Source organism: Peromyscus leucopus, chromosome 6 (assembly GCF_004664715.2).
Source record: "Peromyscus leucopus breed LL Stock chromosome 6, UCI_PerLeu_2.1, whole genome shotgun sequence".
NCBI classification, from domain to species: Eukaryota; Metazoa; Chordata; class Mammalia; order Rodentia; family Cricetidae; genus Peromyscus; species Peromyscus leucopus.
The window spans coordinates 92168658-92240746 of NC_051068.1; the positions used below are offsets into that span (position 1 = coordinate 92168658).

The 72089-nt window shown below is 37.8% G+C and overlaps 1 long non-coding RNA gene across 1 annotated transcript; it reads left to right on the forward strand.

The window, feature by feature from the left end:
- The first annotated feature begins 19094 nt into the window (after positions 1 to 19094).
- LOC114700466 lies at positions 19095 to 40346 on the forward strand. The gene is made up of 4 exons (XR_005091838.1): positions 19095 to 26604; positions 26889 to 27242; positions 30957 to 31142; positions 39056 to 40346. It is a non-coding gene; the product is annotated as an uncharacterized LOC114700466 (long non-coding RNA).
- Positions 40347 to 72089: the final 31743 nt, after the last annotated feature.

Here is a 72089-nt window from a genome sequence, read left to right on the forward strand (position 1 = left end):
GACCTTGAGTAAGGCCTTACTAGGGAGCCTATTTGGGCCCCCACAGTATTAGTTAATTCCCTTATTGCTGAGAACAAACACCTGACAATGACTAACTTAAGAAAGGAAGGGTTTCTTTTGGCTTACAGTTCAAAACAGGATACCGTACATCATGGTGAGGAGGACATGATGGTCCCAAATGGTCCCCTTGTCTGTACAGTCAGGAAGCAAAGAATGAGCAGGAAGGGGTGCCTAGCTATAAAACCTTAAGCCGTCCCCCAGTGACCCATTTCCTCAAGTGAGCCTCCACTGAATCCTCCAAAAGACCCTGAAATATTCACACACCACTATCTGGGAACATGTGTTCAAACATGTTAGCCAATGCAGACACTTTGTATCCAAACAAACAAATAAGATTGCCTTAGAAAACAACAACACCTTTGGGGAATGTCTTAAGCTGTGTCTTAATGACAGAAGCATGGTCCTGCATGGGGCTTTTAACCAAACATGGGAAGAATCTGTCTTAGGAACTCCCCCACACAAAGTGTGTGCCAGTTCCTGATAGAATGTATTGGACCCAAGCTTATAAAATAGAAGAATGAGTAAGTATCATTTTTGTTTTCTTAATGAATCTATAAATGAACAGTATAAAGTTCAATCAAATTACATAGTGTAATTTTGGATGATACATCAAGTGTGCAGCCATGAGTAGGTCTGATGTCCTCCTGCACATCCCTGAATACCTGGAAATAAATCCTCAGTTCTTCTAGGCACAAATTTATAGAGGAAGGTTACATTTAATCATGTATAGATGAAAAGGAATTATTACTCACAAGCAACAGGAGCCACCTATATACCCACGACAGAAGCTGAGAGGAGATGGGGTTGCTTGAATTCTAAGCAATTGTTGCATGCTGGTCCCCGGACAATAATATAAAGCTGGCAAAGTTTGTGTTCTAGATGACCTTCAACCTCTGATTTTTTTAACTATTTTGACCTGATGACTCTGCTCCCAGGCATCCAGCCTTTGAGATATGCACTGACTGGGGAAAAAAAAAAGAACAACTCTGATCTGAAAAATGCTTAAGCTTTTCCTCCATTCAAACCACGTAGCTAGCATGGCTAGGAGATAATTTCCCTGCACCTAGTCTCCTCGGTGTAAATTTAGAATAATAGTGACTGCTAGAGGAGTCACACAGGCTACATGAATACATCGCTCAGCAATCTATAGAACATTCAACAGATAAATGATGTTGCTCAAAATTGCATTAAAATTGGGGACCCTCTAAAGCCCACCTTGTCCTGAAGTGTCTAGCTCACACAGCTTTTGTTTCTTTTACCCAAGTCCACATCTCTCATTGTAGTTATTGAGAACTGAACACAATCTGATTATTATCAAAATGTATTAACTTTCATATAAAATTCCTGATAAACATAAAACCACCTTACTGTTTTATCTTTCTAAGGAGGGGTCTATCTTTCTCTTAACAGTTAGGTCTTTCAAACTTCTACTGGAGTAGCCAATGTAGCTCTCCTAACAGTATTAGAGCCTTTCTAACATGCACCTTCCAATTGTCCTCTATTCCTCCTACAAACCATCTATAAAGGCCTAAGAACTACATGATCAGAGTTTTCATAACAATAACCCATCTCTGCTGTCAACTTTCTGTATTAGCTACTTTTCTCCTTGCCGGACAAAAGCAACTTAAGTGAGAAAGGGTTCATTTGGGATCACAGTTTGAAGGTGTTGTCAGTCAAAGTTGAGAAGTGTGAGGTGGCCAGTCATATTGCATCTGTACTCAGAAAGCAGTGGAAAAAATAAAACAAACAAACAAACAAACTAAAAACAAAAGCTAGTGTTCAGCTTACTGCCTTGTATTCAGCCTGGGTGTCGAATACATAGAATAACATTAATCACAGTTAAGACAGAACTTCCCACATTAATTAGCCAAGAAACTCCTTCACAGCTTGCTCAGAGATTTGTTTCCTAGGTTAGTCTAGATGCTATCAAGTTGACAATCATTGTTGACCACCACAGTCGGGAATTATGAGCCCAACTCTTCTGAAGGCTATCTGGAATGAGTCCTTTTATATCACTCAAATGTTAACCCCCACCAAAGAAACTCGGGGGTCAGGAAGTGTTATCCCAGGAAAAAAAGTATACTTATTTTAATCTTAAGTTCCCAATACTTAAAGGACACTAATGCAATCTATCCATAAATGTGCTAGTGTGAAAATTTAATTAAGAAGAACCAAGACACTGAAATAGCTTTATATCAAATACACAGAAAGTTAGATAAGTAGTAGATGACTTATGTTTCCATAGTGATTGTTAAAATCATATTTATAAAAGAAACCAAGTGTAACCATTTTAACAATTTGAGAAAGGCATACTCTAAGAGGTAAAATTAAAATTAGGGAAAATGAGACCATTTATAATGGGCCATTATGAGTCTGAATGACGATGATTATTGGTTCTGCTTAATAAAACTGTCATCTAACACAAAACAGATATTAAGCTAAATTGCATTACATTATCATTCTATCAGGCTACAAAATTCAGTGCAAAGCTTTAAAATATAAATCCATGAGAAGCAGACCAATATCAACCTTTTCTGCTTCCAAATAGCTTTAATTAATGAAGGAAACCATGTGAAGAATGAAAAATTGCATGTTATAGAATGCAGCAGCTTTTCATTAGAGCAAATGACCAAGTGTTTTGTTTGTTTGTTTGTTTTCCATTTATGTTGTAAATAGCAATGTGGCTTTACAAGGATACTTACCGAGTCAGTATTGACCTTTCTCAAACTTTCCACCTGCTCTCTAGCTTTTACTCCATTATTGCAAATCTCTATACTCTAACTGGTCTCCAACATACCTGCTGCTGATCAAGCCACACAGTAGAGAAATTTCTGACTTACCTATCTCTCCAAATAGGTGTTTCGGGGACTTGTGAAATCAAAACCATGCATCATATGATTTCATATTCGAAATAGAGATTTATAGGTAGTTCCTTAACTACACAGAGTCAGAAACCCTATGCTTAGACCTGTGACTCTATTTTGTTTTTCATCAGAAGTGTGTTTTGTTTTGTTTTGCTTTGTGTTTTATACACCAGTTTTAGAATCAACTACCTTAGATGCACTGATAATTGGTAAAGATGATTTATTCGTGAGAATGTATAGTGTGTTAAGTTAAAACTTTGCTTGGTTTATATTCAGTTCATTACTGTGAACATTTATAGAAACTCCTATGTGCTAACTAAAGACTAGGCAGTCGGTACATGAGAAAGAAAACATTCTTTCTCCTATGTGTCTTGTAAGAACGAGAGTTTCTTCTTTGGAATTACTATGTTAATAATATAGCATTATTTCTGGAATGTAATAGAACCCTTCTTTTATTATCCCTTCCTTACTACTTTATTTATTTGAATAAATAAACTTATTTTGGTTTTTCGAGACAGGGTTTCTCTGTGTAGCTTTGCACCTTTCCTGGATCTTGCTCTGTAGACCAGGCTGGCCTCGAACTCACAGAGATCCGCCTGCCTCTGCCTCCCAGAGTGCTGGGATTAAAGGCATGCACCACCACCGCCCGGCTTATTTATTTATTTTGAGGCACCATCTCATGTAGTCCATACTAAGCTTGGACTCACTATATACCTAAGGATAACAGTGAACTTTCATCCTTCTGCTCCACCTCTTGAGGGCTGAGATTACAGGTGAGAAACATCATACTTGATTTATGCAATAGCTGAGATGGAATTCTGGGTAGCCTAAACACTGAGCATTCAGTACACCAAATGAGCTATATCCCCAGGCCCTCCAAATAAAATTTCTACCATCAAATAAGTTGATATAGTCATTGAAATAAAACCATGATAGAAATCATATAGAGTATGTGAGACAAAGGTGTAGAGAAAATGAGTGAAAGAGAAAATTGAAGTATATAAGATTCAGCAGAAAGGAAGGAAAAATACCAGAAAACCTACTAAAGGGAGTTCTGAAGATATGGCAAAAAAAATAATAATAATAATCCAGAAGCTCTGACACATCTCACAAGAATAATGGTGAAAATGATAGCGTTGAAAGAAGAGAAAAACTTTGAGATAATGATGGAACAATTTATGCAACTGGAAACAAGTTCTCATATTTGGAAAGCTTCACAAATAAAACAAAACAAATTATGTTTAACTGGTCATTTTGTTGTGAGAAGACAGAGTATGAAGGACTAAGAGAAGCTTCTGGAGTCAAACAGAGATAAAAGCCTATCTAAAAGGGAACAATTAAGCTGAGAGCAGCCTCATCACCATTTGAAAAGCTCAGAATAAAGGGGAAAGTGAGTTCAAGTCACAGTTGAGAGAGGGGGGGAGGGAGAGAGAGAGGTGGAGCAGGATACTACATGTCCCCCTTGACCTCTGTATGAGCAAATTCTCATACCCATACATGTGCATACCCATACGGTACATGGGCAAACATAGACCTGTGAAGTTAAACATTTTCAAGAATCAAGGAGTCTGTATATAGTGAGAAAATTCCCTGCCTCGTATTTCATTAGAAAACAGAAGAAAATCAAGTGTTCAAGGACAAAGGAGAGGGCACGCAAAGTGATCAGGGCATTATATGGTTAAATCAGTCCCAAATATTAGGTAAAATAGCAATCACACCAGGAATGCCACTCACTGTAATCAAATAAAGTCTATAGCTGGAGATTGGAGAGATGGCCTCAAGGCACAGAGTGCTTGCTTACATCATAAGCACGAGGACCTGAATTCAGATCCTAGGACGGTGTAAGGAGCTAGGAGTGGTCGGAGGTACCTGTGTAAGAAATATCAAATATGAATCTTTTCCATCAATACTATAAAACTTGTGTTTAGGATAAGAAGTTCAAATCTTTTATCTCCCCCAGCTTGTGAAGACTTTCATGCACATGTTTTCACCCCCCCCACACACACACACATACCTAGTAAAATCTTTATCTACACAAAGACCCCTGCTGCTTTCCAGAATTTGACATGCTGGAGCAGTAATCCTTTTTTCCCTGGGAGCAAAGAGCCCTCTCCCTTTCCTCTTGTGCTTCCTGTCAGCCAATTCCTTTTAGACTAGCCAACTGAATAGACTTGAGAGGTGTATGAGACCCCAGCCAGTGGGGAAAGACAGGCACGACCCAGAAGAATAAAAAACAAATACATTTCTTGTCTGTGTGTGTCTCTGTGGTGTGATTTCAGCAAGCTTTCTTGATCAAGAGTTAAGTTTGGGTCCTTATTTGTGATACCTGTGACCCGGGAACTGTGGGGAGTGCAGAGGATGTTTGGAGTTCACTGGCCACCAGGCTAGCTGTAGGTCCAGTGAGAGGTCCTGTCTTCAAGGAGATTATTACACTAAGTGTGATAGAACCTGAAGTCCTCCTTTGGCTTCTGTGGTGCAAGTACCCATAGCTATGTACATATACTTACCCATGCACATACACATACCCATGTACACATACATGCACATACACGTACCCATGCACATACACATACCCATGTACATACACATGCACATACACGTACCCATGCACATGTACCACGTGTACAGACATACACTCTTTTTCATATGCATACACATAAAACTACAACTAAATTATAGATTATGCAATTCTTTCTTGAAGAGAATTGCAAAAATAGATCGTCAAAGTGGAATTTTATTTTACAGCTTAAACTAATTTGGGAAGCTATCAAGAGGCACTTGAATTAACACTAAAGATGTAATCAAAATCAGTTCATTTTTTTCCTCTATATCATCAATTTAATAGCAATTTAAATACTCATTATCAAAACAGATCTTATGTTCCCCCAAAAGATTTACTAGTTTTTCTTATAAGGATTGTTTTTGTGTTGTTTTTAGCACCATTCAGATTTTGGTATCTGCTTTGGAACATGTAATTACTAAATCATTAGCTCTTCAAAAAGAATTGATGTCCTTATTGTACAACTTTCATTGTCAAAGATGGAGATTTTCTGAGAAATGGATATTAGCATGTTTTGTGATAGTGTTGACAAAAAGAAGTAGACATATGTGGCCAAACAAAAGCAACCTGTTTATTATGTATATCAGGAGACTTCTTGTGAAGCTGGACTGGTGAGCTACAGATCAATACTTCCCATTTATATTGCAGCCATACTGCTATACTTTAAAACTTCATATAGATTTTTCTGTTTTTGTTTTTCTGCTTAGTAAATCTGGATTTCCTCCAGAAGGAAAAACAAAAACAACTTTTGAGCAATCCAGCAGACCCTGAAGTATGGAGGTAAATTCATTGTTTATACCTCTCTGTAGATGTTTGGGCTACTTTGTAAGACTATTTTTAGACATCACCAAGGACATATATGCTTTCATGTTTAATGAGAGATACACATATATGAAATGATAATCACCTCAACTAAACATTTAATTAAAAAAGTATTACTTGTAGGGCTAGGGAGATGGCTGAGGAGATAAAACACTTGCTATAGAAGTATAAGGACCAGAAATTGAATCCCCAGAGCCAATGGAAAAGCCAGGTGGATGTGGCAGCCCACCTGTAATTCCATCTTCAGAAGCTCAAGACAGGAGCCCTAGAGCAAGATGGCTAGGGTGGCAGCATTATCAGTGAGCTCTGTGTTTGATTGAGAGACCTCCCTTAATTAGTAAGGAGGAAGCAATATTGAAGAAGTTCCCAACTTCAACACAGAACCTCTACATGCACTTTCAAATTCATGTGCTACCACACATGTGAACAGACCTATATACATAACACACACACATACATGAAAAGGAGAAAAGTTATTGCTAGCACAAGTGATACCACTTTGTTGTCAAAACCGCTGGGTGATTAAATACTATAGGCTGTGCCTACATCCACAAGAAAATGGTCTCAAGTTCTCAACGACACAAATAAATATGTTAAAAAAAACAAAGCACTTTGCTGTAGATAGGAGTTTGAGTTATATGAATGTATGCGTGCCATACAAAAATAAACCACTTGACTTTTTTTGCTAATTACCAAAGAAATATAATTAATATTCTCCTTTCACCTATACTTATATTATGATTACATTTTTCTTTTGATTCAGAAAAGGATCCCCCCACTTTCCTTCTTTTCTCCAGGATCCATTAATGCATTCTTGCCCCTAAGTTATGACAGGATGTCCAAATCACAAGCATTGATCATATAACTTGTTCAAAAATAAAAATGAAAGGATCTTTGCATAATGATATAGGTGTTGGGATCACATCCAAATATTTTTGGCAGTAATCTACATATATTCACTATTAATATAACTAAAATTGTCTATGATAAAGAAAAACATCTGAAGGACCAGAAAGACATTGTGGGAAATCCTCATGCACTCCATATATGTGGAGACAACAGGTGAATAGAAAGAGAATTTGTTGAGATATCATCAATGGTGCAATAGTGAAATTGTTATTAATTTAAAAATAGCAGAAGGCAACCTTGGTGGGTTGGAGCCAAGGGGCCCTAGAAAGTTATGCCACAGGACAGAACTCACGTGGAGAATTTATTGGGGGAGGGGAAGGAAGAGACACAAAGTTCCCCTCTGGAGAGACAATAGCTGAGGAAGAAGAGGAGGAAAAGGAAGAGAGAAAAAAGGAAGGCGAGGCCACCTCTTAAAAGGGGCTCAGCACTTGCGTAGTACAAAGACTCCGTAGCCACACAGCACATGCACAGACTATTTAATGACATAGGACCCTGGGCTGTCTAGGTATCTGCCTGAATGCTAGCAAATGCATCGTGCCAGCTCCCCAAGGGGCAGGCCAGGTATGCTTGAATGCTAACAGAAATATCTCAGGAGTAACAAACAACCATTTAATAAAACTTAAATCCCTATAGGAGGGGATTCATGTCTGGTTCTACAAACCCAGCCAACTGCCTGTTGTAGGAGAGGTGGGCCATAGACCCCAGATGAGAACCTAATACAGTCACTTTCTTAAATCTCTAAGAGCTTTCTAAACACCAGTCATTCTATCCACAACTAAGAGTATGTCTCACCTTTCATCAAAGAAGTGTCTTTTCGCAGCTGATACAGAGCCCATTATAGAAATCCACAACTGATCAGAATGCAGAAAGCAACTAACTGTGAGGTGCCCATCCTCAGTTGAATCATCTACAGCACAACAGCCAAGGCTCGCAAACATCACATAAGAGAGGCCAAAATGATTGGAGGAACCAGAGGACTAGGACGTGTTCGGTACGACAGGGAATCTACACCCGTGAAATCGCAAAAATATAGTTGCTTAAACATGGTCTGAAAAAAAAAATCAATTGACTGCAACGTGGATGGAGGAAATCTCCCAGGACCCCATCCTAGATGAAGAGCTGTAGGCAACAAATGGTTGCTGGGAGATGGAGATTCATTCTTCTCAAGGGAGGAGTCCCCTGACAAGTTATCCAATCCCAAGCAGTCAGCCTTAAACACACACGCACGCACGCACACACACACACACACACACGAGTAACAAACACTAAATGGACTCAGTAAATTGTGTTTCTCCCCTCTATCCCTCTCTCTGCATGTTTCTGTGTTTTCTTGTGTATAATAACTAAAGAGAAAAGAGGTCATGAAATTGAGAGGGATTAGGGGAGACAGCATCAGGTGAACATTTGGAGGGAGAAGAGATAGTGGTGGAAATGATGTGGATACAGTACTAATTTATGAAAACTTTAAAACAATTTTAATTAGCAAAAAAGTGCTAGATCTCAAGGCTAACTGATGTGCCTATTAACATACCAAAGCAGGCGCTGATGGCTAGGCATTCCCAGCATCCCTCAGTCCTTATCAGTCATAGGGTCCCCCTGGCTGACATTCCCTGCCCCCCTCCCTGGACTCACCATCCCAGAAGCTGGGCTTCCCTCTCCCCAGCAGCTCTGACACCTATATAACTCAGCCATTTTTACTACACCAATCTCTTGGCCAGTCTCTTGGTTCAGGCCACTTGTCTTGGCTGGTTTTTCTCTTTCTCTCCCCTCCCAGTCTGCTCACATGGCCTGGCACAGTGTGGCCATGTTCACTCTGGACTCTCCCAGATGTCGATGTCTCTGTCTTTGCCTGTTTTCTCCCTTATATCTATAATAAAAACCTCCACCCCTAAGAAGCAATCATTGTTGGAATTCCTGGCCACCCCCCCCAACACACACACACACACACACACACACACACACACACACACACACACACATAACCGTACATGCGCAGTTCAGTAGCCAAGTAAGGGGCCTTAACGTCCAACATAATCCGTGTGGCTGCATGATCACATAATTTGCTCACACACACAATCTATGTGGATGTGTGGATGCAAGATGCAGCTCCATAAGCCTATATGCACATGTGCAGGGGAATCCATAAGAAGCAGATCACAGACTCCTCCCCTTTCTTTTTCTTTTTCTCCCTGCCTTCTCTCCCTGCACACGTCTTCCACAGGCCTGCTCCTGCTCTCTTGTCCTTCTCTTCTAATAGAGCTCTGGTAGTGGGTGTTGTTGTGCCTCGTGGCCTTTCTAGAACTGTAACAGCACAGCTTAATGAATAACACAGCGCCGCTGCATTGAAACCAACAGTCATGTCCTCTTTTTTTTTTTTTTTTTTTTTCATTCAAAAAAGAAAAATAATCATGGAGAAATAATGAAACATGTTAAAAAATATGCAATGATCCAGAGAGGGAACCCATAGAGACACAAAGAGTTTTACTCAAGACAATTTATTCATTTTTAATCACTCACTCAATTAGTTATTTTCTAAGCCTGATGTGGCACATACGTCTTTGATCCCAGCACTCCAAAGACAGTGACAGGCAGATCTCTGTGAGTTTGAGGCCAGCCTGGGCTACAAAGCGAGTTCCAGGACAGTCAGGGCTATTACACAGAGAAACCCTGTCCAGAAAGAACATAAACAAAAAAAACTCTCCAAAATAAATAGATATATAAAAATATTAATTTTCTTGACCCATAAAATCTAGACAATTTAAATTTTAAAAAATTAAAATTTGGACTAAGGCTTAAAAAGCCAGTTTCTTCAGACTTGAAAACAACAGTGTGTGCACTGTGGTCATTTCCCTGTTACATCTTACATTTGTGCAGTCTGAGTTATCAAAAGGCCTAAATTCACCATCTAGTTTGTTCATATTGTAAAAGGAAATTTCAGCTATGATAGTCAACAGTAGATCATCAATATTTTCTGTCAGAAATTGATGGTATAACTTTCCAAACTGAAGGAAACAAGAAGAATATTTCAAATACAATTGCAAGAGCCTGTAATGCGCTGGTAAGACAGACTCCAAAGGAATGCTCTCGCAATCTTTATTGAAAACATGTTTTCTTACGAATAACTACAGTCAAACTCAGCAGTATGTCACTGTTTATAGTTAAATTTTCAGTTTCATAATTAAGTATTGAATTTGCTCAGTTGAAACCTCATAGCATTCTCATTAAGACGCAGTTCTTTCTAATAATTTTGAAGCAAATGTTTCACTTATATATCTAATTTTAGATTAAATGTGTTTTAAGCAGTTATCTTTATCATATGCAAAAAAATGCTGAACTGAGAGCAAGATAGAGTATGCTTGGACTCTAAGAAGTAGATATACAGGGTGTTCACCACACAACCCTAAGGAACATTCACAAAACAAATTTTACAGATAAAAGATAAAACTATTTATTACAAACTTTCTCGGAAGGTAGTATCATGGATTGTTCCAAAAAATAATTTTATAGTGAAAATTTGTTTATGAACAGTAAGTGTCTTGAAAATACACATATTTGGTAGGTTGAATTGTGCCTTTCCAATTCATGTATTAGAGCATGAATGTACAATGTGATGATGTTTAGAGAGGGGGGTTCTTAAGAGATCATTAGGACTAGTTGTGCTTATGAAGGAAGGGTCATCATGATGCAACTGGTGACCATCAAACAGAGACACTTCAGACCCTGCACACTCTTTACAGCCATGTTTATATAAAAAAGTGTCCGCATGCAGTGAGGGAAGCAGCTTTATGAGGAAAAGAAGGGGTCTCAGAATGACATCTACTTTGCTTGAACCTTAATCTTGGCCTCAGCCTGTAGAACTTACAGGAAATAAATTTATGCTATTTAGATAATTTTTAAATCTGACCAATAACAAAATGAAATAGATATGGATAAGAAATGAGATGATGCTGTGACACATACCTCAAAATGAAGAGGAAGATTTGCAATTTGGTGATGTGTAAGAGGCTGGAAGAATTTTGACATATACACTAGAAATGTTATATGTGATTTTAGTGAGGCCTGGTGTGGAAGGGGCACATTCGTAGGCGGATGGGGACTTTGTCACTGAGGGGTAAAGAGTTTGGCAGATCTGTGTTCTGGTGATTTGTCATTGGAAGTTCTCGAGTGGATGCAACTGGATATTTCACGGAGGAAATCTGTAAGCAATGTATTAAAGGAGCAGTGTAGTTCTTTCTACCTGATTATTGGAAAATGTGATAGGTTACAGATGAACTAAAGGGGGGCTGGTTAAGGGAAAAGGAACCACAACATGAAGATTTGGTAAATTCTCAAGTTATTCATATTACCAAAGAGAAGATGGAAATAGAGACAGAAGAAGAGGAAGAGGAAGAGGAAGAAAAAGATAGGAAGAGAGAAAGAGAGGGGGAGTGGGAGGAAGGAAGGAAGGAGAAAGAATTAAAAGAAAGGTAAATGGATTTTTTTTTTTTTGATGAAAATAATGTTATGTGGCTGAAATATTTGGTAAACATTTCTGGCCTATGTGAAGAGAAATTCTGACTCTCTAATCGAAAGGGAACAAAATGGAACAAAAAAGAAAGAAGGTTGTCAGACAACTTAGATTTAAGATCATAGAGCTGCCTGAATGTGGACATCCGTGACTTTTTGGGGGGAAAGAAAGCATTCCCAGCTGCAGTTCCTAGGGGCCACACTCGGTGTCACTGTCTGGATCATCTCCACTGGTTTTTGTTGGAACTAGACCTCCCCCACAGCCTCTAGCCACAGCACAGGTGGCAAGCCCACAGGATAGTGCTGAGTATGGATGTGGGCAGGGTTTGCAGAGAGTGCTGTGGAAGAACTGTGTTCCCATTCTGTTACTTCCAATGTGATGCATTCGGAGATAAATCTTTTTAGGATATTTTAGGTTTAGTTGAGATCAGGAAGGTGGTGTCCTCATGTTTACAAGTGCTCTCTCCCTCTTCCTCCTATGCCTTTATTCATCTTGTTGTCACCTTCTTCCTAGACCCTCCACCTCCTCTCTGTCCCATTCCCCGCCCCCCGCCCTAGAAAACAGTCATCTACAGTCTCATAAGACAGGCCTCACCAGAACCCAATCATGCTAACACTCGGACTTTGAATGTCTAACATCTAGCACTTGGAAAATGTTAATTCTGTTGCTTGGGCCACCTAGACTATGATATTTTGTTTTGTCCAACACAGCTATCTTTGTAAAGTCACAGATATGCCATAGGATTTTGTAGTTGGCAAACGTTGTGGGTCTAATTGTTTGGTTGTCTGCCCATAGAAACACTGGGGATATTCTCATAGAATCAATAAAGAAAATTTAAAGAATAAATGATTACCAAGAGTGTCTATAGCTTATTGAATTATGTTATGTATATTTTTATACATTATAGGTAGGTAATTCATGGTTAGTAATATTTATGGGGCAAAATAAACCCATTGGATGGAAAGAAAAATCTCAGCCAGGTATAATTTGATTGCTTTAATAATGCTTTAGAGATATTTTATACCTACTTACATTATTAGTATCAATGCATGCCTTATTTAAGTGTCAATTTCATCCTTAATTCTAGTGTTCCATTTCTGAAGTCACCAATTATAGTTTCATATTAACTCAATAGCGTCTTTGATAAATCGTTAGATTGATATTTGACAATAAATGTTATTTCAAGGTAAACTCTGTTGACCCCACCTGGTAATAGATTGAAAGGAACATGAGCATGTAAATAATTAAGCTAAAAAGGGATAAGTAACATTTGACTTCACAGACCAGCAGCCAAAGAGAAGCAGGAGGCAAGTTGAATTGTGTGGTCACCGAGGATCAAACCCAATCGAGATCAACTTTAGACTGAAGGTAGTGACTGCAGAGCAAACCTTGACAATGAGCTCTTCCACAATAACAAAATTCAGATTAAATAGAGACAGTTGTAGAAATGCTGAATTAATTCCCTGAATTGCTGCCCAATTTTGATATCCTTCAACTGCCAACACCTCATCTGTGCTTCAAAAATATACCACATCTCCTTCTAAGCATTTGCTACTTTATTTTGAAATACGTTTCTTATCTATATTTATCCTGTAGCTGATTATTTGTTTAGTTGTGGAACACTCTCCCTCAACACCTGCTGGTTATCCCGATATCTCTAGTCCCAGATCAAATAGGCTGAGCTTTACATTGCTTGCTTTGTCATATTGTCCATAATCCCTCTTTTGTTTCTATTAATATGATATAAAACACATGTCTAGCAATGCTCTTTGCAGCGTTTGAATCTCCTATTGATGTACACTGGAAGATCAGTGAGGGTAGAGATTCATCAAAGTTGTGTTTGGCACATAAATGGCTACTTTAGCACACAATAGGACTACTTTAGCACTGTTTAATATGTGTGAATGAAAATCACTATGTCATCATATCTACAACTGAACTGTCTGCTTGAGTTGGTACAAGAGGCAGGAAGAGGAAAAAAAATAGAAAGCTGTGAGTGAAATAGGGAGAAACTTCTTGTTGGGGGTAATCTAATAACCAAAAGAAAATCTTGGAAAGACCCCTGAACTTGGTGGGGCAATGACTTTCACCAGTACACTAGTACAGCTGAACTGTACTAGAATAATAGACTGGGAAGACATTATTGAATTAATATGTTTATGGAACATGTAGGCATCAAGCAGATTTGGGTGACTAGATATGGAACAGAAGAACTGGGAGCCAAGAAAGAGATGGAGAGGTGCTATACAGTAGTCAGTAGTAGCAACCACTCACACTAAAACACCTTCTGACTGCTGGGTATAGTGTCACCTGTGTGTCAGCACACCTAATACGTCAGTTATGTGAAGTAACTGTAATTGTTCCTATTTTATAAACTGGAAAACAATGCACAGATCTTTCTATGGTTTACTCCAGGTCATGTGATTCCTGTAGAAGGTAGGATTCAGGCTTAGACAGTACAGCTGTAAATCCTTATTTAGTGCCAACCCAATAAAGAGACTGGACTCTTTGTCTTTGCCATTGATGTTCTGTGTGACTTCGGTTCTGTTAGTCAGCCCTTCTGTGCCATTGAATTCCTCATTTGCATAATGAGGACACCACTGACACTGATCTCAAAATTGTGTTTGACACAGAGTAACACTCAAAATCATTCTTTTAATTAAACCATAGAAGAAAAGATCTCTTGGGTAAGTGTGAGGAGATAAAACAGGGGCTGGGAGATGCTTCTGTGGTTGAGGAACTTACTGCTTGTGCACAAGTGTGAGGAGCTGAGTCCATATCCCCAGAACTCATACAAATGCTGAGAGCACGCAGGAACTGTAATTTCCCAGAGCAGGCTGGCTAGCAAGACTAGCTGTGTCAGCAAGTCTGGGTATTGGCTGAGTGACCTTGTCTTGATGAATAAGATGGAAAAGCAAAGATCAAAAATGATTATGGAAATCGACCTCTGGCTTACTCCCCTACATGTCAGATACCTGAACACATGAATGTACATCCACACATGCAAACAAGCATACACATAGATCCATGCTATAAACCCACATGAATGGGAAAAGAACAATAGAAAGAAAATAGGAGAATCCATGATCTTTTAAGGGGCAGGGGAGATTTACTATCAAGTGTGAACATTCCCAAGGAGTAAAGTGAAGCTTCTAGGCATGGAGTTTTGGCCGAATCTTGACAACTTTTCCACAGCAGGGGACAGAAGCATTTTACCATGTTCCTAGAAGTCACTGAAGTTATGGTAAAACAACACAATGGAAGCAAAGATATGAAATGTGAAGCCTGGTAGGTCATCCAAGACTAGGGTTCATCATAAACAATGAAAGTAAAGAGACTCTGCTTAGATGTTAGGAGGTAAATCTTGGAGTAGTTTCCTAAACAAATAAAAGAAGCTTTCTATCCCAGGATGTCAGAGGTGGATTTAAACCCACAGACAGATTCTGTTAGCTTGTAATCCACTGTTTCTCTTCCTCCTGTCTTTATGATTTCTATTGGCCCCCGAATACTGTTTCTATGCATGGTACACATGGAGATTCTAGTCTGTGTAACTTTCTCAGGAATCCTGGGCTGAAGTAGTGATAAAAAGTTTTCCCTCAAATGTTTTTCTAAATGTTGAACACTCTCCATTCCGCACAGGTTCCAGGTTTCTGGGTTTGGTTTTGTTGTCGTTATTGTTACTGTTTTTAAGGCAGATTCTCACTTATCCCAGGCTGGTCTAGAACTCACTATGAAGCCAAGGTTGAACTCTTTCTTGATCCTTCTGTGTCCACATACTTAGTGCTGGAATTACAGATGTGAACTACCCAGCCTGGTATTGTGAATTAATGTAGATCTAAGCCAGGGCCACTCACATACATTCTACCAACTGAGCTATGGCCCAAGCCTCAGTTTTCTGTGCTCAACTTCAAAAGAACTGAGGATTCTTTGTTCACTCACCTGCCTATCCCTCTGAGAGATCAAGTGTGAAGAATGCATTTCTGACACTCTGAGTAAAGGAGGAGAAGGGATGAAAAACGAAGAATTTACCAACACACACACACACTCACACACACACTCACACACACACACACACTCACACACACACTCACACACATTTAAATTTTAAAAATGATTAATATTTCATAGCTAGAACATAGCTGAATCTGCAATGATGTTTTTGAAAAGTCAATTGTTTTATAAAATACAGATTAGACAGTATACATTTGTTTTTTGGTTAGAATTAAACTTTACAAAATTTTCTAAGTACATGTTGTATCTGCCTATAAAGACAATGTCAAATTAAAAGAAACCGTGAACTTAGAAGAGTCTTCAGAGTAAAGGCAGTGTGGGGCCTTTGAAGCTTAGAGGAAACAAAACCTGTAGGGAGCTTGAAGATCTTACCAGAGTCTGTGACTCTAAAGATGATCAATACTGTGAATGGTCACACAAGACATATGAAAGATCAATAACCTCTAAAATTTAAAATAGCCTGACTTGGACTTAATTCAATCCTAATTAAAACCGCAAGTATAAACAATCAAAATGTGATGGAATGTTGCTTAAACGAATAGGTAAGAAAAGGCCTACATGTGTGCCTTGAATGTTTTCTTTCTGGTCCTATGACATGTTCATTTAAATATTCTAACCTAATTATGTATAGATTCCAAAGGCTAAATTTTGTGTTAAAATGAGTACTTTTTTCTGCATACATTTCCCATTAGTGGTAGATCTATTAAGTATCAAATTCTCTTGCATGGGGAAGGGCTAAATGATTCGTTTGGGTGGTTTTGATTGTTAAGGTAAATATAGTACATGAAATTAGTCTTAAACTAGATTCAAAATTCAAGTTTCCACAGCCTACACTTTACTCTCTATCTCAAAAGTTAACTTTGGGCGTACTTCAGATTGTCTGGGGAACGTTTAAAAATACCGTTTACTGAATCCCACCCAAGGCAATTAAATTGGAATCTCTGTAGGCGGAGGCTGAGTATTTCTCAGAATCTCCCCAGTGATTCCAGGGAACACATAGACCGAAATCTTGTACGTAGGGGTGTGGCAGTGCCAGGGATGGTGGAATGGTGACCAAAGCTACTGCATTCATTTATTTTTCTTCAGCATTATGAAGCATTCTAGGGTATGCAGATAAATAGCACAAAGTTCTCATTCTCTAGATGCTGAGACTGTAGTATTGGGTGAAAGGCTGAGGGACACACTGTCTTTAAAGATATAGGATAATGGGGGATGAGATGTCTCAATGGGTAATGGCAATTGCCACCGAGCCTGAGGACCCGAGTTCCATGCCCAGAATCCACATGGTGCAAAGAGAGAACAGACTCATTCAAATTGTCTTCTTCTCAGCATATATACACTATAGCACACCACACACAATAATAAATAAAGGTAAATTAACAAATGAATGTTAAAAAAATAAAAAAAAAACCAAGATGTAGAATCCAAAGAAAGTAGGCTAGGCAAGTATATTTGGCTACATGATTGAAATGTTTAACATAGTTGAGAAATCTTACTAAAAGTCATTGAGGGTTATGGACAGAAACAGGTTTTTCAAAATGGATGTAAGTTGGCTTAGAGAAAAATTTCATATTTTAGTTTCAAGTTGAATTAAAGATTAATGGCAAAAGAGAGAGAGAGAGAATTCAGAGGAGAGAGCAGACACCAAAATAAAGCTGAAGCAAAATTAGGAGCATTTAAAAATGCAAACCCTATGGTGATACGTCCACGGATTAAGGACTGCTTTAGTACATTTTTAGCAATCGAAGTGAAATACTTGAAGTGACTAATGGCATGGTGTTTTCCTTTCTTAAGAAATGTTGACTGGTTCGTGGTTTAAGAGCATGCTTCAGGCTGTGGGGGAAGGAGAGGATCCTTCTGCTCATAGCTGCATCGTGGCAAATGACAGTGAGGAAGGAGATTGTGTGTGGAAGAAGGAATTCACCCCATCACAGGGAAAGCCAGGCAGTCTGAGTAGGGTCAACTTCAAACCTGTAAAATAACCTACCTTTTTTTTTGGTTTTTCGAGACAGGGTTTCTCTGTGTAGCTTTGCGCCTTTCCTGGAGCTCACTTGGTAGCCCAGGCTGGCCTCGAACTCACAGAGATCCGCCTGGCTCTGCCCCCCTAGTGCTGGGATTAAAGGCGTGTGCCACCACCGCCCGGCCAAAATAACCTACTTTTTTTTTTTTTTTTTTTTTTTTGGTTTTTCAAGACAGGGTTTCTCTGTGTAGCTTTGCGCCTTTCCTGGAACTCGCTTTGGAGACCAGGCTGGCCTCGAACTCACAGAGATCCGCCTGCCTCTGCCTCCCGAGTGCTGGGATTAAAGGCGTGCACCACCACCGCCCGACAATAACCTACTTTTAAAAAACTCTCCAGTTTCGAAGTTTGAGGAGATAGTCCGGACAAGTAAAAGGGGAGGATCCCGGAATAGGGATGGATCGTGGCAGGTTCTTGGGCAAACCTCGACATGCCCTCAGAAGAGAATGGAACATTTCTACAGGGATTCAAACTTTGAACCTGGAGAGCAAGTCTCCAGCACATGAACCTTTGGGGAGATGTAAACCAAACCAAGACAGGAGCCTGGTTCTCAGAGGAAAGGACCGGGAAAGAGTGTGGTAAGAAGCATTTGAGTGTGTGGAGTTTGAGGTGCCTGTGTCTAGACATAGATGTCAGCATGGTGTGAGGTAATGCTTTGGGAAATGCCTGGCTGAGATACAAGTGGAGCGTTGCAAGAACGGAGCTTTATCCTCAGAATGATAAGGAAAGTGGGGGTGGGAAGCTGATCTTTAGGAAAGCTGCACATTCCCGAACAAAGCATGAAGATGGGGTTAGAAAGACATACCAAGGAAGTTGATCAATAATGTCAAGGCTCAAAGGGAGGTTTATAATTGATTCTGAGGGCAGCCCCTGAGTTTGAGATCCAAAGTGTTCTTAACAGAAACATTTGGAAACCAAACTGAACCTAGGCAGAGGAGATGACTAATATTTAAAGAAACATGAGCCTGCCCAGGCGGTGGTGGCCCACGCCTTTAATCCCAGCACTTGGGAGGCAGAGCCAGGAGGATCTCTGTGAGTTCGAGGCCAGCCTGGTCTACAGAGCAAGATCCAGGACAGGAACCAAAACTACACAGAGAAATTCTGTCTCAAAACACCAAAGAAGAAGGAGGAGGAGGAGGAAGAGGAGGAGGAGGAGGAGAAGGAGGAGTAGAAGAAGAAGGAGAAGGAGAAGAAGAAGAAGAAGAAGAAGAAGAAGAAAGAAGAAGAAGAAAAGAAGAAGAAGGAAGAGAGAAAGAAAGAAAAAAGAAAAAAAAAAAAAAAAAAAAAAAAAAAAAAAGAAGAGAAAAGAAGAAAGAAAAAAAAAAGAAAGAAAGAAAGAAAGAAAGAAAGAAAGAAAGAAAGAAAGAAAGAAAGAAAGAAAGAAAGAAAGAAAGAAAGGAAAGAAAGGAAGAAACTTGAGCCTTAGTAGTAAATGAACAGTCCTGGGCATGCAAGATGGCTCATGGAACAAAGCTGCTTGCTGCAAAGCCCAAGGGACCTGAGTTCAATTCCTGGAACCCTTATGGTGAAAGGGAAGATCCAACTCTTGAAAGTTGTTGTCTAACCTCTGTGAGGGACCCTGAACATACAAATAAACAGATAGATGTAAAGGGAAGAAGGGACCCTGAACATACAAATAAACAGATAGATGTAAAAGGAAGAAACGTAAAGGCTAACTAGAAAATGATGACAACAGAACCAGTTTGTCTTTTCTAACAGGGGAAAGGAGGTGAATTGCCTCTTTTTTAAAAAGGAGCTTCTCAGGAGAAGAACTGGGTCTTTCTTTGGTTTGAGTTGCATTTGCCTAATTAACTAATCTATTAATGTCATTAATTAATGTCAAAATTAATTAATTTTACATAAAAGGAGAGGTTAGAAAAATTACTACTGAAAAACTACCTTCTCTGCCTTTTCCTTAGGAGCCCTTAAGTGTCCAACTAATACAGCTTTCTTCAGCATAGAGCTTGAATCAGGGGCCAGGAGTGGCAGGCTGCTCTCTATAAAAGAAAACAAGACTAATGCCTTATGTGACTACTGTAAAGAAGTCATCAAATGAGAAACAAAATTAACTGTTTCATACATGTGAAGAAGAAACATCCACAGACATACTACAGACCAAAATACGAAATGAAAAATGTGAAGTATTCAGACATCATCCATCAGTGCAATATATTTACGATTCCAATACTAGAATTATGGTCTTCAGTAACTGAAACACTAGCAAAGACAAAGAATATTAATTGGCAAACACCATGGAAATGACAATCTTTGATTTTAAAACATTCAAGCCTGAGGAAGAAAGCTCCAATCAATTGTGTTGTTCTTTTGTAAGTGTTCAATAAGCTCTCTTTTGCAAGTGCCCTGGACACAGAAAAACTTCAGAGGAGGCTGTAAGCCAATTCTAGATGGTCTTGATGTGTTTTCATCATCTCCACATTAATTCCTTCTTGTTTGGTAATTCTGATACACTTTTATTGCCCTTCTTCCCCTGCTCTCCTCCCCAAGAACTGAGGTTTTTACTTTGTTTTGTTTTTTCGAGTGAATTAGACATGTAGCTTCTATTCCAATTTTATGAAAACATCTCTCATTTTCAGTTTCACTTTGTGTACATGAAGATCGCTGTGTGGAGTTACCTCTCTGACTTTTAATACTGTCTTAGTCTCCAAATTCCAGGCTGGGATTAGTCCACCCTATGTGTTTGTAGCACTACAGTATGCTTGCTTAGCCTGCCAGTGACCTCGTTAGACTGGCATGCTTTGTCAGCTTCTGGAATAATTAGATCATTGATTTCAACCCTATCTGTAAAGCAACTTCACGTTCTTAAAAGAACGTTACCACCACTTTGTACTTAGACTCTGTGCCACAGTTGAATGCTGAAAGGCCACAAGCTTGCATGGGATTCGTTGTTTCATTATTAACTATATTGTAGTTTTAAATTATTAAATTAACGAATGACATTCTTACCAAGTAGATGTTTCTAAGTAAGGTACTATATGTGTACAGTAGTCCAAAGTTTCTTAATACTTGTGATAATTCTGTAATTTAATTTAGAATGTCTGTATTGCAAATTAATAAAACTGTTGAGGTTATAAAGTTGCTCATTAAGGAAGCAATTCTCCTGCCATTTAGTTTGTTTGTTCTCTGCACTAAACTGAGACGCCAGATGGCCACAGAAAAACATGTTAATATTATTTAAATAGTGCTTTTATTCCTTGAAATGTTCAAGAAGTTTAAGAAACTTCCATTAACAATGTTGCATTGCATTGTATTTGGAAGAAATAATTTTTTTGAGCACTTTACTCCTGTAATGTGCCTTTGGTATACATGATGGGAAGTGATATATTGTAAAAGCAGTTCTATTTCATTTTCTATATTTATTTAGTGCTGCTCATGTGTGTATGCATGTGTTTGTGTCTGTAGTTATGGAGATGCATGTGGGGGGGAGCTGTGTGTCACCACAGAACACTTGGAATTCAGAGGAAAACTGTTGCAGGCAGTTCTCCCCTTTGCCCATTGGCTTCCAAGAGTCAAACTCAGGTCTTTAGGCTGAGTGGGAAGCACCTACCTTTACCTGCTGAACCAGCACGCTGGCCCAGCACCTCCATTTCTAGATGTCCAGTTTTAAAAATCTAATATCATTCAATAGGTGCTGGATACTACAAAACTCTTTTGCAGTTTCCAATTTATTTGTAGACTTTTAAATTTTATTGGTTTTGTGTTTCTGACTGCCTTTATTCTCTCACATTTCTGCATGTATATATCAATGGACATGTATACATAAAGGAGCTGAATCTATGATTTTCATTGGAGGGTTTATTCTGCCTGAAATAAGGTAGTTTCTTACGCAGCTTTCAAAATATAATCTATTATTCTAAACTCTGCATGGATTCCACCTGCAATATGAACTTCCCTCAACTGTATTATCATGAAACCCTCTCTCCCACTTTTGGATATTTTTAGCCTTTAATATATTTTCATTAATTTATTAAATATGTACTTCCTCTTGGTAGTTTTTAAAGTATTATACTGCTTAAATATTTTTAAATAACATTCATAATCAAGTTAGCTTCAGACCTCAAGAACAGGATGTTTCCTGAAGCAAGCTTTGCAAATTTAGTATCTAGTTGCTGTTTGGAAAAAACAATAGCAGTAAATACAACAGAAATAAGCAATATGATCTAAAACAGCCATATCACATGGGGGAATCTATAATAATATGGATAATAATATTCAAATAATAACTATTAACTATAACTATTATAAAAATGTTGATTTTTCCAGGAGGTAGAGAGATGATAGATAGGTAGTTAGATAGATAGATAGATAGATAGATAGATAGATAGATAGATAGATAGATGATGGATAAATTTCTTAATCTTAGTTCTTAGTATGTACGTGATTTGCATATACTTGTATGTATATGTTTATGCATGTGATTAGTGTATCTCTGTGTGTGTGTGTGTGTGTGTGTGTTACTATGTATAAGTGCCACAGCACAAGGACAGCCTCCGGTGTTGATCCTCATCTTCCACCTTGAGACAGGTTCTCTTTGTTGTTTTTTTGTCTGCTGAACTACAAGCTTCCAAGGAATCCTCTGTCTCCACTTCCTATCATACTGCAGGGGTGCTATGAGTATAGATTCACACTACTGTGTCTGGATTTACACAGGATCTGGGGATCCTCAAGCTTGCATGACAAACACTTTACCCACTGAGTTACCTCTTAAACCCCCAAGAGTGAGTTGAAAATAGAAAAATATAATGACTTAATTTTGATTAGTCTATTACTAGTTTTCAAAATTCACTGTATTTTTGTCTTCTTATTACGATGATAATGTGAGCTAGTGAGTTGCCATTACACTGTCTGCTTTCTGAGGAGGAATCCAGTGCTCAGAGAATTAGAATTTGATCATAAAGATCTGATCTTTATATATTAATCATCTAGAGGGGCAGCCTAAAACCATCTGAGTCTTCTAATCCTGTGAAATTCTGGATTGTTACTCACCACTAATATATTAGTGATCATTACCACTTTAAAAAAAATCAACATGGATAATTGAGTTATTATAAAAATTTAAGAAACGAGTTAGGAAAAAAAAGTAGTCTGAGATTTGATTGTTAGACTCAGAAGCTGTCAAATGTCCTTAGCAGAGAGCTGAAAGGTTTCCTAAACTGCAGTCTTTAGTGTGTTCATTGCTCTGGGTGGGTAATGAGCAACACCAGGAACACTTCCCATGCCTGGACTACATTCTGAGTATTGTTCAACCCATCAAGACAAATCTCTAAGAGAATCAGCATCATCAAGAATGCACACCAACCAAGTTGCCATGTTCACACATACTTTCCTTTCTCTGGCCCTCTACCCAGCTGATTGAACCAAGGCCACAGTGTGGCTAGTAACCTGTGAACTTGGTAATTATGCTTTAAAACTTGAGCTGGGTGTATTATTGTTGTTGCTGTTTTGTCTCTGGATTCATATTTAACACATGAAGAAAGGATTTTCTATAGCATACCAAGATACATCAGAGGCATCGGGACCTCAGAGTGACCTGTGAAATCTGGGAAGTGTCCGGGCAAAAAGAGGAATATGTGCAGTAGAGCTGAGTCATGTTAATAAGGGATCAGTAAAGCTTACAGAACTGCTGACTCTGCAGAGGTGCATGAAGCTGCCATCGTTCTATAATTACCTTGACTCCAATAGCCCTTAGCCCCAGGCATGAAACAGCATTTTCTTTGACTGTTGTAAGATATAGATCCCATACTTCTTTCAGTGTACATATATATCCTGGCTGGCATAAATGGGCCTCTAAATTATTAAGAAACTTAGCTTAACCAAGACTTGGTCCCAGGCTTTTTACATTTTATCAAATAAGCTTATTCCAGAACTAACAGATGCCACTGAGGAAGACAAATTACACATTTCGGCAGTGATATTTCAAAGCGAACTGGTCTGAGCTAGTGGAATACTCTATATGCTTCTAAAATTCTAACTCTTATCTACATATCTAGTTTTCTGTTTCTTTGTTTCCAAATTCCTCCCCTCAGAGATTGATTACAGCATTTTCTGTAATTCGTTATAGTCTGCTTTTGCTTAAGGAGACAATCTCTGGAAATTTATACCAAATTACCCCAGTAATAGATGTGCTCTCGTAATTCACCTGTCTTCTGCATGTTCGCTGATTTGTGAAACTCTTTAGAGCCAAACCTCACTCTTTAATGGACCAGACATGTGCTTTCAGCTGTGCTAACCAGGACACATAACATGTGACAATGGTTTCTGGAATCCCCCCAGATACTGAAGGTGCAAGTAGGAGATTGTGTGTGCTGTGATTTACAACACATGATTATCGCCTTGATGGTTCGTTGTTTTTCGAAATGTAAGTGTTCCTGTTGTTTTTAACTCACAAGCTACAGTAACATGCACATTTTCTTTGTGGGCAAAAAGTATCATTTAGCACAAAAGTCAAAACATAGCTTCTTTAAAAAAAAAAAAAAAAAACTCCAATTAATTCTGAATTTTAAGTGACTACTAAATTAAACGTTTCCTGTCACATGTTAACAATATGGGGCCTTTGACTGAATGGAGCTCCGTGTAATCTTATTGAGCCAGTAGGTCACAGGAATAAGAGAAAACGTGTTTGAATCACAGGAGAGAGCGGATGTTGGATGGATCTGTGAAATATTCTCTGTTGTGGTATCAGCTGACTAATGGCTGTGATTCTCAGAAGGACTCCAACATTATGCCTCCTAAAAGCTGGAGATTAATGTGACCATGGTGAACCACACAGCGATACTCTGGCAAAGAAAAAGGGTCAGGACTGGCAAGATGTGGCAGGTGTCAAAATAAAAGGTTAGGCTCTGTGCCTGGGGACCCATCTGTCAGAAAAAACTATGATAAGGCAATTAATGTATTTGTTTATGTTGCTCATGTCACACCATGCATATTCCATAAAAATGATCAGTTTAAACACTCTCAACTGCTTTCTGGAAATTAGACTATATGTAAAAAGAAAATACTCAAGATTTTTAAAAAAAGATTTATTAAATGGAGAGGTTACACAGCCAAATCAAGTTAACTTGAAGAACTTCTAGTCTCTTTACTAAAGAACTAAAGCTATTAACTATAACATCTTCATAATGTAGAGTTTATATTAGGGACATTTGAAGCGGATGTTTATGCTGCAATATAATTGGTATATCACCTCAAAATTTCACCATGCTTTACATTCATGATACTAGATTCTAAGTTTGGAATAAAATACATCCCAGAGAATGTATAAGAAACTGAGAACTTCCAACCATAAGCTATGTATCCTGCATTTTCTTCAAATGTTTTGTTCACAACGTTGTCATTATTAGGGCTTTCATTTTCACTCTGTGAGTAATCCTGACTCCTCTCATTGTATTTATTATTTATTTAGCTTTCTCACGACATCTGCTTTACAATCTGTTTAAACTAGAACATGTTTAGGTTTAATATTCATCGGTGATGTATTTCTTGCAGACAAAATAAATTATCATATGCTTTAAAAATGCCTTATTATTTTACAGGTCAAAAAATATAAATGAATTTACCCAGAATTATGAAAGAAATAAGATTTTTTTCACAGCTCAAAATTTCAGGTAAAAATTGATTTTCTCATTACTTTCTACTGTAGAGTTAAAAAAGCTCCCAGTTATTGTTTTAATACATTATTCTTACAATAATGTTATGTTTTGAAGAGAAGAAACTGGTTCATCAACTGCATAATGTGCTATGTAGAAGGAATAGTCAAGGCCTTCAATTTCTGAAGAAAAGCCAGATACGACTATTTTGTTCTCAAGCTACACTTTCTGACAGAGTGATGGTGTTAGCATTCATTGTGACAACAGAAAGAAGCATTTGAAAAACAGAGCTCCCATATTCAATGGATTTATTTTCATTTTTGTTGAGACAGGATTTACCCCCACTACTTCCCATCTATTAGAAGGGTTTTGATTAAACTTTAAGTCAGTGATTTTTTTTTCACCAGGACAACTTCCCAGCCCAAAGCATGTCACAATCTTTAATTTTCTTCCATCTCTCATGGAAGCTTGGATTCAGTGGACCAGCAGATATCATGGTATGTTGAGGAAGTAAAGGTCAGTGGAGATTCAAGACACAGATTTTATTATAGGGTTCTTTCTGAGGTCTGATGCACGACTTACAAGTTATGCTTGCAGTCTGACTACAACTAACTACTATTTGAAATTGAATTCACTCCTGCCTGCATTTCCTGGCTCAGAGGTTTATACTGTTGCTTTAATTTTATTTGAATTTCAGTCTTCTGAATTAGCTCTGTTTTCTATCTCTTTATCTTCATTTGCCTGCATGTAGTTGAAAATACATGAGGGCAAAATAAAATTCTTAGTCACCATTTTGTATGGCTCTTCAAAATTCTAAGATGTGTAACATTACCAGGCTGTGATCAATTCAGCTAACTGGACACTTTCTCTGTACCTTAGAGTAAAAGTAATAATCTCAACAGAAAGTTGGGATCTCACTCATTTTTTTCACAGATCCATTAAAAGATCCATCAAACAAAAGGTAAGATGATTTTTAACTTCTTCACAGTAGGGACTGTCCTATATAAATGACCAATTTCACAGCACATATTCTATCTTTACATGGGAAGAAAATAAACAGCGAGGTTCCTTTTATTTTTAAAATGATTTAATTTCTACTTTCACTTTTCTACAGAAGTGTGAAAGAGCAATTTTGCTGGATATCCACTTATTTCAATTCAGCCATGTGACGGTATTATGAGAACTCTGGTGGGGTGGTTGACCCCTCTTTCCTCTGGGACTGTGCAAACCTCCCTCTGTTTTAACCATAGGTAAGTTTTTGTGAGTTGTTCCCTGACAGATCAGCTAGACAAACTAAATCACAAAACTGCTTCTCTTATTTTTTTAAGCTACATACATGCATACATGGTTATTTGGGAAAATTAATTACTCATCAGCCATTCCTTCGATCCATGGTAATGGTAAACAGTGCCTATGTGTATTTTGGTTATTTTAACAAATAATTAAAATTCTCAGTGTAAACTGTGTTATGTAAGAGAGTATCCAAAACCAGTTTTATTTCTTATTCAGAAAAAAAAAATGTTATTTCTTTCAGAAAAACCTACTTCAAATGACTAGCGTGTGCCCGCCTGCATCGGATGCGCCTTTTCCTTAGCCTCACACGCTTCTGGACCTCTTCTGTCTCAGGCATCACTTTTCTGGCCAGACCCTTGTATTTGTTTGTACTATCATTTATGGTTTCAGGGATTTATTTTAATACATTGAGCATTTGCTCAATATTAGGTAAGTAATATTTTACCTCCATTTCCAGATGATGAAACTCTGGTATACTGAGGGTAACCATTCTTAAAATATGGACCTATCTTCTTTTAGTAATGGGGATTCTATGCATCTACTTATTGCTAAATTGCTGAGGAACCAGGATGAAAGTCTGAGAGTTGTGTGGCAGGTAAGAAAAATAAGCAAGTGAGTGTACAGAGAAAATTAGAGAAGGGGAAGCAAGGAGATTGGTTGGAGAACAAGCACAACAGGTTTTTTGTTCATTTTCTTATTTTAAAAAGTTGGGTTCTTATTTTTTTTTTTTGTCATTTTACATACCATTCTTGGTTGTCCCTCCCTCCCCTTCTCCTGCACCCTCTCCCCCTCTCCCATCTTACTCCTCATCCTCTGCTCAGAGAGGGTAAGTCCGCCCCCTTGGGGATTCCACAAAGTCTGGCATACTAAGTTGAAGCAGGACCAAGTCCCTCCCCATTGTGTCAAGGCTGAGCAAGGCATCCCATCCTGAAAAGAGGGAGGAGCGATCACAGGAGCAAGTGAGGTCAAGATCATGATGGGGAAAACCATGAAGACAGCTGATCCAAGCTGGTGGGAGCTCATGGACTCTGGACTGTAAGCTGAGGAACATGTATGGGACTGAACTGAATGTGGGTGACAGTTATGGGGCTAGATCTGTCTGGGGAGTCCCTGGCAGTGGGACCAGGACTTATCCCAGGTTAATGAAGCATAATGATTTTGAGATAAAGCGTGATAGCAAAGCATGGGTAAGATATAACACTAGGTGGCTCAGTGGTGTTTCTTGTTGCTCTGTTAAAATACCCTTTCTCCCTTAAGGGAGAAAGCCTGTCTAATGCTCACAGTTCAAGGCATAGTCCATCTGGGTCGGGGAGTCAGACAGCAGGGACCTGAAGGAGCTGAACACATCACATTTACATGTAGAAGAGAGCAATGAGTCCATGTGCACCGATGCTCAGCTCACTTTCTCCAAAACCCTGCCTAAGAATGGTACCACCCACAGAGTGTAGGTCATACCTTCTAATTAACTTAATCAAGATAATCCCCTACAGAGGTCAGTCTCCCAGGTGATTCAAGACTTTTGTCAACATGATTTAGAGCATTACGTGGACCATCCTAGATTAGGCAAATCAGGGCTTTAGTCCTCCTGTGTTATTTCAGGAGGCCGACAACATCCCTAACCCTTACAAGTCTTCCTTTTTTTCACTGGAGAAGAAACAAATAAAATGGAAGTACTCTCTGCATAAGATTCTGCAGACCTTTCAATAGATGGTAGATTTCAGGTTGCCTGTATGTAGCAAACATCAATATTATAACTCTTGTAATTTAATTCAGCATGTTCTACAGAACAGTGAACACTTTTGCAATTCTAATGCACTAGAAAGCATTTCAATTAGTTCATCATAATTCCAGGGGAAGAGGATTTGTAAAAATCCTTTTACTGGCTTTACAGGTGAGATGTTTTCCTTTAAGTATTATTATGAGGTTCCAAAGACAACATACAATTATTAATATATGTCTACTAAATTCATATATATATATATATACATACATATATATACACAACTAGGATAGATATATATTCTATATGTGTGTGTATGTATGTATATAGAAACAGAAATTAAAGTAGAGACCATGGAGAAATGCTGTCTACTAGTTTGCTCTCCACGGCCTACTCAGCTTGCTTTTTTAAGCAACCCAAGACCAACTTATTCTGGGTGGCACTGCCATGATGTGAACTGTCTCACATCAATCATTCATCAAGAAAATGCCCCTCCCGCACATGTTCCTATGAGCAATCTGATGGACACAATTCCTCTTTTCCCAGTTAATTCAAGTTTGTGGAAAGTTGAAAGAAATTAACTATCAACACATGTGCACACACACACACACACACACACACACACACACACACACACACACATACACCTCTTGGCACTCTTCAGAATTAAAGTAAATCTGTGGCTTCAGTTCTTCACCACACTCCTGGATAAGTTACTATGAGGTCTGGTGCTGGCTCTATGCCCTGCTGTTCTGGAAACTCTAATAGAATATTCTAAGCCAGAGGCCACTGTGTCTATCATGATGACAGGCAGTGTGTACAATGTAAACCATTAAAGGTAGGCTCTGCAGGGTATCAGGAATTTAAGTAAAGATTAAACCATCAGTAAATCAGCCTACTGACTTGCCTAGCTAAAACCTCTTTCATCTAGGTAGTCTTCAACATGGATTATTTGTTCTTTGGATCCTTCCTTTTTATTTCTGCTCTAAGAATATAATTATTACAATATTTAAAAATAACTTATGCATACACATTTTATTGCAAAATAGTTTATAAACTGTGAAGGTAATTTTACTGTCAAAAATATTTTTAAAACGTATGGAATTGTGTAGTATTGAGAATACTGAAGTGAAATTGTTATTACTTAACAAACTGTGTGATTGTTTACAAAGTGAGAAGAACTCCTCTGTCTCCGTGTGTGTGCACTTTTGCCATATGCTACTCCATACCCCACCCCTCCACCCCCACTGCCACTTCAATCTGGGCTTTCCTAATTGCCACACTTTGTTCAACATCACTTTAGGCAGCATGACTAAGGGAGAGATTTATCAAGGTTGCCATATCTGCTGTCCTGAGGTCACCACTTCAAAGAAGCTTGAGTTACCTTCCAGGAAGCAGAAAGGAGCTCACAGGAGAGAGATGTTAGATCAGCTAAGGGCCCTGGACAAAATACTAGCTACGTGACAGTGGCTGTAGTATACTAAGATGACCTGCCTAGTGTTAGCCGCACAGCACCCAAAGAATAATGAGAATAGGTAATGCAATTGTTTTAAGCCAGGAAAGGTATGTAGCTCATGGAACAAATCCTAGAATCAGCTATTTTTAAAAATGCAGAATCTGGGGTAACACAGCAACATATATTTACTTACATGTTATCTAAGATTAGCTTCATAGTGCACAAAAGTGTTAGAATTGAATAATCAGAGAGTCTATGACATGATGAGCCTAAAAATATAACATCTTTCCCTTTTCAGGGGAAACTTCATGAACGCTTGCTTTAAGTCTAGGAGGCAGGGTGATTTGTTGGGCAGCAATAAATTACACAGACATTTGCCCAAAGCGAACATGCCTCATTCCTTATTAAACCAATAAATTCCCATGCTCCTGAAAAACTACACATGCATTGGCAGAGCCAATAACCCATTCCATGGGTAAAGCTTATTGTTCAGCTTGCATTTCTAAAGGACGGTAATGCAGATGGCTGGTTAGACACCAGCATCTGCTACTTATTCACCACAGCAGTGGAGCTGGGCATAAGGCTACTCTCCCAGAATTGGATTTCTGAGTCCCTGTGTTATATGTGACCCTGAGTTTGTATTTCCCTTTCTGAAATAAGAAGAGAACGGATGACAGTATTTCCTTGGGTTCCTCCTACCTTTCTCACTCTTCCAACTAACAGGAACCTTTAGCTACTTGATTTACCTACCTAATAAGTATAATAGGCTAGAGAAGGAGGAAGAAATGAAAACTAGTCAAATAATTTAAGCCAACTTTTTCACTTTCTAGAACTCCATGGAGCAGGAGTTCTAACAACTCAGAATATTCATACTGCTCTACATATTAGAGAGAAGTAAAGTTGAGTCTTCTCTAATGTACCAAATGGCCATTAGTTATCATATTTCAGCAGGCTGACCATCTCCTAACAAAGGTAACAGTTTTATTCAAAAAGTTTTGGCACCAAAATGATTTAGCTGATAAAACATTGGAGAGTTGACTCCAAACTCTAAGTGACTTTGATAAACTTTGCCCCAATTTTGTTAGTTGGCCAGAGGCGAACCATTTACAGTAACCAAACTTTTCTCTTCCTAGGTAAAAATATACAACTCCAGACAGATGAAGCAGGAATTTTGAACACCGATCTTTCTAATTCCTGTTTCTCCCAAGTCAGAGGGTTGCAGTAACTGGCGATTGCCCTAGGCATGTGTCATTTTAGTTCCCAGAAATACTTGTGCACCAACATAGTGCCTTAGGTGATGCGATCGGGCTATAATCAAGGTGAGCCTTTGCCATGTGGCTGAAAAGTACATACAGAGAAAATTTTTAGGCAATTAGCAGAAAATTAGGGAGGAGAATTTTAGTCGCACTGGGAATCCGTAAACTATGATGGCAGTCAATATGGGTTAATGAGGGCAACTTAGAAGTATGCACGCTTTGACATGGTTCCCATTTCCCCGATGGTTGTCTCCCTAAGACTGGGGTGAAGCCTACCAACTCATAGAGGACACTAACCTAAGCAATTCTGGGCATGACCCATTCTTAGAAAACCGAGTCTATAGCAGACTTAATATCCAGAGGTTAAGACCCTGTTATAGATATTCTGGAAATCTAAATGCAGCAAATGTGTTCTGGAGCAAAAACAAAATAAAATAGAACAAAACAAACAACAACAACAACAAAAAAACTAGCCAACATAAAACAAAACAATAATAACAAAACCTTTAGTTTTATTTCCAAATGAAATGCATTTAAAAAATATTCTTCCCAGAGTAATTTTGTTGAAAGTAAAGAAGAATTCCCAAACACAACTGTAAAACATGGAAGCTGGCTTGTGGTGATTGAGGACTGCCTACTCATCTGGCAATGCCCTCATAAGTGTAACTTCTGTTGGAAACTATATCAGCTGTTCTTGTTATGGACCATCTCAGATTCTGTAATTTCTGGATGAGGATGAGCATAATAGTCTTAGTTATCTAAGTACCTGCTTTCCCTGCTGGACTCAGTGCCATGTAAGGAAAGAAAAACATATTTTTCTTGCTCACCAAATATTCCCATGGCTTGTAAAGATGGTAATAAGAGCCCAGGTCCTTAACAAATACTTGCTGAAGAAATAGATCTCTAAAGGGAAAACGACTGATTGAATTTTACCAGCATCAGAAACAGGCATGAACAGTGATGAGCCCTCTGCAAGATGAACTTGCATGGAGTAGATAATGGCTTAAGCAGCACTGAGCAAGGGATGTTTTCAAAAGACAGTATTGGGCCATGCCCATTATGACTATTATAGCCAGAAGACACATGAGGGAAATGTAGATTTTGGTGCCAGGCCAAGGACTGGCAAGGAAAATTCAATTCAGACCAATCTTCCTATAAGGACATACTTAGCTTTGGGAAAGGAAATTGGAACCCATTTGGGTTTTCTATCTCACAATATAATTACTATGGTTATTCTTCAGGATGTGTATTCACTACAAGAAAGCTGGTGTTTAGATACCCTCCTTATGAGGGTAGTAATCTTCCCAGGTGCTGAAGTCCAAAATGGAAAAAATAAAATAGTCAAATGAAAATAGAATACCAAGTTCTCCACGATTATGTTGAAAATTTAAGTAAAATGCATTGTTGGGGGGCTGGTGCACTCCAGAAGTGAGGAAAGATAACCAAAGCAAAGACAAGACCCACCACACTGGAGGGAAATTAGAGGAAATATGGGAGAAAATGGTCTTGTGTGCTCTGTGCCACATAGGAACACATCTGTATCACTCAGCAATGTCAGAACTTACTGAATAACAATAAATTTGCAAGGCTTGGTAGTTTCAACTACAGTAATTTGCTAGATAACCCTTGGTAATCTGTCTAAGGCAAATGGAAGTTCTTTTATTTCAACCTTAATTATTAACGTTAAATCTTAGATCATGCATCACACAGCCCACAGCGAGTTTGACAATATATCTTTAGACAGAATGAATATAAGTTAAAGAAGCTGCATCAGCATTCAAAAGGTCCTAGAAGTAGGCTGATGGAAATGTTAATAGAGTCTGTATTGATAAGATAACTAAGAATTCTAAGAATTCGGGCCAGGGTAACAGATGATAGATTGGTGGGAGGACCTGCCATCATAGTGCTAGATGCCCATCCTTTTACAGGGTTCATGTGAAGGAGATACAGCTTTTCCTTGGTCTAATGAGTCTTATGCATTCTTGTGTCTAGTTTCCCTACTATGATTTTCAAAATGCCCAGGTGCCCTCAAAGTCTCAGTTCACACCAATAAACTTAAAAGGTGGCATTGTTTCTACTACAAGGAATTGGTCATCTATCAGTTGGAACTAGATGGGTGGTACCCAATGAATACTGTGGGTTATGGGTACACCAGGGACCACAGTCATCTCCCTCTAAAATGGAACAAAAAGCTGTTTGTAAAATAGAGTGTCCTAGGTCAAAGCACAGTCTGAAAACCCCTTGTTTTACATAATAGGAAGTAACTAAGTAAGAGTGGGGTAAAACCGGATCTCAACCAAACCAAAAGGGGTGAGAGTCAATCTGACTGGGAAAAATCACTTACCCTCTCTCTACCTGTATCTCATTAGTAAAATTAGGATGAAATAATTTATAAGGTTGCTATTAACGTTCAAATTTTTATGAGCAGTGAGGCTTTCAGAACATGATGTCTTCAGCAGAAAACACCACCATTTTTCAATATTCCTTTTACATGTAATGGAAACAAGTTAAAATAATAGGTCTGATGTTCACAAAGCCATTAAATATTTACTGTTCACTCTCTTGATGACCATTTTGATTCATTACATAGTATATATAAATCATCGATATTTTCAAATTACAAGCAGCTCAGGAAGAAATTTTGCATCTCCTGCTGTGGCCTTGAACTAAAATATGAATTACCTCCTTCTTTGTGTGGATGTTTTTAAGCTTATCATTTGTTAAGAGCGCTAAAAATCTAAGCAAAATACTACATATGTATGATAAGTGCATATGTATGATAGGTTTATTATGATAATTTTCCTTGAATTGTAAATTGTGTCATTTAGATCATTTTACCTTTTCTGGGAGTCTCTTTGTTTATTTTTAAAATATTAGTATCCAGTAACAACCAAATTTAAACAGAAAGTGGTGTGTCACACAATATAGCATTAATGAAACTAAAATATTGTGTATTTCTCTCAGGGGAAATATAATTAAAGATAAAGGGAGATGTGGGTAGGATGGCACTGATTTATAAATATCATAGTGCTATTTTATGATTCTATACATTCTTCTTTTTTTCATTTAATTATATGTCCCTACTACTGCCTTTTCTGTTTCCTAAAGTGTTTATTTTTCTATCTACTGGGATGCAACCTTCATATTTTGTAATTTCTCCAAATACTCCAATGATAATTGTCTGTACTAGGTGTTGCACAGCAAAAAACCATCCATCAATAAGTCAGTCAATGTTCATTCCAACACTCCCTTTCCAAACTTGTTCTCAAACCCTGTCACAGATCCTTGCCCTCCTAAAATTAACATTACCTACCCTAACCCATCCCCACTCCCTCTTTCTTGTGCAAATGAACGTGCCTTGGCCTCCTGCCTTGAGACTCAAGTCAACTCCTTCCTGAAAGCTTCCCCCAGCCCCAAATTCTTTCTTTTCATCCTATTTTTGAAACTATATCTGTTTTTGAAATTCAGAAAATGTGCCAGTCAGGTAATAAGCAAATCTGTCAGGATCCCCAAACTGATACATGATGAATGAAGTCAGGGTCTGTTTGGAAGCCACTAATAATGGTTCTGTTGTGTCTTACTGTGTGTGTACAATCGAAATGCAGATGGTGTGTGTGTACAGCTGGAAGTAGCATTAAAATAAGTTGCACACCATCCTTTAGTTCTCTAAGTTTGCCAATTATCTTAGAGCTCTGGTCACAAACTATACAAGTAGTTTGCAGCGGTGGGAGTGGGGTTATTTTCAGGTGCTAGCAAGTAATCCAAATAAAAATATTCAAATGACATCTAGTGATGCTGGCATTCCTAGGCACTGAGAATACCTACCACTACATTCACCAGATGCTGAAACTTACCTCTGCACTGCTGAACACAATCTCTAGACAATATTACTATTCAAATTTATTGAATTTAAGATAAAGTTCCTAGTATGCATAAAACTACCTTAATTTGTTGTGTGAAATAGGTAAACTAGTTCTGATTTTAGTTTCTGAGACAACTCCATACTGATTTCCATTGTAGCTGAGCGAATTGCATTACAACACCTCTTTTTTTCATTTCTATTGTTTTATTTGTGTTTTTATTTATGTTCGTATGTATGTATGTATGTGTGAATACGTGCCAAATTCTGCAGGTGCTTTGGGAGGCCAGAAGAGGGTGTCAGATCACCCTGGAGCTTGAGTTACCCATGAATATGAGCTGCCCAACTTTGTAATTCAGCAGACCAGGCACTGGGAAGAACTCTTCACTTTCTGCCCTGGGAAGTAGTAGCTTCCAGATACTGTCCCTCTTAGAAGCAAAGAGAAGTTTACTTGTTTTAACTGTTTATAATTATGCACTACTGATTGTTTTGAATGGCTTCTTCTACAACATATGTATCTTTAGTTATCCATTTTGGTGAAGATAAACACTGGTTTGTTTATTTTCAGAATTTATAATAATACACTTCATTATTAAATCTCTGCCATTGAATCCCTCCTATTATATATGAAAATTTGCTCTCCCATAGCCGTTTCCCCACCCCATCCCAGTTTTTGGTTAAAATGAATACCATAGTTACAATAATAAATTCATGTGTGTATACATGCATATGAGTACATGTATTAATTTCTGCTGAATATGTACTGAATGCAATTGTTCATGTGTTGCTTTAATAAGCCTGTGCAGCTTTTCTCCAAACGTCTTTCTCCAGTTTGTATTCTGTCAGCACTGGGCTGGGTTCAGCTGCACCATGGCCTCACCATTACTGGAGTTGTCTGCCACCTCTTTCCTCTATTCTGGTAGGTTAGCAGAGGCCTTAATCAGTTTCTGACTTACATGAAGTTGATGAACAAAGTAACCAGGAGGAATTTATCACAGCTGTTGGTCTTTTGGACACGCACATTTTTCAACAGTCTATTGAAGTCCTTTCCCAAGTTTTCTACTAGACTGTATCATTTTCATATTGATTCAAAAATGTTCTTAATATAGCCCAGATGAATTTGGATACTATCAATTTACACATGGGTGTATACCATTTACCAATATGTTTTCATTTTAATTCTATCTATGATGTCTTTAGTCACCAAATATTCTTTTTTTAAAAATTTTATTCATTAGTATTGCAGACTTCTGTGATGTGTGTGTGTGTGTGTGTGTTCTTGTGCAAGCCACATGTGTGTAGGTCAGAAGACAATATTCAGGAGTGGATTCTGTAAACTATGCATCCCAGAGACTGAACTTATGTTGTCAGGCTTGTGCAGAGCACTAATATTCCACTGAGCCCCTTTCACGGCCAAACATTCTTCAAATTAGTATAGTAAAGCTCACTAACTGGACTGTAATGCTGTTTAACTTAATATTTTCTCCTTAATGTAATGTTAATGATATGTACTGATTAATAAATCATTGACTCTTTCTAGAATATTTAATTTCCTTATTGATTTTTATTGTTTTGCAGCCTTGTTCTTTGCTACTAGGAATTTTAAGTGTGTGTGTGTGTGTGTGTGTGTGTGTGTGTGTATCCAATGGAATCACTTCCCTGCGTTCCCATAGCCTGTGGCACCTCCTTAGTCATATGAATGTTGGATATTATTGAGTTCACATTGGTTCTTCTGGCATATTACATTGTCAAAACTATACCCTTTTTATGATCATATCTTGACAATACCTGATAAAAAGCCATTCTTCCTTACTCTTCTTTATAAGACTCTTGACTATTTTTTAAACACATTTAAAATTAAATTTATTTATTGATTCATTGTGTGATGAGGGCATTTGTGTCACAGTACATGTGAGAAGAACATAGGGTATCTTGTGGCTCGCCTTTTATCATGTGTGTCCTGCAAATCAAATCCATGTCCACAAGCATGGTAACAAGTGCCTCTACCCACTGGGTCATCTTGCTGACCTTATGCTCTTGACTATTCTTAAACCTCTGCAATTATGTACAATATTTTAATAAACTGATCAATTTTCAAATGAAGACCTCATCTGTTCTCTGAATACTAAGAGGTTTCATGATTGGTTTTGAGCTTTTTAATTCGTTCATGTGACAAGTTTTCATTCATGTAACATTATTCTTTTTAATGTTAATGTTAGCTATTTGTATTCTTTTATTGCTAAAATCCTGTTATAATTCACAGACTAAAACTGATCCATCCATTTTAATGTACTGCTCTATTTATTTTGCTAATATTTTGGTCAGTACACTTCTATCTGTATTCATGAAAGTGGTTCATTTGTGATTTTAATTTTTTGTAATATTTTTACCAGATTTTACATAAACCAATCGTTGAATAGAAATTGTTTCCTCTAATTATTTTCATCATTTCATTATTTGTTCCTAAGTACTTAAAAAGTTTCTTGATGGATTCAGTTGAAATAGTGTTTCCTTACAAAATTAAAAAAACATATTTTTAAAGCAAATATGATATTCAAATATCTATGTATTTTTGAAACTTTTGTATTTTTTAAATAGTTCATTTTACCTTATTTATTAAGGACATTTACATGAAGTAATTAAATATATATTTTTTTATTTTTAGCTATCAGTAGGACTAAGAGTGATGTTCTTATTTTTGTTTCTTATATTGATAAGCAGGTTTTATTTTATTTATTTGGTTAATCATGTAGGTTGTTAGCAATTTTATTATCCAAAACCAGAGAAGAACTTTGCACATTGTTGATTGTATATTTAATGTATGTGCTTAGTATTTCATTTATTTATGCCCTTTATTTTTTACATCAATCTATTTTGCATAAGTATTTAATGTGTTGTTCATTTTGCTAGGAGAATTCTTGAAATGGGATCTTAGATGTTGATTATCAACCCCTTTCTTCTCTAACATGAGAATTTAAAACTCTCTAAAGAACATGACTTCATTTTTATTCCTTTTTTTTTTTAATCTGCTCCATTGATGCTTCATAGATAGGCCACCGAACCTCCACTGACTTTCTCTCATGTTATTGAAGAGTAAATGGCTTAACTTTCAAAAGTTAGAGATTTTTAGTTATTTATCCTGTTTTTTTTTTTTTATTTGAATCAGTAGTAATTAGAAGCCTAGTCTCTGTATTATTATTTGGAATCTGTTAAGATTCATTTTTGGTATGGATTCATTGTATATCTAAAGATACTATGTATTGAATCCCATTTGTATGAGAATGTATGCCAGTAAGTCATTGGTTGTGTTGTTTAGATCCTGCATATACAATTTTTGTCTTGTCTATTTACTCTATTTACCCTCAATAGTAATTAGTTGAATTTTCTGCAATATATTTGGAATTATTTATCTTTTTGTTACATTTTCATCTACCATTTAACTATATTTTTCTATGTATACGTTATCTCTAATCTATATATTTATGTTATTTATTTACTATTTATTTATATTCTATTTATCATTGATTTATACCTCTATCATCTATCATTCTAGCATGGATATTACAAGTTATTGGATAAGCACAATCTTTAAACTGTATATGCTGTTGTTGGTTTGATCTTTTATTAATGTGAAATATTGTTACTTACAGAAATTTTCTAGTTTTACAACCCAACTCTATTTCAAAATAATCTATTAACTTCTTTTTGAATGTGTTTATATGGAATTTCCTTTCATATTTCCCTATGGTAACACATGTATGTGCATGCACACATACAAGCACATATACACACTAAGTAAATGAATTTAAAAAAGAAAAAGTACTAAATAAAGCAAATTGTATATAGAATATACTAGAAAAATATTAACATCCTTCTTTTTTTTGTAGTTTCTTTGTTGATTTGCTTGGTATTTGAGAAAAGATAGTGCCCTAAATGATCTTAAAGTCAACATGAAGTTCAGCGTGGCCTTGAACTCATGATTTTCCTGTCTCAGCTTTCAGAATGGTGAAATATACCAGCATGCCCAGCTCTTATCTACTCCATTTCCAAGATTGTTTTAGGTCGAATTTGATGTTGTTACTATGACAGATTAACGTATATATTACTGTATTGACAGGTGTCTTTTGTGGGCTGAGCTCCTTTAAGTACTAACAATGAGGGGCCTGGTCCAGGGGAGGTACTCTGACAGACACTGCTGGTTTCTTGTGTAAGTACAGGATTGTTTTTCTTGTAGTGATTATATCCTCTTTTCATACATAATGCCATGGATTAGCATCTTGCTTTTTTATTGGTTTGCCTTTTCTGCAGTTTATCTCTTTTAACGATCTTTTGGAGAGCTAGCATTTAAATTTGTCACTCAACTGTTCTCTCACTTATAAATTATTGATCTCTAATCGTATCTTTATTAATTTATTCCTGCCATTTTATACTCATTTAGAAAATTATTCCTCTTTTTTTTTTACTGGGATGCTTAATTAATCTATTTTCATTCTTTCTTGTTTAACATGAAAAATATTAAAGCATTATATTTTCTTTTGAGTACTGGTCTGGCAGAATCCTACCATGTTTAGTTCTTCTATGAATATTTTTGATTTTTAACCTTGCCATGAGTAGGGAATCACCCCCCACCCTTACCCAAATTCCTAAGATTGACCCACAGCTCCAATATTGCTACCATCTTCTGATATGGTGGCATATATTTTAACTGAGTGCTTCTTCTCACCTGCTTTTGTAACTGTCTGTAGCCATCTCACCATGATCCAGGAGGAGAACTGAGTGATGATTCTAGGATGGTAGGGGATGTGAACAGTGACAGTAAAAGGAAGTCTTTGTCTTTTTCCTGATTCTGCAAATGCAGATCTGAAGAAGGAAGGATCTGGACCTTCCTGGATCCCAGGTGAAAACAGCAACTTCTGGAATGAGCAAGCAGAAGACCCAGTCTCCAAGGAGCTACTTTATTGGACCTGAAAATATACAAAATTATTGTTGTAAGAGAGAAATTAACATCTATCCCTTTAGGGGCCATTATTTCAAGACCCCACTTCAGCAGCTGCAATGATATAATAACTGATACAGTTACTAATTACTAGTTCAGTTGCATTGCTACCAAGGAATATGAAATATATAAAATGTATGTTCTAGTTCTATATAGAATATGTATGCTAAGATATTTTAGCTGTTTAAGAAGTGATCAAGTTTTGTAAGTATTTACTACTGTTTTTATGAATTTTCTATTACATAACTGTATGATGTCTACATATATACATACACACACACACACATATATATGCTATTCAACCCACATTATTAGTTGTGTTACTATTTTCCATATCATGCTCTATATAACAGCATTGCATAGAAGACTGATGAGTTTCCATCAAAATAAAAATGTTTCCTGGTCTCTTTAATTCTCTGCTTCCTGTTTTTATTGACAAGGTTAGTAACACAGACTACGGACCAGGAATGAATCCTATCTCTAATTTGCCAGCTGTTTCAATATTAAAACACACTGTTTCATCTTGCTGTTTTTTAGTTCCCATGTCAATGTAAAGAGCAGGGGGCGGGAACAATAGCACACATCCCTCAGGATTCATAGCATCATAAAATGAATACATGTTGACTAATGTCAATCATGCTTAGCTGATGAGGGACATGATCTTGCATTGCATGTAAAAAGCCGTGAGAAGTAATGACATTTTGGCATCTGCTTAGGCTTGAGTGTGCTGGACTTTCCCAAGTTTATTTTACTGGGGATGTTTTGGTTCCAGCAAAATGAAAAAAAGAAATGTTCCATACAATGTTGATTTGAAGAATGCTGCTCTATATCCCTGTGTTATGCTGTAGACTTGGAACTGCACCTCAACACAGAATGTACAAATGCTATTTAGGAGACCTATGAACTTCTTGACATGGATCCACATTCTATGTGCATATATGTATGTATTTCTGAGGAGATGTGCACAGACTGGAGCTGATTTCAAAATTTCACCACATGTAGTTTGTTTTTTACAAGTATTTATTTATTCAATTTATTTATTTGCATGGGTGTGGAAACTTATGTTCCATAACAACGCACAAATGGATGCTGAGGATGCAGTGTGCTGGCTTTGATTTTATCCTCCTATCACATGGGTAACAGCAATCAAACTTGGGTCATCACTCTTGGTTGCAAGCACCTTTACCTACTGAACCATTCACAGCTCCCTACCCCAGATGTATTTTTATGCTAAGTGGAAAAACTGTGACTAAATTTCTTAAATATATCGTTCTTTTCCTCTTTTCCTGGTTAATTAAGGTTTTTCCTTCTTGTCACCATCAGACATTTCCTAGCATCAAAGCATTTTATCCACCTTTGGTAACTTGTTTCCTTCCGTTTTCCCTTCTTTGAAGTCATCTTTCTTTTTCCATCTAAACAGTGTTTTTCCACAGAGCTTTCTTCTTCTCTTTTACAGGAAGGAGTGCTTCCTTGCAGACTTTTGTGAATATTAATTGCTTCTTAGCATTTATGTCTGCTTTCTACAGCCTCTTGTTTTGCAAAGAAAAATTTGCTGCTATCTGAATCAGCTGCTGAATCCATTCCATCTGTTTGGTTGATATTTCATACATCAATGCTGGCCTTTACTTTGTATTATTTTAATGATTTGGCAGGGGATTTTTGTTTTTGTTGTTTATTTGTTTGATTTGGGTTTTTATTTGTTTTGAGACAGAGTTCCATTGTGGAGCTCAGGATAGCACAGGACAGCACAGGACTCACCATCCTATCTCAGCCTCATGATTGCTGGATTTGCATCTATATTCTACTAGGTCTGGGCTCACTTTGTTTATTTTTCTCATTGTTTCCCAGAACAGTATCTATCCACATGCCCAAGTGTCAGTTTAAATGGTGAGCATACTGTCTGGTCACAGCACATCTTTCAAAAGCAATTTTTAATAACTTTTCCAATATAAATTTGATGATGAGGCCCATTTATATATTTGTCATTTTCTGTCAAGTTTTGTTTCTTATTCCTCTCTTTAAATTCTAGGAATATTTTATATAGATATTATTAACACTTTGATACTCTCAAATCATGCAAATGCTATTTCATATGCTATGATTGGTTATAAATCACAGTTTTCGAAGACTTTCTAAATTCCACAGCTGGCAGCCAGGATCTACTTACAGAGCTGATTCCTCTGAGATCTACATTCTAGGGCCCCCAACCCACTCTTTTCTTTGTTCCCTGTTGCTTTCTTAGATTGGACATGTCTGCCTGAATATGGAAGAGTCTAGTGGAAAGTAAATGAAGCCATATTTAGCCCAATTCCACTACAGTGGCTGGAAACAGAAAAGAATAGGTGATTTTCCCCCAGATGAAACAGCATTTAGGGGCGTATTTCAGGGTGTTTAAGGAAACAAAACTAAGAAGATACCACCTGATCCCCTTCACCAGCAGCACCATGGTGAAAAAAACCAAAACCACCTCTCTTGTAAAGAGGTTTTTCTTCTCTTCCTGCTATGGGGCCGCCAGAATATAAAATCAAAACTCAGCTGGCTAAAACAAAGCCACTACCTGAAGGGATCAAGGAATTCCTTCAGATGAAGCCAAATCCTAAAGGGTATTTGGTGCTCTTTGGGTTTTAATATATCAGCTGTCTTCTGCTATGAATATCAAGTGTGTCTTCATAGTTTTCCTAATTGATTTTTTCCCTAAGAATTGCTAACAGTGTGGAATGATCACTCTTTGGACATAGACATTTGAGGTATTTGGAGAACAGCCTCAGGCCCGTCTGGTTTCTCCCTTTTTTAGCACAAGAATCAACTATCTCCCTTAGCTACATCCAAGGACAAACAGAAATAACATTTCAGACCACCACATGCTAGTCTGCCGAATTAAGGTAAATTCCATACGGAGACACTGCCTAGGTCAGGTGGAACCCTCCTTTCTTATACAGTCTTAGTGGTATTTATACTAACACTATAGACTCCTTACATTTTACCTAACTACCTCTAAGAATGTAGATTGAGCACATAAACTCTCTTTTTGATATATTAACCAATATTAACTCTCAGTTGACCTCCTCCTTGAACCACTCCTTTTTCAGGTTGTAAAAGAAAGCCTGACAGTCACTGCCTGAGGAAAATTCTTACCTGCCTTTATGACCCTGTAAGAATTCAAGCCTGGTGGCCTGGCTGGAGGAAGAGGATTGAAATTGCTTGGGCTTATAACTGTAAACCTCAAAAACTTACGGGAATGGAGAAGAATAAATCTATGGACGAAGAGCTTGGTGTACTTAGATTCTTTTCCTGAAAATCATTCGTGCCATTTGTAGCTTCTCTTCTGGGTCCCTGGGAAGAAGATTATTAAGGCTGGACCAAAATAATTTTTGATATCTTCCTATATCCAAAATGTTGTCTGATTATGAATTTCTTCAACTTTTCAACATCTGATAACTTGTGAAGTAGCCCAAGAATCCATATGGCGTTGTGGGAAGAGCAAGATATTTAAAAGCAAACTCTAGTTTCAGGTCCCATCCTGAGCCTTCAGTTTGTCTGTCTTCATTTCTTCACTTCCAAATAAGCTCAGGCCATAGCTTCCCCACTTGACATTTTCACGAGAGTTAATTAGGAACATAAAACCTTTTGAAGTTGTTCACAACCAAAGTATCCATGCCAAACTCAGAGTGCATCCCAATCCCTCAGAGAGAAATGGATGCACTCAGTTTTCATTATAAAAAGAAACAGCTCCAAAGTTCTAAGTTTCCAATTTAATTAGTCAAAAAAAAATATAATTTACCCACACAGCAAAGAAAAACTTAAAAAAATGACAGTAGAAGTATGCATCACAGAAAAACAGTGTTTGGAAACCAAAGTTGAAATTTTGGTAAGATCAATAGACTTGGGAAAGCTTGTTGTCAAGTTGATGAAGAAAGAAAACAGAAACACAGATGATGGCTTGTACTAGAAATTGAAAGAGGATATCAGGGTGGGTACTGTAATATCAAGGAACAATGTAAGGACATTCTAAATTACTTCAGCCAAAATTTGGTAAGTTCAGTAAAACACACAAATTCTTTCAAACATGTAACCAGAGACCTTATTTGAAAAAAAAAAAAAATAGACAGCTCACATAACTGTGTATCTAGCAAATGCTAAGATTCTTGGCTTCACTTGTAAAGCCAACCAAATATTCAAAGAAGAAATGCTTATTCTGTGTAAACTCTTCATGAATATAGAGGAAGCAGGAAATAATCTCAGCCCAAAGTTTCAGGCTAGCTTATTAGACTGGTGGTGTTCAGATACTCGCATCAAACAATGACACAGAATGAAAGAAAATTTCATTCCGTAGGTCACCTAGAACAGTGGTACTTGCCTTAAGTCCCAGGGACTTGGAGACATAAAGATCCCCGAAGCCCCCAAGTTTAATGACAGCCTGTGAAGCAGTACAAAGCCTCAAAGGGAGGAAACAGGCAGAAGGAGGGAGGGAAGGAAGAAAGGAGGGGGGCATAAAACCTTTAGGCAATACTAGTCATGAGGAAGGAAGCAAAAAGTATCTGAAAAAATGATAGATACCAATGACTTCAGCTTGTTTTACCTGTGTGAAAATGTATTTACCTATACAATATTGTATTTCATTTCTGACAGCATCTGGCTTTCCACTCTTTCTGCTCTTCCTGACTCATATTCTCTTACTTAACACTCAACATTTGTATATGTGTGCATGTATGTATGTATGTATTATTGCTGTATGTATATGTATTTTGCTGTGTGTTATTGTTGTGTGTATATGTATTTTTGCTGTGTGTGTATTATTACTATGTATGTATACGTTATCGCTATGTGTGTGTATATGTATTATTGCTGTGTGTGTGTGTGTGTGTATGTGTTTGTGTGTGTGTGTGTGCCTATTCATGATGCATATGTGAGGTGTGTAAGCCAAAGTACATGTGTGTGGATCAAAGGTAACTTTATGGAGTCACTTCTCTCCTTCTACCTTTATGTCTGTTCCAGAGATCAGACTCAGCTTGCCTGGCTGACAGCAACACCTCTATCTTCTGAGCATCTCATTGGCCTTACTGTCTGGATTATCATAGCAACCTTCCTTTTGTTGCTTACTTTCCAAAGACCTCCATCAAAGTCTCCTTCCTCAAATGTACCAATTTACCATATCACTCCATGGGTTAGAGCACTGAAAGCCTTTTGGTAACTTGGTGAATTTATTTAATACTATTAGGACCCCTTAACCCAACATTTGAAAATTCCAACACATGCACACATTCTACTTAACTTTTATGTTTTCTTTCATCATATATATTGTGTGCCCATAATCCTATCCTAGCTAACACAAGAGACATAATTATATAGTTTTCCATGAAACCTTAATATCATGCTTCTTCCCTAATTTTTGTCTCTTTACCTTTAGTCTCCACGTTACGTCGTTCTTTTGAAATTTATTTTGGACTTTTTAACAGTGGAGTTAAACCTGAGGTATCGGCTGTTCTCCTAGACGTGAGCTTTGCTTGGAAACACCTGACTTCCTTCCTTCCTTTCTATCAGCATCTTCAAAACGGACATCAACCACAGATAGGAAAATGTGTGACTTTCCCACATTTCTCATTCCGCAGCTTGTGCAACGAGTGGTGCTCTCTTCACACCGCTGGTAAGCACATGACTATCCCAAGCACCAGCTTACCTGTGTCTCTCCATTTCCGATCATCTTCTCCCCCTCCACACCTAGCCTGGCTATTGTTATGTTTCTCTTATAAATTCGAGGAGCCTCTGGCTGTGTGGAACCACAAAACTGATTTTGATACCATTTAAAACATTCTTTCATCTGATATATTCACAACTAGGAACACTAAAATTTCTAGTGACTCAAGAGAAATATGATTCATTTTCACATCTTCATGAAGCACATACAACAGTAATGCAAATATATGCTCACCATACATGCAGAAATAACTTGTTTTAGCATAATTTCTTATCCTGCCCAGAAATTTTATACCTTCGTTTAGAGTGGAATTAGAATTAAGAAATACTTCACTGGGCATTTTATTTAATATTTAAGCAATTTCACTGTTTCATATGTGTGTGTGTATATATATATGCACATGTGTGCATGTGTGTGTATGTGTACACGGATAAGTACATAGGTATGTGTGTGCTCACATGGAAGCTAGAAGCCAGTGCCAGATATTTTCCTCAATATCTTGCCACCCTACTTTTTGTTTGTTTGTTTTCATTAAGAAAAAAAAAATATTCATTTTACATAGCAAAGATCTCCCTCCTCCCTCCTCCTGCCCTTCCAGCCTCCTCCCCCACTCCATCCCCTACATCCCATTCTCTCCTACACGAAGATAAGGCCTCCTATGGAGAGGTACATTTAGTAGAGGCAGGTCCAAGCCCCGCCCCCTGCCTCAAGGCTGTGTGAGGTGTCCCATCATAGAAGTGGGCTCCAAAGGCCCTGCTCATGCACCAGATATGGATTCTGATCCTACTGCCAGGGGGCCCCTTAAGCAGATCATGCTACACAATTGTCTCTCCTATGCACAGGGCCTAGTCCAGTCCCATGTAGACTCCATAGCCTTTGATCTAAATTTCACCAGTTCCCACTACATGTTTGGTTGTCTCTATAGGTTTCCCCATCATGATCTGCAGTGGGTAGCCTAACTGTCATTATAGCGCCTTTCTCCAGTAACTGATGGAAGCAGATGCAGAGATCCACAGCCAGACACCAGGCTGAGCTCCAGGAGTCCAGTCGAGGAGAGAGAAGAGGGATTCTGTGAGCAAGAACCACCCTACATTTTGAGACAAGTCTTTCACTAACCTGGGACTTACCAGTTCAGCCAGACTGAAGGGCATACAGGTCACGGGGCTCATCCTGTCTCTGCCTCCCCTTTCATTCTTTGATTTTCAGATTTATAGTTTAAAATATGTTTAAAGAAACATTATGAAAAGATCTAATTGTTTCAGATACAGCAAATCACAATCATTATCTCCTAGGAATCAGATTTTTAAATATATATTAAAAACAGTAATGTTGGCTCAAAATGTCAAAAATTTTTTTCCTTCATAAAACAAATAATGAATTCATCTTCATATTTTCTGACTATGGTTAATTTGTAAGAAAAAATATGAAGAACCATAATTTTCATTTAGATCAAATGAGCAACAAGTCTAAGAGATTCATAATTAAAGGACATATTTGCACTTAGAATTAATTTTTAAATATTTCCTAAGTGCTATGTGATGAGCATTTTTCGAGAGAAGATCAGCATTTCCTTCGTCAAAGATACCAACAAAATCAGTTTTAATTTTAAAGAGAATGCCTTCCTGGGAAAAATGTAATCAATAATTTGTCTTTCATTCTCAGAACAATTAAGTTGTCCCTGTTTCCAAATACTCACTTGGAGATTTTCCAACTCTCTTACATCTCCATTGTATTAGAAAGAATGTTTCTAGCTCACTAATTTTGCTGCTAATCAAACACTTAAAAGAGATTCTTTATATGTTCAGTTATGCTTTGAGAAAAAAAAAAAACTCCCATCATACGCACAAGGGAATTATGACTTCATTAGTATACAGTTTTTCACATCTTAGATTCATGGTTCATTATGTTACCTTAGAGATAAAAATACAATTTTACACTTATATGAAAGTGAAAATAATTAAAATTAACATCTGATTATGAGTTTTAATTTTGAAATTAATCTACAGACATCCTTAATTTAAATATTTCAAATCAAAAGCTACCTTTAATATTTTACTTCAAACAATACTTAAAGCCTAAATTGCATCCATTTAGAGTAATGCTTTAAAAAAAAAAACATGAAGCATTTTTGCATTTTAAAAGAACTTCCATATTTTATACTAGAAGCTCTAAAAAAGACAAACCTAAAAATATAAAGAGATTCTACATGCTTATTATTTGACTTTTTTTTTAGCAAAAATGATTAATATATTTAACTTGCCATGTCATCTTGGGTAACCAAATATATAGCTGAAACATTCTGTATACAATGTAAATTCTGAAAATTTCAGTGAAAATAGGCATGTCACGTTGTAGCTCCAAACCTGGAAGTCACACCTATATCATTCCTTTCACATATATTCTTTGTATTTCCTTGGCAAATTATATAGGGTTGGGAATATAATAGGTTCTTGGTTTCCTTATTCATTTTTCAAAACTAAACCAACAATCAAAAGCATACTGGTTTGAAGTAACAGCTGCTTACTTTGATTGCAGTTTTGTGGTCTGGTCTGGGCTCAGCCACTGATTCAGTTTGTTTTGCTTGTGGATACCTTAATGGGTAAATTCAGTTGTTAAGTCAGCTGCAGGCAGGAGAGACATTCAGAAAAACATCAAACCTCTCTTTCCATGGAGTCTCCGAATCCCACTTTCCTTGTTGTTTCTCATGGAGGATCATTCAAGGTGCAGCCAGGCTTCTGACCTGGAGATGACAGGCTCCTGTGAGAGCAAATGTGTAAACTCACAGAACTGGAGAGCTGATACCATGGTACTCGACATCTGCCTTTGACACTTGCATCAGGTCTTCAGTCAGGATCTGAAGGGTGATTACCATGAAACTTGTTCATTGAGGGCCACCAGTGGAGCACACTGTCCCAGGGGGAGTTGGCTGGCTGCCTGAAACATCGATGAATGGGTGCTAATCTCTTAATTGCTGGGGGACAGGAAAGGAAGTTGGCAGTTGGGCAACATGCAAAATCCACGGAGGTGTGAATTAAATATTTTTGGGTAAGTATCCAGTGTGACTTGATTATTGACTTATTTATCTACCTTTACTTTTGCTGTTTTTTGTTTATTTATTTCTGTTTGTTTTGTTTGGAGTTGGTGTCTTATGCTATTGCCTAGGCTGTGCTGGAATTCACTGTGTTATCCAATCTAGCCTCAAACTGAGAATTCTCCACCCTCCCTCACTCTCCCATGTGCTGAGGATACAGCTACAAACTACCATGCCTAGCTCAAGTTAGAGTCAATCTATAATTCTTACCAAGGAGAGCAAAACAGAGTTTTCATTTCTTTCTTTTCTTTTCTTTTTTCTTTTTTTTTTTTGGTTTTTCAAGACAGGGTTTCTCTGTGTAGCTTTGCGCCTTTCCTGGAGCTCACTTGGTAGCCCAGGCTGGCCTCGAACTCACAGAGATCCGCCAGCTCACTTGGTAGCCCAGGCTGGCCTCGAACTCACAGAGATCCGCCTGCCTCTGCCTCCCAAGTGCTGGGATTAAAGGCGTGCACCACCAATGCCCGGCTTCATTTCTTTTTTTTTTTTTTTTTTTTGTGGGGGGGGGATTTTCTGAAAATTTCGATGAAAATACACACATCATATTGTTGCTCCAAACCTGGAAGTCAAACATACATCTCTCATTTTGCATATACTCTTTGTGTTTCTTTGGTAAATTATGCCAAGTTGGGAACATAGTAGTTTCGTTGTTTCATTATTCATTTTTCGAAACTAAACCAACGTTCAAAAGCATACAGGTTTGACATAACAGCTGCTTACTTTGTCTTCAGTTTTATGGTCTGGTCTGGGTTCAACCTCTGAGTCAGTTTGTTTTGTTTGTGGGTCAAACAAGATTTGTAATGTCATACTGCCATATAAAATATAGCCCACATGCTTTGAATGAGCACACAAAACACTGGCTTACACTTCAAACTTTGTTTTATGTTTGTAGCTTGAAATAGCTGTTAATGAACCTCAAATAGAAACACACACACACACACACACACACACACACACACACACACACACACATACATATTTGAAGCACATCAAATTATAAGCTGGACAAGTTAATGCTTAAAGATACTACAATTGCTTGTCACATTTTATCCATATTGTAAATATTAGTCCTAATAGCTAATAATTAATAACTTCAGAGAGTAAAGTGCAATTTAATTTATCCCTACCCAGATATTTCTTCCACCATTACCCACACACCAGAAAAAGTATACTGCTTAGAATTTCTTGATTGAAAAGAGCAGACATTGACTCTTACAACCCAGGTAATACTGGACAGTTAGGGTGAAGGCAGGCAATAATCAATAAAGGAAAGAGACTCTCAAAGTAAGGTTGGTTATAAAGAGAGGGTAAAACACAGAAGTCCTGGGGACTGGAAGAGGTTTTATCACCAGTCCACTCGATGAAGCCTCATTTAACCACTAGCTTTCTTCTTTCACTGACGTTCATCAGATCAGTTATAAATCTCATGTTCTCTTTTACCATTTTATACCAATGTCTGGCTATAATTTCCTGTCAGTCAGGGGCATTTGAAACGAGACATATCATAACTGTGTACAATTTTCCCACACAGTGCTTTATATTGATATGTCCTCAGACCATAAATGCTTAGACCATATACAGTTATTTTGACAACTTAAAGCATTCCATCACATGCCCCACTGTCCTAGATGATGGATCTTCTGACTGAGGAAAGAATTAAAAAAGCAATGTAGACCTTTTCTTATGCCTAATATCCACTTACCAGTCATGAGGTTCACATATGTACTTGTTTGACTGTATGAAATTAAAAAAATCATCATTTTGACAAATTCTCGCAAAAGTATTTCTAGCAGTTTCCAGAGCTAATTTGAGACCTTAGCTCTATAGAAGCATATATAAGTCACACACATAGAAAGATCACACTTGAACCATGGCAGACATGCTAATCTAAACTTCAACAAAGGTACCAGTTCCTGCAGACTAGGTGGAGATAATATAAAGATGGGCATTTGCAAGATTTTATGAGAATAGGACAGTTTGAAACCCATGCACACTGCTGTAAGAAATATAAAACATACAACTATTATGGAAAACACTTTGGAAATTTCAAAAGTTAAACAAGGAGATAAAATATGACACAGGAATTCCACTTCCAGGTATATACTCAAGAGACACCAAAATACAAACTCATGTAAAATGTGCACTTGAATGTTGAAAGTACTATTGCACTTATCAGTTAAAGAGTGGATATAATTCAAATGTGTACCAGGTGAGAAAAGACATATGGGCTATCCTGGAGCCAGGCAATAGAATCGTGTTCAGATATATAAAGGGCAATTAGTGGTTTGTATTGATTGATGAATATTTGAACATGGACACACTTAAAAAACACTGTTAAGATAAAGAAGTCAAATAGCAAAGGATGACATAGTATATAATTCTGTTTATAAGGAATATTCAAATATAGAGACAAAAAGTAGCTTAATTGTTCTCACAGTTAGAGATACAAGGAAATGTGGAATAACTCCTAGTTAATACAGGGCTTCATTCTGGAGTGAAAAAAACTATTCTGAACTTAGTAAGGATACTTGTACCATGTTAAAAATGTAACAACACATTAAAATATACATTTACAAGGGCGAATTAGGACATAAAACATATCTTAACACAATCATTTTTTAAATTACAAAGTCATAATTATATGTATGAATGTTTGTAGTAGTATAACATATAATTGCCTCAAACAGAAAGCAATCAAAATATCTTTAATAAATGAAAGATTAACTAATCTGTCAAATATTTTTGTAATGGGATACTATACAGTGATTAAAAAAATAAATTATTAAGATATATAAAATGTAAATATTAATAGATGAATGAAGTCAGCCTGGTAAGCTACACATTATATGATTTTATTCATATGACATTATGTGAAACATAAACCAATAGAATTAGTAAATAGGTCATACTTGATAAGAATTCCAAGAGATGCCAGAATTGAATAAATTATTTTTACATTTTTATTTTTATTTATGTATATTTGTATGTTGATGTCCAGAGAGACCAGAAGAGGGCATCGGATCCCTTGCAGCTGAATTTGTAGTTGGATGTGAGCCACCGAATCTATGTGCTAAGAACCAAATTCAGGTCCTCAGCAGCAAGTACTCTTAACCACTGAGTTATTGCTTCAACCCCTTTTAATGATTCCCAGGGGATATTTTAGGGTGAGAAAACTATCCTATAAGATTGAAACGTGATAAAGTTTAATATGTTATGCATTTGTCAAAATCCATAAAACTTCACCACACAAAGAAAGATTTTAAGTATGCAAACTAAAACAATCCTAGAGATTCAGGAATACCAGGGTAGAATGAGAACTGTGACAAAAGAATCTAACGCTATTATAAAAGGGCATATTAACCTCATTGAAGGGAGTGAGAGGAAAATGCTAGCTGAAGCAACTTTGGAAAACAGAATGCAAAACTAATGCAAAAGGCGTTGCATATAAGCATTTTAGTGTAGCTGTGAAAGTTGCTTTTCACAGCACATGGGCTAATAATTCTGATACTGGTCTCTATAGAGTTGAATGATTAAGCACAGAGATAGTGGTTAGTGTTGAAGTGGATGGTCATGAAAAGCAAGGTAAAGATTAAGATAATCAGTGTGGTGATGGGTTAGAGCTGGAGACACAGAAATGCAGTATCGTTTATTTTAACACACAGGTTAGTTAATCTAATGTACATAATAGATATGCACAGATATGAAAAAATTTATAGATATGGATATAGGATCGAGTTGATGTGCACTCCTATTCCTTGATTTATAACCACAGAAGGTCGACACATGGCATTTACTTACTAATAAGTGCATCCAGGTGTACCGACAGGGATTTTTAATACTAACCTTGACTGAAAGATCTAAGACTCCTTATAGATTGCTTAGATGGGGAGCAAGGAAACATCCAAGATTATCTTTGACACAATGTAATTCCAAGAAATGAGTTTCAACACACACACACACACAACACACACACACACACACACACACACACACACACACAAGAGGTGGGTGGATTTGATGCAGTGCATCGAAGGGAAAGAGACACAGGAGACTACTAAAAGGCTCCCCAAGTCCAAGGCTAAACCTATTTGAGACAGACCATCAAACAGTATCTCTTTTTTTTAAATCACAAAATACAAATTTACATGAACTCCATAGTGATTTAATTAACTGAACAAATAAGACAAATGGAGCAGAAGAAGCAAAGCTTCCATGTGAAAAAGTTACAAGTAACGTTTGTAGGTACTCAGCCCTCTGTAAAGAGCATATTTTCTCATCCTCTGTCATTTCTGCCTCTGGAAGCCTGCCTCCTATTCATAGCACAGAGCAAACTTCACTTCTTTACAGCCTTCTGTCACCTGTTGACCTCTCTCTTGATCACCATTGATCCTTCTCTCTTCTAAACATTGCATGTGGGATTTGCAGAGTCAGTTCACTCTAAAGAACACTGTATGAGAAAAGAAAGAGAAACAAGGAGATTCACAGTGGAGACGCTGGCTAGCTCTATGGGCAGAGCAGTTGAGTTCAAGGTCCACAGTGAGTCCTGTCCATGGTGTTTCCTCTTGCTGTGAAGTCATGAGAAGAGGAGATGACCTGGGTGGTCTTCCCTGTCACAGTCCTTAAACTGAGAATCATACTGGCAACCAGGAGTCACCTCCCCATTACAGATGAAATGCTTGAAGAAGCAACTAAGCCCAGGATTAAATAAATGACAAAAATCCCACCAGCACCCCTTAAAAAATTCTGGGAATACCCAAATCTTCAAGTGGATTTCTAAGGTTGAGAATATGATTGATATGTATGTTTTCCCTAGAGAATTTTGACTCTCAGATCCTAAAGAAAACACTGGATGGTCAGGTTTTGTTAGGTGATAAAGTTGATAGGGCCTCCATACTGTATTGTGACCTAGTGACCAGCACAGTGACTTCAGCAACAGGTATTCTGAGGGGAAATTTCTTTCAGAGGGCACTTCATATTTTCATAGGCTAAATTATTTCTTCCAATGTGGACAATGATAAACATGCAAACACACATAAGTAGAAAACAATAACAGGTAGATAGAAAATCTGTAATCACATAGTATTTTTGACAAATGGTTATAAATTTTTGTCCTCTTTCCTCACGAATTTGCTTTTCCTGTGTCGATAGGACTACTTCTTCCATGGAGGATTCTTAAAAGCATGACAATAGTTTGCTAGCTTCCCATCACAAATACTCGAAAGAAATCCACTTGCAAAAAGAAAGGGCTAAGTCCATGATGTAATGGCCTCGTTGCTTTGAGTGAGTCAGCACATGAGGCTAAGTATAACTGCTCACCTCATGGCCAGGGAGCAGGAGAACAAAGAAGAGATCAGTTCTGACATTTTTTTCAAGGGTACACGCCTAGTGCCACGAGGAATCCCTCAGTCCCATCTGGTCAACTTTTTACCACCTCCTAAGATTATGAAGCTGAGATTGAGTCTTTAACTGACACATTGGCTTCTCAATAACAGTCCCTAGCAAAACTTGAGCAACTGGTTAGACAAAATTTACTCAAATTTGTGCTTCTTCATTTTAAACACTAGGGTTATATGTCATTGTAAACTGTGGGAGAGGATATGCTGAGTTGTTTTTACACTCCCTATCCTCTTCACCAAGAACCTGAGCCTGGTTTGTTTCATGTTCTATTCTCAGTCTCCCTTGACATATTCTCTGTACTGCCAGGGGAAGGAGCAGGACTTTGTGTTTGGTCTGGTTCGCCGGGAGCTGAGACACTTGGGGAGTCTTGCCTTAGAAATAGAAGCGTACTGTGCTGGCATATATAGAGCAGTAAACAGAATGGAGAATGCTCTTCTAATCACTTCTCCATGTTCCTCGAAAATGGTGGAGGTCAGCTAGCCTTACCCTCCTTCTTCTTGAGACACTGGGCCTTTCTCAACAGCCCAGCACTAGAAACAACTCTACATGGAAACAAAAAGAACAAGAGTGTCAACAATGTTTCACTCTCTCTTTCGATTGATTAAGAAATCAAACTAAAAATTATTTTCCATGGTAAAACAAAGTTACATTTTGATGGCTTTAAGTCCAAGAATATGTCTAAGAACTATCACATGTTAAAAAACAAACAGAAGAGCTGGAGAATTGTTTAGAGGATAAAGGTAATAACTGTTAAGTCTGACCTTAAATTTGATCCTCCGAGTCCATGTGGTAGAAGGAGAAAATTGATGAAATGGATTATTGTAAATTATTCTCTGACCTCCACACATACCCACTTGTATATGAATACATTGACACAAACACTCACACACACACACACATGCATACATGCACACACAGAGCACACAAATAAGTGTAATTAATATAAACACTTGAATAAGAGGAGGTTTATTGTGCTGCTGAATAGTGAAAGAACTGTTAAATACACAGCTGAAGAAGGCATTATATTAAAGGACACTGAGAATGGGTGCTGTGGATATCACTCTATATAAATAAAACACTGATGGCCAGTGACAAGGCAGGAAGTATAGGCGGGACAAGGAGAGAGGAGAATTGGGGGAACAGGAAGAAGGAGGGAGACGCACTGCCAGCCACTGCCAGGACAAGCAACATGTAAAGATGCCGGTAAGCCACGAGCCACATGACAAGGTATAGATTTATAGAAATGGGTTAATTTAAGATATAAGAACAGTTAACAAGAAGCCTGCCACGATCATACAGTTTGTAAACAGTATAAGCATCTGTGTGTTTATTTTATATATGGATTGTGGGACTGTAGGGCTTGGTGGGGCCTGGAGAGAAGCTCTCCAGCAACAAATAGGCTATGTGGAATTACCCATGCCATACTCTTTCATCTATATTATAATCCAGTAGTGGGATAACATGTTCTAGCTGTGATTATAAACTTGAAGGGGCATGTGTTGTTTCTGCTTTCAATATTTAAATATTGGGTTAGAAAGTCCTGCATTGTGATAACCTGCTTCAGCACCTGAGAAGACATGCTGCCAAAGTAAAAAGCCTAAGTCTCTGAGTGTATTAGATTGCTCTAGTCCCCGTGGGATATGTCACATGAAACAGACACAAATGTTCCTGGGCATTCAGCCTTTCAATCATCTGCAGCAATTTGTTACTGCAGCAGAAGCTAGCTTATACATACAAACATATTAAGAAAACCCAAAACTAAGACTAATGCAAGTCTACTAGAATAGCATTTCGTGCCAAGCAAAACAAACACCAGACTAAATATTGGATTATTAAAATCACCTCTACTGTGTAAAGAAAGAAATTATATAAATTGACAGATTAAAACACTGATGGCAGACCATTAACTCAACCTCAAATATTTTTGAGTACTTATTTCATATACAATGGCATGAAATATAATATCAAGATAGAAATACAATTCAATTACTGTGAAATTACACTAAAAATCTAAGCTAGTAATAAAAATACTATCCATAGTAGCATCTAAACATAGTTCCCCATTCCACTCTATGTATTAAAATACACCTGCGTGAGAACACAAACGCAATATTTCTTATGGTGATTTGGTGCATCACACTGGGAGCTTGAGTAGCTCACCAGGTGATTCAATGGGGTGAAGAGTTCACAGAGTATTAGAAGATGACTGAAGGGATTGCTTTCAGACTTGGTTAAGGAAAGAAGCTGTGCGGTTGGACAGTTCAGCTTGAAACCTTCACATTTGGGGGCAGTGAAATTTAGAACAAGGAACATCCATTCTTGAAGGTCTAATTTCCTCTATTTTCTTTGTAATACAGGCATACTACTACTACTATCTTCTGGGACTGATTTAAGCATTGAATGAGAAAAAATGTTTACAATACAATTAAAACAGTGTGTGGCATAATATAATTTCTTAAAAAGTTTGGCTGTTTTTACTACCCAGTATCCCCATTCAGGTTTACTCCTGGGAAAACATTAAAGTACAGGCGTGGTACTCACCTACTGTCATGAAGCTCCCACAGTGTGCTTGAAAATTGTGTTGAATGCACTATGTACCCCAAGAGACATATAAATAAATTATATAAGAAAACATTATGAAAAGCAATTTTTATTTTAATTTGTTTAAACATTTCATACACAAATACTATATTTACATCATTTCTACTTCTCCTTTTACACCATTAAAAGCCTCCAGTGTCTTTCCCATTCCTTCTTATATCCACAACCTCTTTTTAAATTATCATTGTTACATGTATACAACCTATTGAGTCCATTTAATGTTGGTTGTGTGTACATGTGTTTAAGGACAACTTGGAATTGGAATCTGTAACCTACCACAGAGCCTTCCTGAAGTAAATGGATTCTCCTTCTTCTGCAGCCATTGAAAGGTCATATTTGGTCTCTCTAGCTAATAATTCTCAGAATACCCCTGTCCTAGTTAGGGTTTCTATTGCTGTGAAGAGACACCATGACCATGGCAACTCTTATAATGGGGTGACTTACAGTTTCACAGGTTTAGTCCATTATCATCCTGGTGGGATATGGCCATATGCAGGCAGACATGGTGCTGGAACTAAGAGTCCTACATCTTGATTGACAGGGAACAGGAAGTGTTCTGAGATACTGGGTATAGCTTGAGCATATATGAAACCTCAAAGCCTGCCTCTACAGTGATCACCTTCCTCCAACAACACCACACCTACTCCAACGAAGCCACACTTACTAATAGTTCTACTCCCTTTCAGGGTTATTTTCTTTCAAACTACTACATTCCACTCCCTGGCTCCCAAAGGCTTATAACCATATCATAATGCAAAAATGCCTTCAGTCCAGCTTCAAAGTCCCATAGTCTATAACAGTCTCAAACTTATTAAAAGTAAAAGTTGAAAGTCTTTTCTGAGATTTCTGCAATCTCTTAACTGTAATCCCCTGTCAAATGAAAATAAAAAGGAAGATCATATACTCCCAACATATAAGGGCATAGGACATACATTACCATTCTAAAACATGGGAACGAGAGCATAGTGAGGAAATACTGAACCAAAGCAAGACTGAAAACCACTTGAACAAGCTCCAAATTCTGCATCTCCATGTCTGATGTCAAAGCTGTCTTCAGCTCTCCAACTCCTTTCAGCTTTGTTGACTGCAACACACTTCTTTCTCTTGGTCTGGTTCGACCCCCTGTTAGTAGTTTTCCTCAGCAGGTATCTCATCACTATGGCATCTCCAACATCTTAGGGTCTCCAAAGCAATCCAGGCTTCAACTTCACGGCTTTACACAATGGCCCCTCTAGGCCATCCAGGGACACTCCTGACACATTTCTGGCCTCAGTGGCTTTCCTTAGTCATGAGACAAATTCTGTAGCCCCTTTCTGCTATCCTTAACACCAGGACCATGCTGCTAAAGCTGCCAAGTTCTGCTGCTTACTGGGGTGGGAACACGGCCCCCTCATTCAGTTACATCTTCACCAACTTTCTGGTTTTGATGGTTTCCTTCACTGCCTAAGACTGATTGTCCTGAAATTGGATCTGCAGAACAGGCTGACCTTGAACTCAGAGATCTTTCAATTATGTCTTCACAAGTTTTCTGTTTTCTATGGTTTCCTTCACTGCCTAAGCTTGGCTGTTGTGGAAATTGCTCTGTAGACCACATTGACCTCAAACTAAGAGATCCACCAGCCTCTGCCATTCGAGTGCTGGGATTAAAGGCATGTACCACCACACCCAGCTCTAAGTTTTTCTTTAATTCCTTTTCACAAGTTAGAAACTTAGCTGGGTGGGACCTTGCCCTGAGGTCACCCCTCCCTTTATTTCATTTCTTAATCTGTTTATCTCCTTGAATATAAAACTTAACTTCATTCCACTTCCTGATGCTCCTTTTCTTCTTTTCTCCTCAAATTTTACATTTTGTAATTTGCTCTGCTCAGCTTGCTCCTTTTCATTATAAATCTACATTAGAGTTACTATTAAAAACCACAGGGCAGTCTACACTAAACTGTTTTGAGATATCCTCTGCCAACAGAATTAATTCAAAACTCTTTACTTTAGACTCAGGTAGACTCTTGGGACAAGGACAAAAGGCAACCACTTTCTTCACCAAAATGTCTCAAGAACTATCTCTAAGACACATACTAATATTCTGCTCCTCTACAACTTCTTGAGTCCACCCTACCTGTCCAAATATTTCTCAGCACCATAGTCTTCCATGTTCCTACTAATATGGCCCATTAAGTAGTGCTTAAAGCATTCCATTGCTTTTCTAACCCAAAGTACCAAACTCTAAATTCCTCCAACCTAAAACATGGTCAGGCCTATCACAGCAATACCCCAATCCCTGGTGCGAATTTCTGTCTTAGTTAGGGTGTCCATTATGTGAAGAGATGTCATGACCATGGTAATTCTTACAAATGAAAAAATTTAATGGGGTGGCTTACAGTTTCACGGGTTTAGTCCATTATCATCATGATGGGACATGGTAGCATGCAGGTAGACATGGTGCTAGAGCTGAGAGTCCTATGTCTTGTAGGCCATACCCACTCTACAAAGCCACAGATCCTAATAGTGTCACTCCCTTTGGGGGCCATTTTCTTTCAAACCGCCACAACACCTATATCTGCTTATCTTTTCTTACCCCCTGTACCTTCATACTTGTTCTTTTCCATCCATTAGTCATATGTAGGGACACTCTTGACTTTGCATTTAGTGTGCCATTAGAAGCTTGAATAGTAGTTCATCGAGTTATTGTAAACCTTGACAACAGAGATGTGCCAGAAGTACTGGCTGTCAGTAGATGATATTCTCAAGATGAAGAGCCGGAGGAGATGTTGGAGAGGGGAGCAGGATACAAATTCATGGGATGTGGCAGATATACTGTTAAATTTCCTCTAGGTGTGAAAGTTGAGGGAGGGCTAAATAAAGAGAATGAAGACATAGGTGTTTATGAAAAATTGTGGGCTGGCCACATTTATTTTCCTGTGAGAAGCAATGCTCTGCTGCCTACAGTGGTCCTTCCAGCACCACTGATGCTATCACTTCTTTGTGCTTTCCTTACATCCCAGGGCAGCTAGTCAGTAGTACTGAGCACATTCTGTCAAGAAGGAAATATACTGATACTGGGGACTATAGAAAAAAAAAAAAAAAAAAAAAGGTTGGTAGGCGGGAATGACTGGTGCTGAATAACCTGGAGGGCTGCATTAGCTGTAGAGAGTATAACAGAGACAATCTACAGGGAGGCAACCACATGAGAAAGTGGAGATGGAGAAGAAAGGAGACCAGTTTGTGCTTCATAAAGAGGATGCTGTGTTAACTCCATCCTTCCCAGTTCTTCCGTGGTTTCCTAGGAGTGTCCTGGGTAGCAACACAGTATAAATAGTTCTTCTGTGACACATGGCCTGCATGGGAAGAAAGGAGCTAGGGAGTGCTCACACAGCTCCCAAGCAATACAACCAACTACCCTCAGCAGAAAAGCCACCCACTGGGTGACAGTCAGACAAATGACCTTGAGGTGAAAGTTTCCATTATCACAGCCTTGCTGGTCACCCATGCCCTCTAAGTGCCTCAGCTTCCTTTTATTTTAATATTCCATGGTATGTTTACTTTCACGGCTATGAAGGCACACTGAAGTTTGCAATGCTATTTGCTCCTCGGCTGCAGAGTATTTTAACTGATGTTAGTTCAAATCAATTCTGGAGAAACTTTCCAGTCAAGGGAATTGCAAGCTGGCTGGTTGACATTGGAGGTCAAATACTCCAGGGTATGGGTCTCAAATCACTTAATTCTTCACAGCAAATTAGAAACAGGACTCCAGCTGGTGCTAGAGAATGAGACAGACTTGCTGTGGAAGGACAAGCTGCTGCTTGGATTTGGAGTCTTTATATTCCCAAAATAAAAAATAGGAGACATTTTTTTTTCTACCTCCTCTCATTCTTTCCAAGTAAAAGATTTCCGAACAGCAGCAGAAATCTGGCCACCTGATTTGAACACATAAACCTTGCCAAGGTATAAAAATAAAATATGATTTAAACAGCAACCTGTAATCTCCTGTTGACGACCAGCTGTGTCTCCTATTAGTATTAATGGAAGTTACACGGCATAATAAGGAGGAGGGGGAAATGCCACCTTATGCTTTTCCAACACCTTAACATTTTTACAGCGAGTCTGATTACAAGGGTTTACTTGAGCAGCAATTAAACACTGATTGATTACTAAGTACGATTTGTATTCCAGGCAACATGCAAATGGCAATGAAATTCTCAGATAAGGAACAGAATAAATTCACTTCACATCAGAGAGAAAAATCACTTATTTATATATTTATTTATTTATTTATTTATTTATTTATTTATTTATTTTGACAGGGTCTTCTACTAGTCCCTGTTTGGCCTGGAACTCCTTGTACAGACAAGACAAGGCTAGCCTAGAACTCAAAGAGATCCACCTGCCTCTCTCACCCAATTGGGGTGCTGATAAAAGTCTATACCATCATTGGCTGCCAGTCACATTTTTAAAACAGAATCTTTTAAAAATATATATGGAGAAAAGTAGTTCCTCATGTCTTGTATTTTTCAGTTTGGTGTAGCATCATAGCATTCCAAGGGCTGAGGCAGGAGGAGTTTTTGTTTCTTTGTTTCCAATATGTACAGATACATATGTGTAAATACATACTGCACCTATACCTCTCTGTACAATATTTATGAAGACCATATTGATTCAGTTTCAGAGATCATCAATAGTAAGTGCTTTGGAAATTGCCTTTCCTGGTTTACCATTCGACTCTAGCTCTTTTTCCATAAATGACAAACCACATAGATGGGAAGTAGAGTACCATAAAAGAGATATACAAATGTTGTCACATATTTCACAACTACAGTTTTTAAATCAGATTTTTGCACAGTAGAAATTATTTCTACACTTACATCCAAAGTTAAAGGGTTGATTTATTAAATGCCCACCACATGCCAGACTCTATTCTAGCTGTAGACAACACACCAAAGAGTGCTGTTCCACTAAACAGAAAAAGACACTGACAATGAGCAAGCATGTATAGATATATCAGAATGTATGTGAAGAAAATGATCAAGAGAAGAGATGGACTGTGGGGCATGTCTTAGCTGGTACATTTGTAGGAGGTGATGATGCAGAGAAGACAAAGGCCCTCCCACTGACTCCTTCCTGTGACTGCAGTCTCCTGATATAACTAACACCATAGAAGGGGTGGTTTCCTGTTCTGTATTATTTTGGTACTGAACCAAAGATGAAGACTAAGATGCAGGTATTCTAGCTAAATTGTAATGGGCTGGTGAGTGATGCAGTGTGACCTGTAGGAAAAATGGACTGAGATTAGAGACACAGGGAGGTTCAGACTACTATAGAAACTCCAGGCTATTCTAACAAATGTGACTTTGACTTTAATTATGATCAAAGCCATTGATAGATTATGAAAAGGTGTGTGCTGATTTAAATGCTTTGAAACATCACTCCAGCAGCAGATGAAAGAATTTGGGATCACTGAGGCCAATCTAGGAATCTTCATTATTTCTTGAAAAACTAGCTGATACATTAAACCATTGTATATAATATTAAATGTGGAAAAAGTTGTGGTGAATAATTTTATGACCATATATTTATTAAAGAAAAGCACTGCTTTATGGTATTGTGTTTCTGAATGGCAAGAAAAAGGAAAGAGAAAGTTATACATCTAGAGAAAGGATATCATGATGACCAGCAGCTTGGTAAGGCATCTGCAATAAGTAGATACATGATTATGTACATTATTTGTGCAATTTTCATGTGTAAACACTTTGCATAATCAGCAGTACTCCATGGGAATGATGGTGCATGCCTTTAATCCCAGAACTCTGAAAGCAGAGGCAAGTGGACTCTGTGAGTTCGAGGCTAGTCTGGCCTACAAAATAAGTTCCAGGCCAGCCAGACTACATATTTGAGACCCAGTTTCAAAAATAAAATAAAGTAAAAATTACATTTATTTATTTATTACGTACCTGCATGAGAGTGCACATGCCACAGTATGAGTATGAAGGTCAGATAAAAAGCTTCTCGGTCCCTCCTTCTACGTAGTGAGTCCTCAAGATGGAATTCATGCCATGCCTAGCTCTTCTTCCATCTTGCTAGTCTCTTACATTTCATCTTTAATACAGGGAAAAGTGAGTTTTTCCCCCTTATATACAAGTATGCCAGGTCATATTTGATTAAAACTATTTCAAGAAACATTGACGGCTTCTGTGACATCCCCCTCCTAAAGAAAAAAGAAACAGTCTAGAGAGAAACACATTGAAGAGAGTCCTTTAAAATTATGATAAAGATGCTGAAGTGTACCTCTTCACAGTTGATGGTTTCTGGCAGGGCTGGATGCTTGGGGAAGGACTCAGTTAACTTTAAAGAAAACTGAGGGAGGCTGGCCACTGGGAATTTGACCATGTTCCAGTGAGTATACAGGCAACACAAATTGCACTTGGTATATTTTTTTCTTTTTTGGGGGGAGGGAGGGCACAAAGGCAGGAGAGTGGACCTGGGAGGTATGAAAAGCAGGTGTGATTGCGGTATATTGTATAAAATTCCAAAATAATCAATATAATATTATGTTGAAAAAACGAATAGAAATGTGAAGAAACAATCACATACTCTTCCTCCATTAAAAGTCCTGTTTAAAAAAATGTGTAAGTACAGTTAGCATTATCATCTCTGGGATAAATAATCATAAATTCTTTAACCATTTTCTATTTTTATCACATAGGTGAAATTTTTATTATTCTAAACACTTTCAAATATGAATTATTTCTCCTAGTGGTTTGTAAGTTCATTTATGTTTGTTCTTTAGCAATGTAGCTTAGTTCAAATGATTGGAGAAAGATGTAAGGATTTAACACTTTATATTTATATCAAAATATGACATGGTGCATGACTAACATCACCATTAAGGAGGCAGAGGCAAAAGGTTTGCTTTAACTTTGAAGTCAGACTATATTACATAGTAAGTTCTAGGCCAGCACCAGTTACAGCTTGAAATTCTTTTTAAAAACACCAAAAACTATACAAAAACTGTTCTATGATAGAGATTATAGAGGCAGAGATTAACACATGTGCTACTAATAAAATTTGTGTTTAACATACTGTGTTGGTCTGAATAGAAATGGCCCCCATTTAGACTCATGTATTTCAATGCTTGTTCACTAGGGAGTAGTACTATTAGGAAGTGTGGCCTTGTTGGAGTAGATGTTGCCCTGTTGGAGAAAGTGTGTCACTGGGAGTGAGCTTTGGAATTTCAAATGATCAAGCCAGGCCTAGTGTCTCCCTCTCTCTCTCTCCTTTCTGCCTACTGATCTAGATATATAAATCTCAGTTCCTTCTCCAGCACCATATCTGCCTGCACACCACAATGTTTCCTGCCATGGTGATAATAGACTAAACCTCTGAACCTATAATCCAGCTCCAATTAAGTATTTTCCTTATAATCTCATAAAATTATTATGGTCTAGTCTTAATGATCTTCTTCCCAGGGCCCCAGAAGAGAAGCTACAAATGGCATAGATTATTTTCAGGAAAAGAATCTAAGTACACTGAGCTCTTTTGTCCATCTACTTCATTCCTCTGGAATAAAATTCTATCTACACAGCTTCAGTTCTGTTCTCATGCCTAGCTCCTTTCTTGCCTGATTTCTCTCTACACTAATCTGCTGTCACCTCTAAGTTCTATTTTAATTCACTCATCTTAGTTCTGCCCCAACTTGGTCTTTCTCATCTTGTTCTTCCCCCATTTCATTCTTCCTCATCTGGCTCTTCATCATCTTCCATCACATACTTCTAGTTCTCTAGTCAAAATCCTCCTCAGTCTCTGAGGTTTACAATTATATACCCATACAATAGCAGTGCTCTAGCTAAAGCAAGGTCACCAGGCTTGAATTCTAACAGCATCATAAAGGCAGACAAGAGTTTTTCTCAGACAGTGATAGTCAGGCTTTTTTTTTACAAGCCAATTGGGGAGTGGTAAAGGAGGAGGTCAACTAAGAGCTAAAATCAGTTAATATATCAGAAAAGGGAATTCCTGTACTCAAACCACACTTCTAGAAGTGGTTAGGTAAATGTTAGGAGTCTATAATGTTAGTATAAATGCCACTAAGGCTGTATAAAATAGGAAGGTCTGAGCTTAATTACCATAATTTAAGAGATAGTTTGGCCTTGGATGCTTGAGTATTTCAGATAAAATATACTATTATGAGTTCTTGGAAGCATACATAGCATACAAGGAAATCATTGCAGGAATCGGCTAATACATATACAAAAGCTAAAATATCACCAAGACTTCTTAAGCCAAGGCTTGATCTTTGGAAATGTCCTTGACCTTTCCAAGTAATAGCTTTGTCATAGTAGCTGAATTACATTACCTTTTCCTATGGCTCGCAGCACTTATAAGAATTGTTGTGGTCATGATGTCTCTTCCCAGCAACAAAAAACTTAACTAAGAAACCTATATGAGCATTGATGCAGCCATGTCTACATTTGTTTCTATAGAACAGGTATTTTCAGGCTCCAAGCACCGGGGCTATTGTAGGTCACAGACTACAGAAGACCAGAATGGCTTGGAATGGACTAGACTAAGAGAGACAAAGAGATTGTGCAGGGGAACACACTACATAGTAACATAAAAGCTATAGTAAGAATGTTGAGTAAGAATCTAGCATGCTCTACCAGTCAGCCTTAAAGATGCATCTATCAAGTTATTTCACCTCTGTTTTCTTGACTGTATGATAATTAATATAAACACTCTAATGCATTGTTTAGCCAAAAGAGGAACTCTACATATTACTACCATTCTCTGTGTATCTTAAAAATGAACTTTACAGGATCTGGGAATTGGCTCTGTGGGCACAGCACTTGTTCAACAGGAAGCCCTGAGTTCAGGTCTCCAGAATTCACATGAAACTGGATGTAGTAGTCTGTAATCCTTATGGAAAGACTGGAAGTAGAGACCAGAAAATCACTGGAAGAGCAAAAGCAGCAAGCTCGGCATGCACAAAGGAAACTGAAAGATGCTACCTCAAGCAAGGTGGGACGCGAAGACTGACACCTAGGCTCACATACATGAGCACACACACATATACACACCACACTGCCCACACCACACACATATACACCACACACATCACACATCTCTAACACACATCACACACACACACACACACACACACACACACACACACACATACACAAATGTACTTTATAAGCTACATTACATTTAGAGCAAACCTAACTCCATGAATGTCTCCAATAAAACCTATAAAAACAGGAAATTAACTGTTTGTGATTCCAACAAAATATATGAAAGTCAATTTTTCTATTCTTACATTCAGGTTATTACAATAATCAAATCAGAGATATATGTAATACCCTGGGCATACAGTAGCTGATCAATAGAGTTAGCCATTTTTATTAACGCCAAGGAAAATTAATAATTAAACATGTATGGCTCAACAGTGGACTGTAACCCAGCGATCAATGGATGTTAATGCCAGTGCAGATGGGAAGGTGGCTCTGTTATATATCCTAGTCATTCATTATCCAGAGACAACAAATGTGGGCCAGGATAATCTTTCCTGAGAACAATAGTGGATGCCAAATTCCTAACTACTCAATACAATCTCTCGGAAAGAAACATTTGGTGGCCTTTAAATAGAAAGTATGATGCCAAAAGAAGGCTTTGGGTTCTACAGTTTTTAATCTCCAAGTTCCAAATAGTAAGTTATGTTGGGGAAAAAAAAAAAACCCTCTTTCCAAGGAAAGATATATCACATGATATTACATTATTCCAGGGGTCAAAGACAATATCACATGATATTGCATTATTCCAGGGGTCAAAGACAATCTTGAGATATGCTAATGTTCTATTCTAGAGAACTGCTGAGTTTGTGGTGGGCAATGACTAACCATACTGCTCTTAAAAAGCGTGTGTGTGTGTGTGTGTGTGTGTGTGTGTGTGTGTGTGCATGTGCGTTAGTGTGTATGTGTGTGTGCTGTTGTTGTTGTTGTGACACAGATGGCTGGAATAAATTACAGAACTCAAAAAGCAGCTCTGTTGACTTAGTTTTAAAATCCATATTGTGAAACTCATTTGTAGTACTTGGAAGGGTCATAGTGACCAGCAGTCTCCCTCCCTCCAAAGTCAAGAATAAAGAAATGAAACAGCAACAACAAAAGAAGCCACAAAGATCTTGCAGTTAAAACCTAAAACAAGAGAGGAGGCTGTATGAGCTCAGTGATGAGTCATTTTGAGTGATGGGTGGGAAAATACACTGAGAGCTTTACTCTGTGTAAGTACATGAGTATGCTTAATATCAAAACATACTCTTCCTGGACACACTGCCAGAGACATATAATGTAGCAGCCCTTTGAAAAGAATATTAAGGGCAAATATCAAAGCCTGCAGAAGAGGCAGGCAGAGCTCTATGAATCTAGGATAGCCAAGGATACATAGGGAGACTGTCTCAAATATATATATGAAAGACTGTTAAAATATACTATGACTACTAACTAGCAAATATTCTTCTTTTGGAATTATGTGAATTGGATTCAAATATTTAGAAAAAGAATCTGATGACATTTTCCATAAAGGTTTGGCTTAGAATGTTTTGAGAAACAAAGCAAATTATATTCCTAGAACTCATTGGAAATGAGAGCTATAGAAATGGAAGAAACTTTCAAATTCATTGAAAACACAATGGGTGTGTACATGAATGATTGTACCCATAAAATATTTCCAAAAGAGTTATTATGACCAGAATAAAAATCAGGGATATATTTAAGAAGTGTTCTAGTTGACATACATAATATATCTCAGTTTTACACATCAACACATCCAGTGGAGTGGTACTATTGAGAAAATAGTCAAAATATTGATTTCCTTTTTTTTTCATTCAATCAACATATATTAAAAGCACATCTACATGCTATCAGATACTCTGTAAGCTGAGAATTCAAAGATTAATAAGACATTGTCTTTGTCCTTGACCCAACTGGCTGCTGAGAGAGGGACAAAATGCTTATGTTTGCATACAAAATGTATGGTAGCATGCAGAGATGATAAGGGACTATAACCTATGATCTGCTTCATCCATTTATTCAAACATGTTTGTTGAGTGTTTACAGTCTTCTCAGGCCTGCTCCTGCTCTGGAGATATCACATGGAGAAAAACGTCTTAGAAGACTCATTTAAGCTCCAGAGATGACTCAGTTGGTAAAGTCTTAGCTATGAACGTCCCAGGACCTGCACTAATCCCTAGTAGCCACATAAAATACCAGGTGTAGCTTCACACGGCTTTAATCCCAGAGCTGGACCAAAGGATCCCTGTTATGTTCATGCTCATTACAGGACAACATAAACATTTTAATTTGTCTTCACCCTGGACACTCACTAAAGCATCTTTGCCAGTCGGATATGTGAAAAGCATGTCACTATGTTTTTTGGCATTGCTTTGATTATTAGTCTGCTTGATTCAATTGTTACGCTTTATCAACTGCTTGTTTTCCTCTTTTTGGTGAATTGTCTATTACGCTGCTTTATCAATTTGTGTGTTACTAGAAATCTTTTTCCCTTTAGGCTTTCTACACATCATGTCATGTTTGAAGAGAGTAATAATGAATATTTATTCACAATGAAGTTTTGATAGAAGAATATAATAATTATTCATGAACACTTATGTACCTACTATGAAGTAGCTATCATGTTAGGCATGGAGAATTAAAAGATAAGACCCCATTCAACTGCGGCTGAGGAGGTAGCTGTACCTGCTGTATAGTATAATACCTGCTGTGTAACCAAGAGGACCTGAGTTTAAATCTCAGAAGTGATGGAGTAAAAAGCTGCTGCATTTCTGTGACTCTAAGGCTGGGGCATGGAGAGAGAGAGTGGAGGCAGGTGGAACTCTAGAGCTGTCAGTCTAGCCAAACCAGTGAACTCCAAGTTCAATGAGAAAGACATTGCAATCAGAGCAGACTTTTAGTCACTCACTGCATGCACATGCCCATATGAGCAGGGACATACATCACACACATTAAGAAGAAGAAGAAGAAGAAGAAGAAGAAGAGGAAGAAGAAGAAGAAGAAGAAGAAGAAGAAGAAGAAGAAGAAGAAGAAGAAGAAGAAGAAGAAGAAGTAGTAGAAGAAGAAGAAGAAGTAGTAGAAGAAGAAGAAGTAAAAATGACTCTGCTAAAACCCATCAAGAATGTCAAGGGCATTTGTCATCAGGAAATGAAACTGCTGAGGAAGACTCCAGCAAGTCTTTTCCTGCTCAAATGACTAAAAATGACTGAAGCTTGATGTTGCAAACTAACATATCTATGGTTACAGAAATGAAATTTCTTTTCCATACTGATTAAAAACAGACGTTTGTATTTCAAGTGTTATGCCAGTTCACAGTGGTAGCTGTGTACGACAGCCATTATATACTCACTAGTTTGGTTTCTAAAGACAATTAGGACATGATATATGTTAGGATGAGCAGAGAATGACAGTCTCCAAGGACAGAAGTAATTTGCTTTATTGGATTTCACACATTCACCCAAGTGTGTACATGAATATGTCAGTATATGCAAGTTGCCACCAGAGTGCTTATCCAGGAGACAGTTTTGATCCCATCATTCATTTGCTTTAAGAGCAGCTTCCCATTTTCTTACTGGACCAAGTTCAAAACCTTTAGCAAAAATTGCAACAGGACATATCATGTTTATCTCTTGATGGGGACTACACACTTACTTGTCCCCTGAATGACTCCTGCCCTTTCTACTAACTCCTGTGTATCTAAGATGGAGGCAGAACATTGTTGTAAATATCACCATTCCCTTTGCAAGAGTGAATATTATGAATGTATGAATAGTATGATCTAACTTCCAAGTCCATAACTATCCCTCAACCATTCAAAGTTTGAGACATTCATTCCTTCAGCTGCTGGAAATGGTGGTTAATAGCTCACTGAGTTTCTCTCTAGAAATTACCTCTACCTAATGATAACTATGATTCCGGCTTTGAAGCCCTTGTAGCATACTTCCCTTGGCCTCTCTGAAAACTTTTAATTGCGTTGTCTTTATTATCTCAAAGATCTCTCCATTGAGCTTCCCTATCCCCTTCTATGAAGCCTCCCCATGTCCCCTTGATACTGTTATTTACAGTAGATATTTCTGAGTGATTTCTAGACAGACATTAAACCCTCCACCATATTAGCGATCCATCAACTCTGTGGCTGACTTGTTTTTCTCTAAAGATGTATTTATTTTTATTTTTATGTACCAGTGCTTTGCCTGCTTGGGAGTGTATGGAATGCCTAGAGAGGCCAGAAGAGAGCATTGTATTTCCTGAACTGGGAGTTATAAATGGTGTTAGCCATAATGTTGGTGATGGGGACTGTACTAAGATCCTCTGCATAGAGCAGCAGGTGTTTTTAAGCACTTTGCCATCTCTCTAGCTCTATATTTGATCTCCAATTTGTCCACCATAGTGCCTTTAGTGTTTTTCACTGTGACTGGCATGTATTAGGCACACAACAATTTGCAATAAGAATGTGGAAGTATCTGAGAATGGTGGAATAAACGATGAGATTTTACAAGAAGTCAATTTTGACATAGAAATTTATATATCAACTATATTACATCAACTGAATAACATATAGTCATATCAAAGAAGCTGAAGTTTTCTGGGAAAGTGTCTTGAAGGAAGAAAGATATATGGCAGAAGTTTATTTGCTGGGAAGAATTTTAAGGCTAATAGGATCAGGGAATGATGTAGGAGGGAAAAAAGGAGAATTCAACTCCAGTTAAGTCTAATCCTTCACATCCCTCCCCAGTACTGTGGATCCAGGACCTTGCACATGCTAGGCAAACAGTCTATCACTCAACCACATACCCAGCCCTTCATTGCAACCTTAACAAATACATTGAGTTATTCTTTGAGGGACCTTTGTAGTTTCAATGGATCTAAAAAATGTCTTATATTGAAGGAGGTTCATGGTTTTTACACTGTCATGTCAACAAGTCATTTATTATTTGCTAGCATAAGTAGGTGTGTGAACCTCAGTAAGGATGGATTTCTTTAACAAATGATTATTTCTAAGGAGAAACTCAGAGGGCTGTCAACTACCAACATGTATAGTAGACGGCTCAACGAATTCTTCAGTCTTGAATGAGGTGAGAGATAGGTGTAGATGTGTGCGGGACTTGTAGCATCCATGACCCATGGCTAAAGGGAACAATGAGTCATTACAGAAAGATTCTGTCTCAATCACAGATGTGCCTGAAGTTGAGATTATGAAAGAGTAAAATTCAGGAAGAAAATGTTTCAAATGCCAGTTTCTGGAATCATGGCCGCTTCTGAAGATGAGACATCTAAAAATCCAAAGGGAAAGGCTAGTGGTGTGTGTGTGTGTGTGTGTGTGTGTGTGTGTGTGTGTGTGTGTGAGAGAGAGAGAGAGAGAGAGAGAGAGAGAGAGAGAGAGAGAGAGAGAGAGAGAGAGAGAAACAGAGACAGAGAGACAGAGACAGAGACTCAGGGGACTTTCACTCCATGGGATATTTTTGGCCTTTCCAGCAAGTTACATAAAGCTAAAAACCTCCTACACCTACTTCATATTAACCCAAATCATTCACAATCAGTTTATTAATCAGGGATCTCTAGAGGATAGTGCATGCATGCGTGCATGTGTGTGTTTATTACGTTGGCTTACACAATCAGAGCTGTATAGGCCCACAATTACTCTTTATAGGGTGGTGAGCCAGAGAAATCAGTAGCTTCTAAATGCATGAAGCAGGGCGAGAAGAAACAGCAGTGCAGCCCTAGTCCCAGCTAATGTTCCGAAGGCTTCCTAGAGAGTTGTTGCCATGAGAAGGTAATCTGAAGTTTGACATTCAAATGTGATGGTGGCAGCAGGAAGCAAAGATTTTGCTCAGGAAGAATGGAGCTTGCATATGGTGGAGTTTCTGCCTTTCCTTTTTGTCTCATCAGACCGTCAGCCTTTTGAATGGTGTTGCTCCTATCCATATCAGTTTTAGGACTCACATATCAATGATTCTAGGAATGTTCTCTCAGACACATTTAGAAGATATTTTTTTTGCTAACTTTTTAGATGCCTCTCCACCTAGTCAAGGTGATAACAAAGATTAACCATAAAATGCACCAATGGCTTATTTACAGAATGTGAGCCCAGGGAGGAATGAATTTTAAAACTTAGTATCTATCCCATTTCCCAGAACTTTGCAATTTGCAAGGTGCATCTGCTTACATTTTGGATCTGTTAGGCCATGTGCTCAGAGTCACTGAGTCGATGAGTATTTTTAAACTATTGGTTGCATGAAGACAGGGACAATCAATTCCTCCATTGTCCAGAGAGCTCACTAAGCCCTACCAATATGCCTGAAATATTGGAATCCAATCAAT